The sequence below is a fragment of the Canis lupus genome, chromosome 10 (genome assembly GCF_011100685.1).
Source record: "Canis lupus familiaris isolate Mischka breed German Shepherd chromosome 10, alternate assembly UU_Cfam_GSD_1.0, whole genome shotgun sequence".
Classification (NCBI taxonomy): domain Eukaryota; kingdom Metazoa; phylum Chordata; class Mammalia; order Carnivora; family Canidae; genus Canis; species Canis lupus.
The window spans coordinates 26,733,040-26,802,445 of record NC_049231.1 but is presented as its reverse complement, the minus strand read 5'-3'; the positions used below and the strand labels follow the sequence as shown (position 1 = coordinate 26,802,445).

General features: G+C 54.8%; 2 protein-coding genes, 1 non-coding gene and 1 pseudogene across 9 annotated transcripts; 3 read left to right on the top strand and 1 right to left on the bottom strand.

Annotated features, from left to right (window-relative positions):
- Positions 1-438: 438 nt before the first annotated feature.
- On the top strand, positions 439-2,156 carry LOC100685054 (annotated as a pseudogene).
- Positions 2,157-23,555: 21,399 nt separating this feature from the next.
- PDGFB (platelet derived growth factor subunit B) lies at positions 23,556-41,888 on the bottom strand. The gene is made up of 6 exons (NM_001003383.1): positions 41,826-41,888; positions 33,412-33,508; positions 31,240-31,329; positions 29,845-30,050; positions 28,362-28,506; positions 23,556-23,711 (listed from the first exon to the last, which is right to left on the bottom strand). Exons 1-6 carry the CDS (start codon positions 41,886-41,888, stop codon positions 23,584-23,586), a joined length of 729 nt encoding a protein of 242 aa, NP_001003383.1. The 3' UTR covers positions 23,556-23,583.
- TRNAE-CUC lies at positions 26,557-26,629 on the top strand. Its single transcript has one exon. It is a non-coding gene; the product is annotated as a tRNA-Glu (tRNA).
- Positions 40,202-66,727, top strand: LOC102152176. 7 transcript variants are annotated; one of them, XR_005365577.1, is made up of 10 exons: positions 40,202-40,306; positions 44,852-44,952; positions 57,750-57,963; positions 58,378-58,523; positions 59,388-59,639; positions 61,278-61,418; positions 61,672-61,854; positions 62,654-62,762; positions 62,879-63,098; positions 66,355-66,711. XR_005365577.1 is itself a non-coding variant. In XM_038550528.1 (6 exons), the coding sequence occupies exon 1, from the start codon at positions 51,621-51,623 to the stop codon at positions 52,587-52,589; it is 969 nt and encodes a 322-aa protein (XP_038406456.1). In that variant the 5' UTR covers positions 51,284-51,620; the 3' UTR covers positions 52,590-53,421; positions 57,750-57,963; positions 58,378-58,523; positions 62,654-62,762; positions 62,879-63,098; positions 66,355-66,719. The 7 variants fall into 7 exon arrangements, 5 of the variants coding, with proteins under 5 accessions (XP_038406456.1, XP_038406458.1, XP_038406457.1 ...); XR_005365578.1 differs by lacking the exons at positions 40,202-40,306; positions 44,852-44,952 and adding an exon at positions 54,350-54,364 and having other exon boundaries at positions 66,355-66,710; XM_038550528.1 differs by lacking the exons at positions 40,202-40,306; positions 44,852-44,952; positions 59,388-59,639; positions 61,278-61,418; positions 61,672-61,854 and adding an exon at positions 51,284-53,421 and having other exon boundaries at positions 66,355-66,719.
- The last annotated feature ends 2,679 nt before the right edge of the window (positions 66,728-69,406 follow it).

Below are 69,406 nucleotides of genomic sequence, written 5' to 3'. Positions count from 1 at the left end.
GGTGTAAATCTAGCAAAACATGTGCACAGGACTTGAGGGCTGAAAACTCACAGACAGCTGATGAAAAAAATAAAAAAAAGACAAAGAAATGGAAAGATATACTATGTTCATGAAGACAATTCAACATAGTGAAGATGTCAATTTTCCTCAAATTGGCATAAGAACTCAATGCAGTTCTTATAAAAACTCCAGCAAAATGTTTTGTTGATATAGAAAACATTATTCTAAAACTGATATGGAGGGAAAGTATTTTCCATTTCAGTGGAGGTTGGGGAGAGGAGAGAGGGGGAAGGGTGAAAGGGGTGGGGGCTGGCTGGAGGCTTTGTCCAGAGGAAGTGAGATTGCACTCTATCAGACAGCCAGAGGGACAGGACAGGACTGTCCACTTGGCCGCAGGTGCCCCCGGATGAGGCTGAGCCCCAACAAATCTTATAATCAATGGATAAAGTGGGGAAGATGTGGAATCGCTTCCAATACAGTGTCAGGATCTCTTCGGTCACAAGGGAGGGAGCTGTAGTGAAAATGTGGACATGTACTCCAACAGGTGTTTGTGAAAGAAAGATAAGTACAGGAGACTCTGCTCCTCAGCAACAGAGCCGTCCCTTAAGAGAAAATGTGGCCTTGCAACTGGGATGAGACCCTTCTAAGAATTCTTCAAGGAGAAACCAAAACTGTGCCACTGAAATTCCTCAGATTGTTGAAATAAGCATTGAAAAGGATCAGGAGCCATGTGTCACCCTGGGAGTAAGACTCACAAGAAGAGATCCCTCGGCAGCCTCCATGAGGTGGAGAGAAAAAACGTTCCTGTTCTACAAAGATACAGAGTTCATTGGAAACTGATAAAAAGTTTGGTGGAACTGGAAGCAGACTCTCAAAAGAGAGCTCAAGTGCAAGCTCCATGTGTGATACGACAGCGTGTCGGCAGAAATGTAGGAAGGTGCTCTTGGAGACAGAGGTTGCAGGATACTGTGGGCTTGTGTTTTCCCCCTGAGAACTTACAACAAGCAATCAAAACCCCTTTTTTTTCTAATAAAAGAAAAATATACATTTCAGAATTAACGCTTGACAAATGCCCATTTCCTGCTGGCTCAAATTTAGCCCTCAAATTTTGGCATTTGATTAAACAGCAGACAGCCCCCGTGAACCCACACTCAACAGTCTTTGATACATGTGATCCATCCTCTGTGTCTAGAGATGAAAAAGATAAACTTCAAAAGAGAGAGAGAAGGCGGCTTGGTATTGAAGAAGGGATTGAGGGATCCCTGGGTGGCGCAGCGGTTTGGCGCCTGCCTTTGGCCCAGGGCGCGATCCTGGAGACCCGGGATCGAATCCCACGTCGGGCTCCCGGTGCATGGAGCCTGCTTCTCCCTCTGCCTGTGTCTCTGCCTCTCTCTCTCTCTCTCTCTCTATGTGACTATCATAAATAAATAAAAAAAATTAAAAAAAAAAAAAAAAAAGAAGAAGGGATTGAGTCTCCTCCCAATGCACAAATCCATATATTTGAAGCCACTGCACAGGTTAATCCGTTATATAAACCGGGACCAAAGTTAGCTCCTGAATGAATGAAGTGAAGTGCGGACAATACGGCAATTCTGCAAACTAACTATGACTCAGAAGAGGACGCTAACACCCTGTGTCTGCAGTCACGTAGGCAGAGGAAGGTCAGGTGTCTGGAGACAGCCGTGCCCACGTTAGCAGACAGGGAGCTGGGAAAGTCCATTTGCAGATGGATTGTGTACACCACCTTGTGCTGGACTTGCTTCAGATGACGGGGAAATCCCTGTTACTGGGGATCGATGGACCTTTCTGAACAGAAGCCTCCCTTGAAGGGAAACCTGAAGGCACATTCTTGCTCGGGGACTCTGCCCAAGAGGACTGCCTCTTCTGTGAATAATTGACCATGACCCATGACCCATGTGTACTTGGCTCCTCCACTCTAACCGGACTTCGGGAACATTAGAAAGATCCCAGTTTTTTGAACGATCACTTACTTTATTATTAAAAAGACTTTTTCTGTTAGCCTGCACTATATCTGCCATGCAGTAATCTGTAGATGCCCCACACATGATGAAATTGTTGGACTCCCTTTGCCAACAATGTTACAGAAGTTTTTGAAAGAGTGTCTATCCTGTACCATCAATGTTACAGGATTTTGAAAGAGTTCCCTGGTTAGAATGAGAACCAGTCAAGGCCAAGTCAACTCTCTTGCCCCCCCAAGGGCATTAACTAGATCTGCTTTTATGTGCCTCAGACAGTACATCTGTAGAGCAAGCACATGTATCAGTGTTGGGTGGTTTTTTTTTTTTTTTTCCAGTATAATAGGTAGGCTTAGTGTTATTATCTGTCAGATGTGATCTGCTGTTACTTACTCAGATAAATGCGGTGCCTATTGAGACAGAAGACAGGGCTACAGGTGTTCAGTAAGGCTACAAAAACAGTTTGTCGATTGAGCAGTTTGGTTTTTAATGACTGTTGTAATTGAGTGAAGCAACTCTGGGCCATTTGCTATAAAGAATTCTATTTCTTTTTTTTTTTTTTAAGAATTCTATTTTTTTAAAAGATTGTATTTATTTATTCATGAGAGACACACACAGAGAGAGAGGGAGAGATGTAGCCAGCGGGCAAAGCAGGCTCCCTATGGGGAGCCCCATGTGGGACTCGATCCCGGGACTCCGGGATCACGACCTGAGCTGAAGGCAGACGCTCAACCACTGAGCCACCCAGATGCCCCAAAAGAATTCTATTTCTTACTGAAGAACAAATTATTAATATGAGTCTTTCAATAGTATGACTAATATTTGAAATTATTATTTTTTTCTAAGAATTTTTCTTTTTTTCTAAGAATTTTTCTATAACTTTCCAAAAGTAGCAGTTTGTAGTTACTATAAATCAAGCATGGGAAGTCTAAAAGAGAAAGAGAAAAAAGACAACTACAATTTTCTGGCCACAAGTTCACTGGCATGTGGGTATAAGTTATAGTCGGTCTCCTGTCTCTCCTGTAAAAGGTGCCGTTAGGTAAACCAGGTTTTCTAAATAGTTGCTCTTAAAAAGTCAGGCTTATAAAGTTGATAGTAGAATTGTATTTCAAGGCCTTAGGTATCGATTTTTTTGTATGAGTGCATTAACTTAAAACACATTGGAAAGGAATGCCTGGGTGGCTCAGTGGCTGAGCATCTGCCTTTGGCTCAGGGCATGATCCTGGGGTCTTGGGATCAAGTTCCACATTGGGCTCCCCACAGGCAGCCTGCTTCTCCCTCTGCCTGTGTCTCTGCCACTCTCTGTGTCTCTCATGAATAAATAAATAAAATCTTAAAAAAACACACACACACACATTAGGAAGAGCTGCCATGTAGTCCCACAGTCCCACATGTGATTTTTTTTTTTTTTTAAAGTTAGTAAAGGCAGTCTACTCAATTAGTTGAAGCTGATTAGTTGAAGTTGATTAGTTGAAGTTGGGTCTTTCCCTATGCCGGTGATGCATTTGTGAGCCATGAAGAAAGGGAGGCTAGAAGCAAGTCAGCTGATAACAGTAGTGGTTGCTGATGTTTGAGATTATTACTAAACTGCGATGAGCAATTTGGATGGCAACACCTCGCTCCTTGTTGGAAACTCTCACAGCTGAATTGCTTAAGTGCAATTTATAGAATTTCAGGGCAGTTAATTTCTAATGGCAACTCTGAAACCCTAATTGCAGATTTAAGAGGTACTATACAACCACTGTATCTGTAAATAACTTCACTTAGCACCTCTTTGTCACTTAGAATAGTATGCGCTACTATTGGAGTGAGCTGTTTGGGAAGTAATACCAAGTTCTAGCATTTGCTTTTTTACAGCTCTGTCCTGGATATTTTGCACTAGTCAACTCCATTCTTTTTTTTTTTTTATTATTTATTCATGAGAGACACAGAGACATAGGCAGAGGAAGAAGCAGGTCCCTGTGGGGAGCCCAGTGGAGGACTTGGTCTGGGATCCCAGATCCCAGGTTCATGCCCTGACCCTAAGGCAGACACCCAACCGTTGAGCCACTCAGGCATCCCAGTTGAATCCATTACTGTGTCTTATTGTTACTGTGCTCTGTACCACTGGTGAACGGTCCTTGGTTTCCCTACCGGCTCCTACAGAAAGTTCTTGCACATCCCAATGGCTATTGCCAAGACTATAAAAAAGAAAAGTTGTATTTGTGTGCAACACCAACCCTTTGACTGCTAATGTATGTTTCTGCTTGCTGTGCCTTATTACAGCTGCTTTTTTGTGCTAACAAAGTATGTTTGGTGTAAAAAATGAATAAATAAATAAATTGAATTAAATTAAACTGATACCTGGAAAAGCAAAGGAACCAGAATCATTGAAACAGTTTTGAAAACGAGCAAGAGGAGGGGAACCAGTCCACATGATTTATCAAAAACCTGATATATAAAGCGTGTAAGACTTCTTACATTCCTACAGTAAGCAAGGCTGTGTAATATTGGCAGAGCAAGTGACACACAGATCAATGGAAGGAGTTAGAGCACCCAGAGACAGACCACACAAATATTTGCGTTACAATAATGCAAACACAGTTAAATGAAGGAAAGACAGACTTTTAAGCAAATAGTGTTGGAGCAATTAAACATCTATAGGTGGGCAGGCCGGGTGGCTCAGCAGTTTAGCGCTGCTTTCAGCCCAGGGTGTGATCCTGGAGCCCCAGGATCGAGTCCCACATCGAGCTTCCTGCATAGAGCCTGCTTCTCCCTCTGTCTGTGTTTATGCCTCTCTCTCTCTCTCTCTGTGTCTCTCATGAATAAATAAATAAAATCTAAAAAAAAAATAAACATCTATAGGTAAGAAAAAGAAAAACCCATAGAAATAAAGACATCTCAATCTAAGTCTCACACCTTAATTAATTCAAAATGGATCATAAAGTTAAGTGTAAAACTAGAAAACTTTTAGAAAAAAACACAGGAGAAAAAGTTGGGGATCGAGGGCTAAGCAACCAGTGCTCATACCGAGCACCAAAAGCATGAGCTGTAAAAGACTGATAAATTGGACTTACATCAAAATTCAAAATTTTCCCTTGGTGGAAGAGTCTCTTTAAAAAAAAAAATTATTTATTTAGGGGGAGGGTGCAGAGGGGGAGAAGGAGAAAGAGAGAGAATCTCAAGCAGATTCCTCCCTGAGGGCAGAGCCCACCCCGGGGCTTGATCTCATGACCTTGAGATCATAAACTGAGTTGAAATCAAGAGTCAGATACTTAACTGACTGAAGCACCCAGGCACCCCCATGGAAGAGTCTCTGAAAAAGCTGAAGAGCCAAAAGCTCTTGATTTCAGTTTGGGTCTAGATCTCAGGGTCGTGGGATTGAGCACTGTGATGGTTCGGCACTCTGTGGGCAGTCTGCTTGGGATTCGCTTCCTCTGCCCTTTCCCCTGCACTCTTTCCCTCTCCCTCTCTCTCTCTCTCTCTCTCAAATAAGTAAATAAATCTCTTTTAAAAAATGGCTGAAGAGAAATTACAGACTGGGAGGAAATATTTGCAAACCACCTCTCAGACCAAGGACCAGTGTCTAGAACCTACAAAGAACCTTCAAAATTCGACATCAAAAAGAAAAAAAAAAAAAAGAAAAAATCCAGTTAGAAAATGAGCAAAACACAAGAAGAGACATTTCACCAAAGAGGGTATGCAGATGGCAGATAAGCACATGCAAATATGTTCAACATCATTAACCAGGAGTGAAATGCAAATTAAACCCCAATGAGCTATCATTGTACACCGATCAGAATGGCTAAAATTAAAAAATGGTGACAAGACCAAATGTTGGAGAGGGTGCAGAGAAACCGAATCACTCACACACTGCTGGTGGGAACATGAAAAGGTACAGCCACTCTGGAAAATGGTTTGGCAGTTTCTTTAAAAATTAAACATGCAAGTGTCATTCAACCCAGCAATTGCACTCCTGGGCATTTGTCCCAGAGAAATGAAGACTTATGTTCACACCAAAACCTGTACGGGGATGCTTATAGCAACTTTATTCATCATAGCCCAAATCTGGAAACAACCCAGATGTCCTTCGACAAATGAATGGCTAAGCAAACTTCGTGTATCTATATCATGGGAAACGACTCAGTAACCGAAAGGAATGAACCGGTGACCCACACAGCAACCTGGCTGGCTGACTCCCCAGGAGTTATGCTGAGTCAGAAAAGCCAATCCCAAAAGGTTACATACAGTATGACTCCATTTATTTTTTATTATTTTTTTTAAAGATTTATTTATTTATGATAGAGAGAGAGAGAGGCAGAGACACAGGAGGGGGGAGAAGCAGGCTTCATGCTGGGAGCCTGACATGGGACTTGATCCTGGGACTCCAGGATCACACCCTGGGCCAAAGGCAGGCGCTAAACCGCTGAGCCACCCAGGGATCCCCCGTATGACTCCATTTATATAATATTCTTGAAACGACAAAAATTACAAAAATGGAAAACAGCGGGGATCCCTGTGTGGCTCAGAGGTTTAGCACCTGCCTTTGGCCCAGGGCATGATCCTGGGGTTCCGGGATCGAGTCCCGTATCAGGCTCCCTGCATGGAGCCTGCTTCTCCCTCTGCCTGTGTCTCTGCCTCTCTGTGTCTCTCATGAATAAATAAAATCTTTAATTAAAAAATATGGAAAACAGCTTAGTGCTTGCTGGGAGTTCAGGTGGGGACGAGGATTGAGGGGAGTGGGCGTGGCCATAAAGGGGCAACAGGAGGATCCCTGTGGCCTTGGAAACCTGTGGTACCTTGACTGCATCCTGGTTGTGACATTGTCCTACGATATAGTTTTTGTAGGATGCTGTCATCGGGGGAAACCAGGGAAAGGCTGCAGGGGGACTCTCTGCATTATTTCTTTAAACTGCATGTGAATCTACAGTTATCTCAAAATTAAAAAGTTAAATTTGCCAAAGATGTTAGCCAGGATCACCTCCCTGCTCGTCTCCCCAAGCGCCCACTGCATGAGAGGTGGTGGCTGGTGCTCGGTTTCCGGGGACCAAGCTGCCATCAAGAGTTCAGCTGCGGCTGGGGAGCTGGGGCACCAGCACCACAGCCACTGCCACCCAGGGAACTCAGAGAGCAGAGCTGGAGCCAGATGCAGGCAAATGTTGTTTCACACGTTGACACGAAGGGAAGTGTGGCTGCCATAATCCCTGGCAGCCCTCCAGGGTGGCCAAGGACAGAGATGGTGTGCAAGGCCTAAAGAGGAACTGCGAGCTCACAGGAGCCAATGCGGGTGCCCCGAGGAATAGTCGTGTTGGCTGGCCAAGTGTTTGGGTTTGTCCAGACCCCAGCTGGCTCGGGGGGACTCCTGGGGAAAGCCAGGGACCCAACATGTGGAGATGGCACGCAGTGAACGTCCCGCCGAGACATCCTTGTGCTCAGTGGGGCTGGGCTGGGCCGGGCCTCACTGCTGGGGTGGGGGAGTCGGTTCCTAGGTGGTAGGTAGCAGTGCACAGGTGCGGTGGTCTGCGCGGACCGCACACCTGCTTCGGCCGTGGATCGTCACTATGCTTCGTTTGGTCATGTTTTCTTTTTATTTTTCATGAAGATTTTTAAGGATTTATTTATTCATGACAGACACAGAAAGAGAGGCAGAGATATAGGCAAAGAGGGATGATGTGGGACTTGATCCTAGGACCCTGGGATCACACCCTGAGCTGAAGACAGACGCTTAACCACTGAGCCACCCAGGTGCCTGGGATGCTTTGTATTTTTGTATCTCTCTACCCCTTCGGAATCTGTGCCTCCGCATCCCCCTCTCCAACTATTTCCAGAATTCTCCTTTCCCAAACTTTTCCAAAGGAAGAAGGGACATCAAAGTTGTCTGATGCTGCCTTGAGACCTGCAGGTGTCACATGGTGAACCCCTATTCTACAGTCCCAGGTGCTGTCGCTTCGAGATGGGAGCTGCTTGTCCTACCACAGAGGAGGCCGGGATCAGACCTCAGGCATCCGGCTCTCTGCCCAGCTTCACTTGGTCAGGGCTGGGGAAGAAGAAAGCCCCCCCCCCCCGTGCACCTGCAGAAATGATGCCTCAGCGCCTCTCTCCACTCCCACGGCCACGCCACGGCTCCGTCGCAGTCATGCAGCAGTGCACGGTGACAGTCTGCTGTATGTCAGGCACTCCTACAGACTCCGAGAGTGCCGGTGAACAAAACAGACACAGATATCCTTGCCCCCTGAGCTCACATTCACACCTCCACTTCTAGTCCCTCCATCCATCCTCCATCCTTCATCCACAGCCACCTGGAGGCACTCAGGGGACATTGTCACCGGTGGGAGCCTGGAGGCTTTTGAGCTTTGGCTCCATATGCAGGTAAGACCTATATTGACTTTTGAGGTTATTTCCAAATAGATCAGCATACAGTCATTGAATGGTATGTTGTTATGTTAATTTGATCAATGTAAGATATCTAAAATAGCACAAATTTAACTAACCCTATTTAGATCTTTCTTCCTGCTTTCAAGATAACCAAAAACCTCAACAAAATGGTAGTTTCTGGGCCTTTCTGGGCATGCATGAGGTTCAGGGACACCAGCCCCCTCCCGATCGGTCCCACAACCTCCCCTGACATAGGCCCCTTTTCCTTCCGTATGGTCCTTTCTGGAATAGGGAGCATAAGAATCTTGCTCCAAAAGTAAGATGGTAAGGGTTCGAGTCCTGATCCCACCAGTTACTCATAAGACTTTGAGTCAGTTCCCTCTCCCTTTGTGGCTTCAGTTTCCCCATCTGTGAAATGGGAGCAGGGGGATGACCTTCAGGGTCCCTTTCAGCACCAATGGCACGATCTCTCCTACTCGACTTCTGCTCCCCAACATCTGTGTCTCTCCCCAACTCACGTTCCTGGTGTGCACATGGTAAATCTTCAGATACAGGACACAGTTTCCAGGTCACCCACGCTGTGGCCATCAGGACCTGGCCATAGAACAAGCTGATTGTCTCCAGGAAGTCTGGCCACCTTCACGGCTGCTGGGCCAGGACCCCTGAACTACAGGCATGGGCTGAGTGACCCCATCACACAGGTCTGGTCCAGGGCCTGCCCAGAAGTTTCACAACTGGCTCAGGACGAGGACCTTTCCTGAGCCGACCCCGAGCTTTTCCTTCCAAACACTCTTCTGTTAGCCTAGAGCTTGTTAAAACACAGAGAACCCGCATTGGCTTTGACAATTTAAGTATTCCTCCTTTAGTCCTCACTGAAGGACACTGTCTGTGTCCTTGTCCACCCTGGAGCTCTGCCAGGGTTTATGTCCAGCTGTCCAGTTTATATTTTCTGGTAGCCACTTTTCCCTTCTTACTAATACACGAAACATTTGCCTGCCATTCGCATCTGGCTCCAATTCCCTAGGAGGTGAGGTCTGTGGTTCTGATGCCCTGGCTGAGCCAGAATAAGTTTTTTTGTTTTTTTTTTTTTTAAGACCTCATTTATTTATTCACAAGAAACCCAGAGAGAGTGGCAGAGATACAGGAAGAGGGAAAAGCAGGCTCCACGTGGGAAGCCTGATGTGAGACTCGATCCCAGGACCACAAGATCATGACCTGAGTCAAAGGCAGATACTCAACCACTGAGCCACCCAGGCAGCCCCAGAATCGGCATTCTCACAAGATCCCTAGGGTATTTTGCACATTAAGGTTCAAGAAGTTCTCGTAGCCAAGAATCCCAAATTCCCCTACCCAGCCAGATATGCTTCTTCAGTCACTTAATTCATCCATCAGTGATATGTTTGCTAACTGAATTCCAGTACCTTTCACTGCAGGGGTGTCCTACTAGGGAGGAATTTCCTATTCCCAGGTAAGCATCCAAGTAGCCACTGAGCTCCCATGTTCGCAGGGTCAGCCCTCACATGGTCAGCACCTAGAACCCAGGCCCTACCCATCTGTTCCAGGTGACTGTCCCAACCTGGCTGCGACCAAGGGGTCCCATCAGTTGGGGTCTGGCTGCAATGAGCTCAAATTATTATTTTATATTTTTAAATTAAATTTTATTATTATTATTTAAAGATTTTATTTATCCACAAGAAATACACAGAGAGGGGGAGAGAGAGAGAGAGAGAGAGGCAGAGACACGGGCAGAGGGAGAAGCAGGCTCCATGCAGGGAGCCCAACGTGGGACTCGATCCCAGGTCTCCAGGATCACACCCTGGGCTGAAGGCAGCGCTAAACTGCTGAGCCACCCGGGCTGCCCTATTTTATTATTATTATTTTTAAAGATTTTATTTATTTACTCATGAGAGACAGAGAGAGAGGCAGAGACGGGGCAGAGGGAGAAGCAGGTTCCATGCAGGGAGCCCGATGTGGGACTGAATCCAGGGTCCCCGGGATCAAACCCCGGGCTGCAGGCGGCGCTAAACCGCTGCGCCACGGGGGCTGCCCGATTTTATACTTTTTAAAGATTGTATGTATTTATTTGAGAGAGAAGAAGGGAGAGAGAGAGCAGGAGCAGGAGCAGAGGGAGAAGTAGGCTCCCCACTGAGCAGGGAGCCCAAGGCAGGGCCCGATCCCAGGACCCTGGGATCATGACCTGAGCTGAAGGCAGATGCTTAATGGATTGAGCCACCCAGGCACCCTGAGCTCAAACTTTTAAAGGCCAGAAAGCCAAGGCCCACCTCCCCATCTCAGCTCAGGCTCCTCTCCCTAACATAGGAACACACACGTGCACACATTCACACACCAGGCCCTGGCTCTGTCTCCTGTGAGTCATGGGGTGACTCACAGGCATGTCCCTCCTCCCCTGATCGTCAAGGAGGAGATGGGGAAAGTGGGAGGGGGAAAGAGATGTGTCAGAGCCAAACCTGAGAAAAGTGGCTTCAGACCCATCTTGGCTGAGGAACTGCCAGGGCCAGGGTTGGGGGCCTGGGCGCCCTGCCTGTGCGGGTTTGGGAAACAAGGCAAGTCATGGAGTCAGCACATCCTTCCTGGCCCACAAGCCCCACAGGATTGTGTTGGGGAAGTCACTGCAGTGCAGGGCTGGGGTGGGGAGATGGGGGATGACATCGCCCCAGCTTCACAGGGAATTCTTGGAGTGGGAGCCATTCTGACCAGCAGCCAACCCCCTCCAATAAACCCCTGGGCACCCCCCAACCCTGACCTCAGTTACAGAGTCCTCACATAAGGGCCCATATCCACGCAGGCGGATGTTTGCAGACAGGGCAGGGAGTCTCTGGATCTCATGAGATGAGTGGATGAAGCTTAGACCAGGCCAAGTCCAGACCACACTGGCTGGTTTGGGTGTCATGCTATCTGCCACTTGTCCCTGCCCTACCTCTCCCAGGACGTGGGCTTCCTATGGGACTAGAGCAGGTGAGCAATGCGCTGGGGGAATGTGGGGCCGGGGGATGGGACAGCCAAGCCACCCACACCCTTGAGACCTGGGGCCCACCTCGGTTTTCCAATTTGGGTTATTTCCTGCCATCACTGGTGCTTCTGGGGGTATTAAACTGTGACTCAGAAAAGAAAAGTGGGGGGAGTTACCCTGAGACGGCCCCTGGCAGGGCTAGCTGGAGACAGGGGTCAGGAGGAGGAACCTTGGAGAAATGGACCCTTCCTCTTCCTGCCCACCCCCCAATCTGCTGGGACAGATGCCCAAAGTCCCACTCCTCCACTCCAAATCCCCTCTGGGTTGAACCCTGGACCCCATTCTCACACCTCCCTGGGTGTATTTGGGGAGCAGGTGAGCCGTGCCTGACCAAAGACTCCCGGAGAGGCAGAGGTGGACAGTGGGGTCACCTGGGTGTGGGAGCTTCTCCCTAGCATTGCCCAACTGTTTCCCAGGCCCCCGACAGGTGGCCACGGCGCAGGGCTGGGGGAGGCCTCAGGCGGCCCCCACGCCCCTGCTTTCCGCTTTGATTAGCAGAAACATTCCTACATCTGTCTCGGGAAGACAGCCTGCTCCCATCGTCAATCACCCAGGAAACGCAAACACATTCCGGCTGCGCCCTGACCTTCTTCCCACAAAGTCATGGGCACCCTCAGGGCTCCCCACCCCCAGCCTGGAGCCAAGGGGACAGGTGTGAGGGAGAAGCCCCCCCAGCTCCCGCCCCACCAGACCTCAGCTTCTGCTACTGCAGAGGAAGGTCTGGATCACAGCCCTCACCACCTCGCCTCCCTCCTTATACACACACACACACACACACACACACACACACTCAGGAAAACACAGAGCTGCCAGTAAAACACGGATACACTCATAACCACACCCACAGACAGCTGTGCACACATGCACACAGACACAGGCCACTGGCCACGAACCAGAGAGCAGGGGACAAATGCACACACACGGTTTGGCCCCTACGAGGCTGAGCGACTAGAGGGCAGAGATCCCAGCTCTCAGCTCACAGTAGGTCTGCAGCACACGGCACTGGTCACCTTGGACCTCCCCTGCGTCACACCTATTTCTTCCATTGTCCTCTCTCCCTACTCGGATATGAGCTCTGCAAGGACAGGATCTTTCTCCCGTTCACAGCTGCACCCCAGCACCCAGCACGGGGCTTGGCACACAGTAGGTGCTCGGTGAACGTTTGTGAATGCCTGGGCAGCCTCCCACCCTGACCCTGTCCTGCAGTCACCACGCTCATCCCCACAGCCAGGCTCCCAGATAGTTGCCCGCTTCCCATGACCTTACCATGTTCCCGGGACCCAGGGGACCCCAGGTCCTTCTCCATCGCCTGACTCAGAAGTGCCATCATCTGACCGTATCTCCCCTGCCAGCTCCTGACCCCTGTCCTAGGACGTGATCCTGTCCACCCCACCCCCCGCGCCTGGCCTTACTCACTTCCCTGATCCACCTGCCACAGGCTAGCCTCCCTCAAGTTCAGGTTCAGTCCTCCCTCCCTTTAAGGCATCCTCCAGAATCATCCGGGGCCATGCCAGTCTCTCCTGACCTGTGCGAGGAACAGGATGCCCTCAGTCCCTGTCTTGGGGGCCTAGGGTAAATGTGCAATGAAACACAGGGGACAGATTAGTACTGTGATGGGGGGGCGTGCAGGCGGCTGCGGTGGGGGGACCCAAGGAGGTGACGGCCAGCAGAGCCAGCTCCCTGCAGTTACCTTTGGCTCTTCCGGTGGACTGAGGCCCTGGCATGCCCGGCAGCGTCGCCGCGCCTCCCACCTCTTCGCCAGCCATGCGGAACTCTGTGTTCCCACGTTCAGGCCCGTGAGGGAGAAATCCGTGCTTGTTGTTCTATGCCGCTGAGTTTGGAGTTTGCACCATAGGGTGAGGGGGGCCGTCGCTGACTGAACATCCCTACCGTGTGCTAAGCTCCTCCATGCACTTTTTATATTTGATGCCCTATGATCATTGCCCCCTTTTTTCAAGTGAGGAAACTGAGGCACAGAGAGCCTACCACGTGTCTGAGGGAGAGACAGAGGCATCTGGGCTCCAGGGCTCAAGAGCTTAAGCACCCAGTCACGCTGCTCCTCGGTAATCACACTTCCTTCCCCAGAAATGGGGGCGAGGCCCATCCACCTGCTGGGGCTGGGGCTGGGGCTCTGCTTGCAGGCATGTCCTCTTGCTTTCTTCTCTCTGGCTGCAGTTAACTTGTTCCTCACCTGGGGAGCCCTGGTCTCCAGGAGAGAGGCTCACAACAGCCCCCCCCTTCCCAGCCGAAGCTCTCACGGTCCACAGAGCAATTGCACAGGCTGTCTTTCATTTAATCCTCCCAAGAGCCTGGGGAGACAGTTGTCTCTCCCTCCATCTTATCCATCATGGGACATTCAGAGAGTCGCACATCTTGCCCCCGGGTGGAAAAGCATATGAGGTCAGATAAAAGTTAATATTTATTGGGCTACGTGACATTGTATTCTATAGGAATGCATTCAGTTGCAAGGACAAGAAACAAAAATCTGACTGATATTGGCTGAGGGAAGAAAGATAGAGGTTTAATTTTCTTCCACCCCAAGATTTTAGGAACTATCCTAATTAGGAACAACCCTGGTGCTGTCAGGTGGCTTGACAACGTCAGGGCTGGGGGTTTCTTTAGCATCCTTATCACCTCATGACTTCAAAGTGGCAGCTGATCCTCCAAGCATCATGTCTGCATCCAAAGCAGGAAGAAGGGACAAAAGGGAAGGGCTATGTTCCTGTAAGTATCTGTCTTTTTATTGAGGAGGGGTCTTCACTGTGACCGTCCTTCCATATGCGACAGACCTACATCCCATTAGTCAGAATTAGTCAGAATAGGGTCACATGGCCCTACTTAGACCAACCACAGGTCCAAGGCAATCAGGTCCACGAATGGGTTAGGCCAACCACAGCCCATCCTCTGATGCTAAGATCACAGCATTTCTGCTGGCCCCATGAGCAGAGGGGGGTTCTGTTCATCAGGAAAACAGAGGACAGCCACCGGCCAGGTGAGGCAACGGGCAAGGTGTGCTTCCCCAGATACCATGCCAAGTAGTTTAATACATCATCTTGCTTGGGCCTCACACAACCTTATAAAGTCAGGACTGGGGCAGCCCTGGTGGTGCAGCAGTTTGGTGCTGCCTGCAGCCTGGGGTATGATCCTGGAGACCCGGGACCGAGTCCCACGTCAGGCTCCCTGCGTGGAGCCTGCTTCTCCCTCTGCCTGTGTCTCTGCCTCTCTCTGTATGTTTATGAATAAATAAATAAAATTAAAAAAAATAAAGTCAGGACTATTTTATGCCAACTTTGCGAATGAGGAGACAAAGCTAGTGAGCACGGAGCTGTTTTGCGTTCTTAACCATTATACCAGGGTGCTGGGTCATGAAGGACTCAGATACCCCAAAGCAGGAAACAGTCCAAAGGGACCACTGGCCAGGCCCCGCTCACCATCAACCTCGCCACGCACCTGCCGGCCATGGGCTATGAGGGTGCAGGGCCAGGCTACCTGATGGCGCCACTGTCTGGGGAGGGCAGGCGTGCATTCCCACGGTGCTCACTATGGCTGTTGTGCTCTCAGGGGGCTTTGGCCAGAGGCGAGGGCTGTGCCCCTACTTCTTTTTCCTTCATCCATCCAATGTCTGCCGATGCCAGGCACCCAGTCACGCCTGGGAGGGAGAGGGTGGGTACAGATGGGTGGCTCAGGCACAGATCCTGCCCTCGAAGACAGATCTTGCCACCCAGCGTCTCCTAATTCAGGGAAATCTAGGGTGGGATGTTTGAAGGGGTTCGGAGGACAGAAAGCTCATTTCTGGCCAGGGGAGCTCCAAGGGCAGTCGTTTTTGGCTCCCCCTCTTTCATCGTGGTAAAAAACACATAACATAAAATTTACCATCTTAACCATTTTCAAGTGTACGGTTCAGTAGTCTTAAGTACGTTGATATCTTTGTGCAACCATCACCGCCATCCATTCCAGAACTGTTCATCTTGAGAAACTGAAACTACGCCCATTAAACATGAACTCCCCATTTTTCCCTCCTCCCCCAGCCTCCCGGTGGCCATTCCACTTCCTGTCTCTATGAACAGGACTATTCCAGGGACCTCAGATAAATGACATCGGACAATACATGTCTTTTTGTGTCTGGCTTATTTCACTGAGCACAATGTTTCCAAGGTTTACCCATGTTGTAACAGGTGTCAGATTTTCCTTCCCTTTTAAGGCTGAATAATATTCCATTATAAGAAAATGCTACATTTTGCTCATTCACTCATCTCTCAGTGCATACTTGGGGTGCTTCCGCTTTTGGCTACTGCAAATAATGCTGCTATGAACGTGGGTGTACAAATAAATCTCTGAGACGTTGATTTCAATTATTTTGTGGATATACCCAGAAGTGGAAGGGCTGGGTCATATGGTAATTCTGTTTAACTTTTTGAGGAACTGCTGAATTGTTGTTCATAGCAGCCACACCATTTTACATTCCTGCTAGGGTGGCTGTAAAGCGAATATGAGTTTGACTTTGAAGAGGGACAGAGACCTGGGAGGTCAACACACTCTGTGTTAGCCTAGAAGAGACGAAAGAAGCATGCTACAGGGGTGCCTGGGTGGTTCTCTTGGTTAAGTGTCTGCCTTTGGCTCAGGTCATGATCTTAGGGTCCTGGGATAGAGCCCTGCATCAGGCTCCTGCTCAGCAAGGAGCCTGCTTCTCCCTCTCCCTCTGCCCTCTGCCCCTGCCCTTGCTTGTGCTTTCTCTCAAATGAATAAATAAAATCTAAAAAAGGTTAAAAATAAAAAAAATTAAAAATAATACAATCTTTTTTTAAAGCATGCTACAGAATGAGACAGGCATTTGGCTTTTGTTTGGGGTCATTATTTTGCCCACCCACTCTCTAAACCCACTTCATGGGTCTCAGACTCATGGATCACCCTCCTGTACAGCAACTAGAAGTGTCAGCCACCCATGTTCTCAGACTTCTTTGCAGATGGGGCCTTCGAAACTCACCAACCCAAGAATTGAAAACAAAACTCAAGCTGGAAGGAAGCAGAGTACTTCCCCGCTGAGCTGCTAGGACGGTGGTGCCCAGGGCTGGGTGTCGGGTGTGGGGCATGCTGGCTGCAGGGTGGCAAGCGTCAGAGTGTTAACCTCACGGGGTGTCTGAGAGTATTGGTTCTGTTTGCAGACCACAAGCCCGGGTCTTCAGCTCTTAGGATTTATGAGTCACCCAACATCCTTTGAATATCTATTCTTTGAACATCCTTTCCTGCCTAAGTTAACCAGAGTTGGTTTCTTTTGCCCACAACGAAAAACAGTGCCTTATATAGAAACTGGTGCCCAGGGTGGTTGTAGGCAACAGATGTTGAAGAAATTCAGAGAAGCTGGGATTGGTTATCTGGACTGCTTGGGACCAAAGACAGTAAAAATTCGCACATCAGAAGTGATCAGCCCTAGAATCCTGCGGCATGTCAAGGGAAATAGGAATTCAGAGTCACCACTAAGAATCACCTGGAATGAAGAGCCTGTCGAAAGCAAGGCTCAGACTGAGGCTCTGTTGCCTTAGAAGAGTGAGGATGAGACTGTGGGTGGAGGCTGCTGCTTCTCACAGGGCTGGACTGCTGAAGAACCAGAAGATAATCTCCTAAATCCTAGATTCATGGCTCAAGATCCAGATAAAAAACTGAGGACTTCTGTCCTAAAAGGAGCACTGGCTTCTTGCAGCCACCAGGCTGAGATAGCAAAAACCAAAACCTAAGGTCTTGAGCCTGCAGAAGGGTGAGCTACCTCAGTGGCTGCTGCCGCGGCCTCACCAGCTGTGCTCTGTGGAGGTCAGACCCTTGCCTGGGAAAGAGTGAACTTGACGTTTGCATGGAGCCACGTGGGAGTGTTTGGGGTGATGCTGAACCCCTGGAGCCCCCGATCCCCACCGAGCCCCCTTGCAGGCTGAAGGAATCTGTCCTCACTGTCTGATAACACTGATCCTGCCTTCACGGGGTCCCTTCAATGACCCTCCCCCCAAGGCCCCCGTGCCCTCATGTTTTCAGACCACAGTCGGGTCCCCAGACTAGGGCAGGACTGAATATCGTCTCCAAATCAAAATCTGAGCAAAACTTTGCTGTTTCATATGATCAAAAATCTGGAGACAATGTGTGAATGGGTCAGTTGAGCTGAGCTTATTAATCTGGCCTTATCGACCAGCAATTCTGGATTCAGGGTGTGGGTCTCAGCTGGAGGTGGTTCTAATTGTTTCCAGGGCTGGTTTGGGGGTTGGCAAGTATGATGCTGAAGGCTGACTCAGGGGTGGCCCATGGTCACTGAGATGGAGGTGACAAACAGCCAGGTATAATAGACAGAGTTGTGAATCAACCATGGATGACCCACCACACCTAACACCTTCACCAAGACAGCACGAACCACCTTGTTGATACAGCCCAACAGCTTTCAGAAGGCCTCAGTGTCCCGGTGGGGATCCTGCCAGTGGCCTGACTCCCGATTTCTGGGGTAGAAACCAAGACCCTGTGGTCTGACCTTTGGGGGACTCATGGGACAAATGGATCACAAGGTCCCTAGAGCAAGAATGGATCAGTGACCCACAAGGACACGTGGCTTTTATAACCAGAGAGACCTGGATCTGGCAAACAGAAGCCCGACCTGAGCCCCTCCTCCCAGCACCCCTCCCACTGCAGACATCCCTTCTCCAGCCTCAGACTGAGTCTGTCCACTGAGATCTCCTTACACTGTCCCAAGGGGACTATAGCCATTTATAGGAGAACCAGGCTCTGGGGAGCAGGGGGAGGGAGTTGGAGCCTGAGTCCTTGTTTCCTCATCTGTGACATGAGGACAATAATATCTGCCTGAAAGGATTGTCGGGTTAATTGAGCAGAATAACGGGACAGTGGCAGGAATATAAACTCGCATTGCCTGCAGCTAAATTTTAATCCCTCTGTGATTTGTGTTCATTCTTTCATTGGTTTCCATCTTCACTCCACTGCACTATCATCAGTCTTGTGCTGCGCACTGAGGGCTCAAAACTAACAGCCTCTACTATTGACTCCAGGTTAAGTATGTGTCAGGGGCAGTGTGCAGCCTCTGTGTCTCTAACCTGGGAAAAAACTCTGCAAGGTCATGCAGCAGGAGGTATCAATGCTGGGCTGGGGACCTAGTTGTGTTGTGTTCTCTCCACTGTGGCACCAGCCTCCTCAGAAGTTAATTAAATGAGGCAGCAAATACAGAACTTGGGACATGGTGAGGGTGATAAATAGAGAAAGAGGGATATGGCTCAATGAGTGGGTGGATGGACAGATGGATAGATGGATGAATGGATGGATGCACAGGTGAGTGCATGGATGGATGGGTAGGGGAGGGATGGATGAGTGGATAGACAAATGGATGGATGAGTGAGTGAGTGGATGGGCGGGGAACGGATGGGTGGCGGTAGGTTGATGGATGGCTGGGTGGTTAAGTGGATGGATGGATGGATGGATGGATGGATGGATAAACATAGACACACAGAGAGATAATGACTAAATAGACTTAGAAGATGGGTTTGACATGACCTTTAACCCTCCAGGATCTTCCAATCAAGGAAGATGCAATGCTAAGCATGGACCTAGCTGAGAAATAGAAAAATCTTATCTGCAGTTAGTGACACTGCCAAAGTCTGCAATTTTCTAGCCCAACATAGTGTGTGATAAAGATCAGCCAGGCAAGCTGTGACTTGAGACAGACACACTTGGCCACCCCAATAACACACTTTTTTGTTCATTTGTTCAACAGGCATTGATTGAGCACCTAGTGCCAGGCAGTATCCTAGGCTCTGGGTATAGCGTCATGCACAAAATACCTCCATGTGACGGTTCCAATATGTGGTGGGAAGGGGGACAAGGATGATGTACGTGTAGAGTGAGCCAGATGAGGATAAGCATCATGAAGATGAACAAAGCAAGCAAGAAAGGGGGGCTCTGGAGGCTGGGGGCAATTCCGTCAGAAAGGTTGATACCTACAGGGAGGCCCAAAGGGAGGGAAGCACACAGGGTTGAGGCCCAGATCTGGAGGGAGCAGGGCTTTCCCAGGATCACGCAGCTGAATGAGACTATAACCCAGGCGATGCACGGGTGTTGGGGTTCCTCTGAATGGTGGAGACACACCAGATATGATGTCAGCAGAGGAAAGTGTTGTTGGGATCCAGCCAGTGAGGAGCTACGTGATCTCAATGCCCTAAGCCCCTTCACCATAATGTCCCTGTTCGTTTTCCCCTCTGCTCGTTAAAACAACCCTGTATTTTCACAGATATTTTACTTTATACGCTGTCAGTGTTCACTATTTTGTTATTTTCTGGAGGCAGTAAACGCTAACCCTTTAAAGAGGGCTCCAGTTTGGCTCTGGCTGAGGGAGGACAGCTGCCGGCTGGGGCAGGGAAGGCTCCTCAGGGGGAAATGAGATCTGAGCAGGCCTCAAATGGAGAAGAGTTCATAAGGTGATGCCAAATGCCCAGACCAGCCTGGTGGCCACATCTTCTCTTTCTCAGAAAGAAGGAGGCTATTATCAGGATTTGATCCTTTTACAGAGGGCAGAAAACTCAAGATAAAAGTAGCTCAAACAGAAAGAAATTTCTTCCTTTTTTTTTTTTTTAATTTCTTCCTTTCTTATGTAAAAACTCCTGGGGTGCCTGGCTGGCCCAGTTAGTATAGCATGTGACTCTTGATCTCAAGGTCATGGGTTCAAGGCCCAAGTTGGGTATAGAGCCTACTTGGAAAAAAAAAAAAAGGAATAAAAACTCCTAATCTAGGTAGTGAGGTGTGTCAGGGACCCAGTCCCTTCCATCTTGCTCCACCAATCTCAGTATTTGGCTTTCACCTCCTGGCTCAACATGGCTGCTGAGTACCAGACGTCATGTCTATATCACAGTCAAGGACAGAGAAAGGGATGAAGAAGGGAATGCCTTCTCACGAGCAGCGGGGTATCTAGAAGAATGCCATTTTAGGTTGGCAGTTCTAAGACCCAGAGAGAGCCCCCCAGGTCCCCGAAAAGCACACAGGGTTGGCACTGTTGCTACTGGAGATGGCATCGGGGAGCGGGGTGGTGCAGGGAAGTTCCGTTCCACATTCCCCGGAGAAGTTCCTGCAGCTGTACGTGGAACAGCATAGCAGTTGGCCGCTTTCAAGATGCCAGCCCTCCAGCGGCCCCCTAACTTCCACCTCCTACTGGATTTATTCCCCTGTCCTTCCAGCCAGAGATTTCTCTGGTGCCCTGGGAACACAGGACATTGGGGGTTTGGGGGAGAGGGAGGGTCCTACAGAGCTGTGCAGGCAGGCTCAGTCTCCAGCTAAACCCCTCTGACCTGTGCCTCCCACCACCACAGATGGAGTCCAATTTCCCAAGTGTAGGACCAGGAGATTGCTAGAAAAGCCCTTGCTAGAGAAAGACACAAGGCAGGGGCTCAAGAAGGTGAGTGAATGAATGAATGAGTCACTCAGTTAACCAATCACTCAATCAGGTGTCATTCAGTCTAAGCTCAGCCAAGTCGTCACCCAGCTTCCATTTACATACTTCCAGTGACAGGGAGATCACTACTTATGGGGGCAAAATGGTTTCAGTTTTAGATTGTGCTTAGGATGAGTCAGACCCCCCACCTCCTGGGGCTCCCCATCAGCCCCAGTCTGCCCACAAGCGGGACCCAGAATACATTTAGATTCCTTTTCATGGGCTGGTGCCCAAGTCTCTGCAGGCAAGGGAAAGCACAGAATCTGGTCATCTTCTTGTGTTTCAGAGGAAGCTCTGACCAGAGAGGGGCTATGACTCACCCAAGGCCACACAGCTGGGTAAGAGCTGAGCTCAGATCCACCTTTCAGCTATGCTTCCTCTGAAATCCACAGCTCCTCCAGCCTTTCCCACATTGGGGACCCCCTCACCACAGCCGGCCCCACTACCTGCCGAAGATCTGCTGCCCTTATGGGGATCCTCACGCTGGAGAAAACCCATCTTTTGTCACTGCCAGCGACAGGCACAGGGCTGAGACCTGTGGTCTGGTGTGAGGAGCTGCTGCAGGACCAAGATTTATAGGACAGGCTGTATGGCTCTTACCCACCCCCCGACAGGGGCCCACATGTGTATGCACACACGTGTGAGCATGTACATGAGCATGTGCCTGAACTTCCCAGAGCCAGGGGAACACATAATAGGCTGTGGGTAAATCCTGCCAATAAGGGAAGTGTAACTGTCACGCACGAGGCCAACAGACAGAACTCCGGTGGATTCACTTGGTTTTGTTTTGTGGTTATCTTTTTTTTTTTACAACTTTAAATACGGAATATAAATAAATTTACATTTAAAAAATAAAAGGAAAGCCCCCAAAAATATAATCACCGACTTTACAAACTGAAGGAAGCAGATTTTGGACGTGGGGTAGGGAGGAAAGTGCAGTAGAAGGTGGGGGGGAAGGTGGGAGCTCAGACCCCACCCCAGGGAGACCTGGGGATCATTTCTCTTTTCTCCCCCACTCCCAGACCATGAGCTGGTTTCCTGGAAGAAGCCACCAGAAGTGGAAATCAAAAGAATCTAATATGGGGGGGGGGGAGTGTGTAGGGGAAAGCAGGAGCTACCCCCTCCCTTGGAGACTTTCTCCTGGGTTTTTCACACCTGCCTGGAAGGGGAACCGCTTGAGCTGGGGACCCAGGAACACGGAGGCCAGCTGGACAATAGTGTTGCCTCCCCACCCAACATGGGCTCGCTCCCATCCGACCACTCCAAGCCACTGGTTAAGTCAGGGCGCAGCTGGTCCACACAGAGCCTTGCTGTCAGTTAGGAAAAGGATCCCTTTCTCCAGACAGGTTTTCTCCATCTGCCAGAAAACTGTCCTAATAAATACACAAATTGGCCACGTTCTATGGTATGAACAATGATCCCTGTAGGCAGGGCCCTTGTGCAGTGTGCAGCCTGCACAAACCTACATGGCAGTCTTGGCTGGGTTGGGATAGGATGGGCAGCCCCCGTGCTGCCCTGACCCCGGGTCTTCTGCCTAACGGAGCATGAGTGGGGTTATTCATGGCCTCAGAATGGAGTCCAAGAGTCCCTCGGTGGAGCAGACTGAGGGCCAGGACAAGAGGAAGATACAGGGTGGAGGTAGAGAGAAAAAAACAGAGGAAGTGAAGGTCGGGGGTGGGGGGAGTGAAAGGAGGCAGTGAATGCCCAGGTCACCATCCACGGCGGCTCCAGAGCAAACTTCATCTCTAACCCACCTGCGGGGGCACCTGGCTGCCTGGTGCTGGGGCCACGCCCACCCAGAGGAGTCCACGTCTTCAGAGATTTCATAAATGAAAGGAAGCCACTGTGAGTGGACGGGACCGGGGAGAAGTTTCTGGGCCTGGGCGCTGTGGGAGGGCTTCTCTCCAGTCTGCACTCCCCTCCCCGTGGTCTCAGCCACCTGGCCCATCTGCAGGTGTCCCTTCGGAGCTGGCCTGGGGTCCCGGGTCCAGGCAGGCCCTCCATGCCTCGAGGGCCTCGTGGCCACCTGCAAGGCTTTGGGCCAGCCCACGGTACTCAGGTGGGACCCGAGCCGGGAGCTGGGGAGCAGCGAGCCTGTGGGTCTCTCTTGAGCATCTATCCCAGATCCTTGGGGTCAGCGGAGGAAGCCAGCAGTGGAGTTCGGGTCCTCCGTTTCCTTCTCGAGCTTCTGGGCAAGGTGCTGGCGGCCAGTGAGGGGACCCGCTGGTGGGCGGATGGACGCGCGGAAGAGGGGAAGCACCATTGGCCGTCCGAATCAGGCATCGAGACAGACGGACGAGGGGAACAATATTATCACTCCAAGGACCCCATGGGGGCGATACAGCAAATACCATATTAAATAACCCTGTTGGGCAAGCAGAGGGGACACAGGGGGTCAGACACAGCCCAGGGGCTCCATCCCATGCTCACACACCTCCCTTGCCAGGGTCGGGGAGCCGATTTCCATCATCGCTCAGGGCTGGGGAAGTTGAGGGTTTGATTTCCCATTCTCTTAGGGCATGCTGTGACACAGCTGGACTGGGGTCCCCAAAGCCCCTCACACCTGCCCACTCCGTGGGAAAATTCAGTTGAAACTGGGTGGGAGGGGATCCAGGCTTAGAGCCCGGATTCTGTGTTTGTGGGATCACCTGTCCCCAGCCCCTTCATGGCCCAGGCCACAAGCCAGGGAGAAGAAACACCAGGGGCCTGGGCCTCAGGGTCCCCCTCAGGCCTCACCTGCCCTCAATCTCCTCCAGATGCCCCTAGGCTCCGAGGGTCTCCTTCAGTGCCTTCTTGTCATGTGTGTGCTTGAACTTCCGGTGCTTCCCCTTGGGGGGCCGGCGGACTCGCACTGTCCGAATGGTCACCCGAGTTTGGGGTGTCTTGGCTGCTTGAGAGAAAGAAAGGTCTTGTCAGCAGGTGGGCAGCCTCCAGAAAGGGTGTATCGCTCTCCACCAACACCTGCCGGAGACCTCTCCAGACCTCCTGGGCTGAAAGAAGGGGTGGGAGTCTGAGCCAGCCCTCCTGGGGTGCAAATCCCAACTCCACTGCTTACCAGCTGCACGTGCCTTAGGGACCATTATTGAACCACTCTGTGCCTCAGTTTCCCCATTTGTGAAATGCGGGGGATAAGACTGCCTACCCTGTAGGACTGGTAAGATGAACAAATGGCAGTCTACCAGCGTACACACAGGGGAGTAGATTCACTCTGGCTCTAAGTTCCTTGGCCTTACCCCAACGACCTTCCTGATTTCCATTCCCCTTGAGCCTGGCGTGGACTCGGATCTGTTAACCAATAAAATGAGGCAGAGTGGTGCTGTGCCAGTTCCAGGCAAAACCCTTAAGAAGGGTTGGCAGCTCTTAGAGCGCCTGGGTGGCTCATTCAGTTGAGCGGCCGACTCTTGATTTCAGCTTAGGTCATGATCTTGGGGTCCTGGGATCGAGCCCTGCATCAGGCTCTGCATTCAGCAGGGAGTCTGCTTGAGATTCTCTCTCCCTCTCCCTCTGCCCCTCCCCTTGCTGATGTTCTCTCTCTCTCTCTCTCTCTCTCTCTCAAGTAAAACTTCAAAGGGCACTTGGATGGCTCAGTGGTTGAGCATCGGCCTTTGGCTCAGGGCATGATCCCGGGGTCCACATCGGGCTCCCCACAGGGAGCCTGCTTCTCCCTCTGCCTGTGTCTCTGCCTCTCTCTGTGTCTCTCATGAATAAATAAAATCTTCTTAAAAATCAATCAATCAATCTTTAAAAAAGAAGGCAGCGGCTTGGCAGCTCCTCCCACTTTGCTTTGGGGAGCCCCGTGCAGGAGAAGTCTAGCTACTCCTCCAGGGAAGCCACGTGGGGAGGAGACGACGTGGATGGCAGGAGAGGGACCAGGGCCCAGCAGCCCCCGCAGCCCATGGACGGTGACCCCAGGAGACACGGGCAGAACCGCCAGGCGGAGCCCAGTCCCCCCATGAATCAAGGAAGAGGATAAAATCGTGTTGTCTTACGCCAAAGATCAGACTAAGAAGTGATCAGCAGACGGGAGCTCCTCTTACTCACTTTCGTATTTCCTCCCTGGCCCTCCTGTCGAGGTTTCCTCCTGCCAGCCTCTCAGCCCCCTGCCATCCTGCGATGGGGGAGCACTGGGCAGGGGCTGGACCCACGGAACCACACACTTTCACCGTGGGGCGAGGCCCCCCGTCCCCGTGCCTGTCATCGCCCGACCCTCGCCACTCCAAGGAGCAGTTCAGTGGACGGGCCAGAGCTCAAACTGTGGGCCAGACCCCCCGGGGTTCAAAGTTGGGCTCTCCCAGGTGTTAGTGGGGTGCTTTGGGGCAAGTCATATAAACTCTCTGTGCCTCCATTTCTGTATCGTTAAAACTGAGCCAGCAACAGCCCTGGACCTCGGGTTAGATGATAACACATGGAAACAGCCAGAAACCCTTGGCTAGCGCTTCCGTTACACCTGGAATCGTTCTAAGCTCCTTTATTCTCATAGCAGGTACAAGTATCTACATTTAACAGATAAGGAAACTGAGGCAGAGAGACTGGACCTTGAACCTAGGAGTCGGCCTCTGGAGTCCATACTTCCAACCACTGGCCTGTACATCACAGTGCTCGTGAGCCTCAGTCAAGGTTACCACTTAGGTCTCTTCCTCCTGAGCTCCCAGGTGGATATCCTGGCCATGAAAGCTCTCTCTGCCAAGCTCAAGGCCCAGCTCGCCCTGGGAGCCTGCCCTGGCCCCCTCAGCTCTTTGGGGCCAATGCTGACTTCCCACCTTACAGACATAAGCTCCCATGGGGCAGTTAGCTCATCTCTGCAAACGGGCAGTGTAAGGACGCAGGCAGGTCTCAGATCTCCCTCAAGGGAGGACACCTAGAAGGGCCACTAAAGGGCCCGCAGTTTGGGCTCCAGAGAAGGGGTCATCAGCAGGACCCCAGGCTGCACAAAGCCTGGGAAAGCTCAAGGTCCTCATGCAGCTCATGAGTGACAGAGCAGAGTCTCGAGCCCAGGAGGTCTGACACTGGCATCACAGAGGCCACAGGAGCAAGCCTTATTAGCCGGGCTGTGGATAGCTGCCCGCGGGACTGTCATGCAGGGCCAAATGGCTGAGCTGACGTGGCAAGCCTTTATGTAATCTACATATTAATCAGTTGACCATGCCTTCCAAAATCTGCTTGGAAAATCACATGAAGCAAAAGCACATAAAAGAACCCTGTCTTAAACATAAAGAAGAATATCTGTCCTGACTAGAAATCTGTGTTAATTATTATTACTATTCCATGCTATTCGATTATTCCACGTTGTCTCATGTTAACTTTTTTTATACAATTTTTTAAAGATTTTATTTTATTTATTCATGAGAGACATACAGAGAGAGGCAGAGACACAGGCAGAGGGAGAAACAGGCTCCCTGTGGGGAGCCTGATGTGGGACTCGATCCCGGGACCCGGGGATCCTGACCCGAGTCAAAGGCAGACGCTCAACCACTGAGCCTCCCAGGCACCCATCATGTCAATTACAACAGGTCAGTTTGGAGCTGTCGAATTGTCGACCTTCCCAGGGCATCCATGCTTCAGCTCTGCTCTCAGAACAGGATGAAGAGGCTGAGACAAGCCTGCTTCTAGGATGTTCTGTTCTCTACCACCAGAAAGTTATTGAAAATCAATACATGATTTTTTTTTTCTTTTTCATGATTTTTTTTTAATGCTCCTCTAATCATACTAACTTAATAAGTGTTGATCCTTGGGGCACCTGGCTGGCTCAGTTGGCAGAACATGAGACTCTCGATCTCAGGGTTGTGAGTTCGAGCCCCATGTTGGGTGTAGAGATCACTTAAAAATAAAATCTTTAAAAAAAATTTTTTTTAAATTCTTGATCCTTACTATAAACATTCGAGGGAGAAAAGGCAGCAGGACGGCCTAAAGAACACAGAACTAGACAGTACAAGACCTGGCTTCTGGGCTAGACTTTGCCACTGTGCCACCTTCATTAAGTCCATTAAGCTCTCTCTGCTCTAGCAGCTCTTCAATGACACTGAACCACTGACTTGTGAGGTCATCTCTCTGGATCATTCTAGCTCTAACAATGTAAAATTCTTTAAAAAAAAAAAAGAAAGAAAGAAAAGAAAAAAGAAAAGAAAAGAAAAGAAAGAAAAGAAAAGCTAGCTCTAACAAAGTAAAATTCTTAAAAAAAAAAGAAAGAAAGAAAAGAAAAAAGAAAAGAAAAGAAAAGAAAAGAAAAAGAAAAAGAAAAAGAAAAAGAAAAAGAAAAAGAAAAAGAAAAAGAAAAAGAAAAAGAAAAAGAAAAAGAAAAAGAAAAAGAAAAAGAAAAAGAAAAGGCAGCCCGGGTGGCTCAGTGGATCCTGGAGGCCCGGGATCGAGTCCCACATCGGGTTCCCTGCATGGAGCCTGCTTCTCCTTTTACCTGTGTCTCTGCCTCTCTCTCTGTGTGTGTCTCTCATGAATAGATAAATAAAATCTTTTAAAAAAAAAGAAAAGAAAATGACAAGGCAGGTAAGAGCCAGCGACTGCCGTCTGGGTGAGGGAAGGGCCAGGAGCAGGACTTCAGGATACCGAGACTCTATCTGTACCCCTGCCTGGGACTGGCTGTGTGACCTTGGGCAAGACCTCAGCCTCTCTGAGCCTCATGCACCTCCTCTGTAAAAAGTGGACCCGGCAATTGCATCAGATCATTTTTGGGGTCCCTTTTGACTCAGGTCAAACCACGCCCCAGAAATTGTGACTTTGTGAACTCTAAAAGAGAAAAATGGAACTCTGGTTCCAATCAGCCAACCGATGCTTGAACTCTGTCTGTCCATCACTGCTGCAGGGTTGCCCAGGCTCTACCTACACATCTTCAAGGACAGGAAGCTCACTACCACACAAGGCATATAATTCCCTCTTGGCCCCCTGGCTGATGAACAGCTTTTGGTATATGGAGTTAAAATCTCCCTCCAGTGGCTTTTCCCCCCTGGTCCTAACCCCCCTGAAGACCACAGGGAATTAGTTTGATTTCTCATTCCCAGGACGAGTTGTCAAATATCTGAAGATAATATCCATGGAGTGTCCTCTTGTCTCACCATTTCATGTACTTGTTCGACAAAGTAGGGGGCTTTGGTAGCAAGATGGGGATGGGAGTTGCACTGGACAAGGTAGTCAGGGCAGACCTCTAGGAGGAGGTGACTTCTGAGCTGAGACCCAAATGAAGACAAGTAGCTTTCTGAAGAGTTGAGAGAAGTGAATTTCAGATAGAAAGCAGCTTATGCAAAGGCCCTGAGGCAGACACATATTTGGACACTTGAGGAGGTCGGGCTGGTTGGGGTGGCATAAATGAGGGGGAATGGCTGGCAGCAAGGCTGGAAGACCAATCAGGGGCTAAAGCCTTTATGTAAAGCCTCGCAGGCAGGGGAGGAATCTGGATTATTCTCAGTGAGACAGAAAGCTTCAGATGAACTTAACCAAGGGCAAGCCTGATCCAATTTCCCCCACAGCTGCCACAAGGGAAGGGAGCTGCCCAGCTAAGCAATTCAGAGACAGACCCTGGACCAGCGGTTACCTCGCAGGTCTTGGGAACTCCCCGGGGTTCGGGTCACGGGTCGAGCAGCCACCACTGTCTCACACTTGCACGCCAGGTGGTCCTCCAGGGTCACCGTGGCCTTCTTAAAGGTTGGCTTCTTCCGTACAATCTCGATTTTTCTCACCTGGAGGACAGAACCATCCAAGTGCCTCTGTAAGACCACACAAGCAGGGGCTGAGGGAGCCCGCCCGCCTGCTCTTCCCACCCCAGTGTCCCCTGCAGGGCTCTTTCCTCGAAAGCCGGGAGTGGACAGCGACATTGGCCTAAACAATGGCAGGACCTTGCCCTCTGCCCTTCTCGTAGCTTTTCCATCAAAACAAGCCCTCCCGACCTGGCCTCCAGCTTGGCCGCAGCCCCCTCGGAGCTCCCAGAGAGGGAGAAAGGCATTTCCGGGTTGTGCGTAGGGCCTGTGGTGTCCTCATTCCCGGAGCGCCAGCCAAGGTCAGGGACTATGGCAGAGGCGGGAGATGGTTGTCTAGAAGGAAGTGGGGGGAGGCTTTATCCAGGAGGGAGGCGGGAAGGGGGAGGTCAGCTGTCAGGTGTCCATCCACAGAGCTGGAAGCGCAGGGGACAGGAGATACCATGACAGTGGGTGGTGCAGGAGAGAGTGACACTTGTGATCTTGGGCACCGGGCCCAGGCCTGGGATGGAGGTGGTGGGCACGGGGCAAAGCCACAGCTGACCTCAGGGAGGGGAGTGTGGCAAAACAGGTGGAGCTGTTGGCAAGAGTGGGGCTCACCAGCCAGGGCTGAGCCCTAGGTGAGCTCGCTGCCCAGCAGCTCTGCCCCGCCTGAGTCAGTGTGGAGGCGAGGCTGACCCAAGGGGCTTTTCCACATGAATCAGAAGGCAGCTGAGGCTTCTCTGGCCCGGCCTGGCCCAGCATGAGACCCAGAGCTCCCCAGGGCCGCCTCTATTCTAGAATGTGCCTTGAGTCAGAGTGCATACCCGATGCTTCCAGAAAGCAGGCAGGATTCAGCTTTCTGACCCTCGCTGGGGGCTTCCCCAGCATTTGCTGTGCCTGTTGCCTGGAGGGTCTCTGCACCCTCCTCGTTAAGGACACAGCAAGGCTTCTGAACAGGTTTGGAGGAAAACCAAGCAGCCCAGAACATTCTGAGTGTCTGATAAATGCTTGCAGACAGCTCTCTTCAAGGAATATTTGGGGATTTTATCCCTGAGAAAGGAGACAGCACCCTTCACATAATGTCCTACACCCCACCCTGCCAGGCGTTGGGGGAGGGGGGTTGCCTGCGGCTTCTGGGTACAGCAGCCTGGGTGGCCTGGAGGGCTCACAGGTGGCCTCGGCACACCTGTCCCAAGAGCCGCCTGCCGCGGCCCTACCTGGACAGAGCCCCCCGCCCCAAGGCATGCCTCTCCGCCCCTATGGAGGCTGGAGCCCCCCACCCCCAGACCCCCTCACCGCAGCCCCCAGCCAGGGCCAGCGGGCCGGCGGCGCCCTGCGCACCTGAACGGGCCGCAGCTGCACCTGCGTGGGCCGGCACTGCACGTTGCGGTTGTTGCAGCAGCCGGAGCAGCGCTGCACCTCCACGCACGGCGGCCACACCAGGAAGTTGGCGTTGGTGCGGTCTATGAGGCGCCGTGAGATCTCGAACACCTCGGTGCGGGTCTTGCACTCAGCGATCATGGCCGGCTCGGCGACCGTCGGGGACCCTGAAGGAAGAGGGGGACCATGGTCGGGAGGGTCCGCCCAGCGGGACACCTCGGGGACTGCTCTCCCCCAGAAATGCCCAGCGGGGTCCCACTTCCTTCAACCCCCACCACTCCCCCCACCCCGGGTGGGGGGCGATGGCGCACCCTGGCTGTTATCAGCTGTGGGATTGGGATGGCTTGCTGAGGTGTCCTCAGCCTCAGTTTCCCCATGAGATCTACACCCCAGAACTGCTGCAAGGATAGAGTGAGGTCATTCAGGGAGTGCTGGCCTGGCACGAATGTCCGTGTTCTTCGGCCAGCCCTCAAGTTCATTCTGTGATCTCACACATCTGTGCCCTTGCCTGGCTCCTGGCTCCCGCTCGCTTATTATTTTGTAACCACTCTCATGTTGCCCTTTTACACTGTAATCTATTCTTACATCCTTGCTTCTTTCAAAGTCTGTCTCCCCATCTGTGGCACGGGGATGACAGCGCCCATACTGCACTTGAAGGTGGAAGGAGTGATGTGAGCAGCAGACAGCAAGTGTCCGGTCCAGGCTGGGGCTCTGCAGTCATTCCCATACAGAAACACTGAGGCTTGACTCGCTGCCCAAATTTGGAGTGAGGACCTGAACTCAGACCACCAACTCCTATCTGAATGTTCCCCTAGCCACTGTCGACAGTGTTTGGGGACTACAGCTGGGCAGAGAGGAGGAGGAGGGGCTTAGGGCAGTCACTGGCCTCCCCTGGGAGGGCTTCTATGGGACCTAGGCAGGTGCCAAGCTTTGCCTGCTGTCCCAGGCTGCAGCCCTAAGCCATAGAAGAGACACACAGCCCATGAGGATGGCACTGGGTTCAAGTGAGAAGAGCTGCCGGGATCCCAGCCCTATCCCTTGCTCGCTGTGTGACTCTGGCCATGGCTTTACCCTCTCTGGGCCCCAGTTTCCAACTCTATAAAATGGGGTCAGTAATATTTATCTCTAGGGTTGAAGGAATGAACAAATGAGTTTAAAAACGCTGTATTTAGGAAACTGTTGGGTGATGGGGCATGATGACTCAACTCCTCCAGTTCTGCTGTTCTACATGGTTCAACTCAGTCCTCGGGGTGTGATGAATGGGGCAGCCCAGAGCCTTGGGCTGGCTGCACACCCCAGTTCTTCTTGTCCGGCTCCCACTGTGGAGGGGTCAACCATTCTCATCTGCAGCCTCACCTAGGCTCCTTCTCCCTCGGGATAAACTCTCCAGCTCGTCTCCAGAATGGGATCGGGTCAAATTCAGGTCCAACTCGGCCCCGTCTTCGTCTGCAGGAGAAGGCACAGTCAGATGCATTCTGATAACCACTGGCTGATCTGACTGTGGAGTGGGGGCTCCAAGGGGGATATGGGGCAGGCAGGAAGGTGGCCTCTCACCCCTCACTGGTACTCTACTCCAAAGAACAGCTCCCAGTAAACCTGAGGGTCCTAGCTCCAACCCCAGAGTGGCCATGGGGCTCAGGGGGTGGTGGGGCACTGACTGCATCCCTGGCGAGGGGGCCTTCAGCCCCACTCGGGGCTCTTCAGCCACATTTTTGGACAGAACCCATGTCAAAGGAGTTAAAAATAACCCTTCCCTTTTGCTACTGTAAGCGAACCTCCTCAGCCTCCAGGGCAGGGCAAGGACCCAGAGCTCGGAAGGCCAGTTTCCAGTGCCCCTCCGCCCAGCGTTCCCATAGGAAGTGCTGAATGGAGAAATTCCCAGAATCCCCGGGGGGACCAGCATGCCCTGGACACAGCCCTTCTGGAGCCCCGGACAATGGCCCAGCTGAGGCAGAGGGAGGAGGGAAGGAGAGCAGTGGGGGTGGGGAGCCAGTCTGCTGGGATGGGGGTGCCAGTACCTCAAGGCCTTGCAGGCCCAGGTCTTGCTCTAGCTCCCAGTGTCTCATTGGGTTTGCCTCTCCCCTCTAACCTCTGACCTGGTGTCTGCCCTAAACTGTCCGTTTCTCCCTCAGGTCATAGACTATAGCTCCTTTCCACAGCCTGGGAGGTCCTCATCTTGGTGGCATCGGTGCCCCTTGGAGCCATCCATCCCTCTCTGGTGGTGGCCACCACTGCCATGGGAGGTGTCTCCCCTTCCCCCTGGCCCTGCCAACCACAAAGCTCCCCCTCCTCTGTGTGGGCTCCCAGGGGTCCTATTTGGAGGAGCCGGTCCTACAACTGGTGCATTTCCATCCAGCCTACTGCTCCTGCGTCAGCCTGTCTGTCTGTCCCTCTCGCTCCCTTCCTTTCTCCCTGCCATCTCTGGAATGTCCCTGGTGGAGAGGAGATGGGGGAAAAGATGTGCTTTGTGGAAAGGTTAAGTTGATTAGGAAAAAATAGCCACATGGTTGCCTCGAAACAGGCCCGCTATTGAGAACCTCTGTCCCCAATCCCGACCCCCAGCCGGGGTGTGTAGGGGCTGTCCGAGGGTGGGGGCCTAGGGCCTTGGAAAGAAACTGCAGAAAGGCTAAATTTGGAAGTTGCCCCATTGTGTTGGCCAGGGCTGGCCAGTCGGGCATGGGGTGGGGGGTGTGGGAGACGTCGGGTGGGGGGCCCAGAGAACAATAGGTGGGCCCAGCTGGGGCCCCCTCCTGCCTGCCTCGCCAGCCCCCGGCACAGGCGGGTTTGAAAGGGCCCGGGAATGCTTTTGAGAGGGAGCCAGGGGCCCAACGGGGAGAGGAAACAAAGACAGGAAACACTGTCCCCCGTAGATAGGAGTCTGGGCAAGGATTACAAAGTGACAAAGAGACAAAACCCTAGAGGGAAGGGGAGCTGGGGGTGCAGGGGGGGTGCTGACCAGGGCTCTAGGGAACAGGCCAGAGGTTAGAATAGAATGGAATTTGCTCTGAAGACAGCGTTTATAAATACATTCCCGACCCAGCCCGCCAGCCCTGCCACGTGTGTGCCACCAAGCACGTGCCCATTCGCTGAGTGCACTCTTGGGCTAGGGCAGGGCTGCCCGCTGGTCTGGGCCAGGTGTCCCCAGGAGACCTTACAGACTGGGCCCTCGGCCAGAGAGGCAGGGAGATGGCTCCTTCGGCACCACCCCCCTGGCTGAGTCCACACCTGGATCCACATGTGGCATATGCCCTGGGCACCTTTTCCCTGCCCTCCTTCTCCTGGCACCCCACCCCGTGCACCAAGCCAGAGCCACATGTGGGTGCTTCTCCTGCCACACCCCACATCCCAGGTACCAACCCGTCCACCTTCTCGGCCCTGCCCCGCATAGGTGTGGCCGAGCCCTCCCAGGACAGTCACAGGCCTCTAGTTTTCTGAAAGTCGAGGAAGGGAGGATGCCCCTCGCCCTGCCCCTCCCAGTTCCCCAGGACTCAGTGGAGGCCTAGAGCAATGATCAAGGGTTCCATTTACCTACGGAGGCTCCGTGCAGCAGGCGCTGGAGGTCATCAAAGGAGCGGATCGAGTGGTCGCTCAGCATCTCGTAGAGCTCCTCGGGAATGGGGTCCCCCTGCCAGGCAGACACCGTGGGGCCAGGTGAGCTGGGGTTGAGGGTTTTCCAGCCATGGCCCTCTTCATCGCCACACACATACCCTCCCATGGAAAACCCCCCACAGGGGGGGGCCTCTCGGCTGTGGGCAAATGCACAGTCATGCTGGGGGCACAGGCAGGGACCAGATTCCAGGCCAGATGACCAAAAGCACAAAGTTCTGGGAGCCAGAACCTGCTGGAGCCTCTAAGACCCAGCTCAGATGCCCAACCCCACCCCCAATCAAGAGCCCTGCTCTGAGAAGGATTGGGTTATATACCTCTGTCTCCTACATCACACCACAGGTTCCAGAAGACTCCAACCACCTTTCTGCTTTTCCTCCCCACCCGACAGCCAATGATAGCCAGCATTTGTCACTGGAGACTTATTGTTCCCATTTTACAGATTAGAAAACAGAGTCCTCCAGCCAATGATCAGCAGAACCTACATTCAAAGCCAAGGCTTTCTGATGTTAGAGCCTGTGCTCCCAGCTCCCTGGATACATGAGGTGTTTCCTAAATGCTGGAGGTGCTGCCCAGTCTCAGGGGCTCCAGGTACTAATGAATCTATTTAGTCTCTTGCTCAAAAGAGAAGGGAATCCTCAGATACAGACATGAAACCTGAAAGCTTACCCATGCCCCATGCCCAACCAAACCCTATTTTTAGAGCCCCTCTGGCCTGTTACCAAAAACACTTGAAACTTAATAAGTGCTTTAACAGGCCCCACTCGGAGCCCAGCTTCCTCCAGGGAAACCACAGGCCTCACAATGACATGAGAGCAGCCCAATAGGAAGGTCACGGCCATGTCCCTCATGGTCCAAGGAGACCTGAGGGGCTGATGCCAGAAGTCTTGAGAAGGAGCGCCCAATCTGGACACCCAGTGCCTCAGGACAAAGGAAATGCATGGGACGCTGCTTCATGTCCAAACTCACACCCATGCACACACACACATGTGCACATACAGACACAGGATGGCACGGTCCTGTGGAAGGAGCCCTGGGTGGGGAGTCCTGGCAGACTTGACTTATTTAACTCTGTGCCTCAGTTTCTCCATATTTGGGAGCAGGAGCTCCTGCTCTAGTCAGTTCACAGAACACTCCAAGGACTGGAGTTCTGATTGGCTTTGCATAGGCTGAGGTCCTGGCCTGACTAGGGGTGGGAGTGGGGGATGGGGTGGGGTCATCTGCCCTGTGGCCAGCCCCGGGGGACTCACTCCAAAAGCTCTGTTAGGAGCTTGGTGATGGACCAGTTTCTCACTCCCCAAACAGTTATCAGGGTGTCTAGGAACACCTCCTCCAGGGGTTTCACCATCTCCATCCGGCTCCGGCCACCCAGGCCGGCTTTGAAGCCAGGGTAGAGTGTGGGTAAGATCACTTTTAAAACCCATTCCTGGGGATCCCTGGGTGGCTCAGTGGTTTAGTGCCTGCCTTCGGCCCAGGGCGCGATCCTGGAGTCCCACATCGGGCTCCCGGTATGGAGCCTGCTTCTCCCTCTGCCTGTGTCTCTGCCTCTCTCTCTCTCTCTCTCTCTCTCTCTCTCTCTATGTCTATCATGAATAAATAAATAAAATCTTAAAAAAAAAAAAAGATAAAACCAATTCCTTGGGACGCCTGGGTGGCTCAGCGGTTGAGCGCCTGCCTTCAGCTCAGGGCATGATCCTGGAGTCCCAGGATCGAGTCCCACACGGGGCTCCCTGCATGGAGCCTGCTTCTCCCTCCCCTGTGTCTGCCTCTCTCTCTCTGTATCTCTAATGAATAGATAAGATAATATAAAATAATAAATATAATATAATATAATATAATATAATATAATATAATATAAATAAAACGAATTCCTTGAAACCCCTGAGCTGAGTTCTTTCATTTGAATGTGGAGCTTATAATCCTGCGTGGTGTCTAGGGCTGCCGGGAGGCTCCAGGCGGGGAAGGCTGGGGCCCTAGCAGTAAGCCTGGCTGGCAACCGGGGGCTTTCCTTCAGGGTCCATGGCTACAAAGCTGGGGAGCCAGGGCTACATGAGAAGGCCATCAGCTCAGCTACCTCTCACTCCCCTACCTCTACCGCGCTCCGCCTCCTCCTACTCTAAGAGAGAGACCTGCCTTTGGTATCTCCAAATGTGGACACAGGGCTCTACCCACAGACCGGAAGGCAGGCGGCTGGTCCCCAGTTAAGACCAAGGCAGGCTACTTCCTCTGAGGGTTTTGCCAAGCCCAGAACTGGCAGTCCAGGGAACTAAATTCTACCCTTGTACTGCTACTAACCACCCCGTGACCCCAGGCTGGTCACTGCCCCTCTCTGGTCCTGGCTCTCATCTGTGAATCAAGGGGTCAAAGACATTTGATTCAATTCTAATTCTGCCTGTGGTGGTAGGAGAAGCAGTAGAGGAAAGCCAAGGGTGAGGGCTCCCAGGCTGTCTGTATAGTAATGATTCAATTAACCCCCTACAAAAAAAATAATAAAATTTAACCCCCCAGGAGAGGGTCCAAAGGCCCAGTACCAAATGGCATATAGCGCTCATGCCAAGACCTCTTTGCCCATTGGAGAGGTGGCTGCAGCTGCCAGCCGGGGCAGAGTGGACAGACCCCAAGTAGGGCTAGTGGATGCCCCAGACCCAGCCTACCACCCAAGAGAGGCGATTTTTATGGAAACAGATCCAGACCCTCCCAGGCTGAATGCTGAAGAGCCCAGGACAGACTGGGGAGGTGGGAAAGAGCCCAAGTACACAGTAGGTGCTCAAGAAGCACTCATAAAATGCATGAAGGACTATCCCCCTTCTCACTGAGGTTCTCTCCTGTATGATTCTACCTCCTCCACCAGGAAGACCACTTGGGTTACCCCACCACCACCACCACCACCTATGCAAATTGCCTCCTAAAGAGTCCACTTCATTCCAAGCAGAGAGGCCATCCCTGCCCATGTTTCTAGTAACTTGGCCACTGGATGTCCAGAACTAAGAGCCCCCTGGATTTGATAATAATACCACAGCTAACTTTTAGTAAGTGCTGACTATGAGCCATGCACTGAGCTCAATGCTGTACTAACTACCAATCCTAAGCAGCTGGCTCTATTTACCTATATCTTCCAGATGAGGAAGCTAAAGGCTTAGAGAAGTAAGTAACGGGCTACAGGTCTCCTCAACAATAGCAGAGCCACACCCCACCCCCTTCCAGCCCACTGTGGAGCTTTCTGGAAACAGATGTCTCAGAGCATTGGTTCTCAACCAGGGGCTGGGGAGGTCCTCAGGGGACACTGGCCATGGCTGAGGCGGTCACAACTAGAGAGCGCTACTGGCATCTAGTAGGCTGTGGCCAGTGATCCTGCTAAACATCGTACCATGCACAGGACAACCCTCCACACTAAAGAATCATCTGGCCCAAGATGTCAACGGTGCAGAGGCTGAGAAGCTCGAACACAGAAAAGCAGGGAGGGGCTTCAGCTGCCAAGGAAACCTGGCCTCTCGGATTAAGGCTGTAACAACCTTAGCTTCTTTATCTTTTCAATGAGGCTGGGAACACCTGACTGGTGTTACTGGGAGGCATAATTGCACCTCGCAGAGCAGCCAGCAAATAACGGGTACTTAATGAGCTGTCACTGTGGCCAATTCAGTCCTTCGGGTGGCTCCTTTGAGGGCAGCAGCGAGCAGCACACATGCCCACGGCCAGCAGTGCAGGGCAGTTTTGAGGAAGACAATTGGTGGGCGGAGAGCTGCCTGCCCTGGGAGAGTATGCGGCTTTGCATTATCCCCTGTGCTGGGCCCCAGGAAATGGCACCCTAGCCCCCACTGGCACTGCCCGGGGCCGTGTGGGCTGGCGGGTCCCTTCCGGGGCTGGGGGTGGGTGAGGGATAGGGAGATTCAGCCTGCGGTCAGCTCCAGGATGCAGTGCCCTAGGGGAGACTCACATGGGCACCTGCTCCTCGGGGTCAGAGGCCCCTCCTGGTGTGGGAGGGTGAGCAGCCCGGAGCCCGGGTTTCGTGGGCACAGGTTCTAGAACCCTCCTTAGGTGCACAGGGAAAAAGCCACGGCATCCTCATGCAGCTGCCCCAGATCTCAGGCCTGGGGTTCCTGACAGGGCAAGGGTGTGGTGAGAAGGCAGCTGGGGCACAGCCAGCCATGGGAGCCAAGGCAAACAGCCGCCTCCCCACCCCGCCCCACCCCCAGCGCCAGCTGCAGAAGGTAGGAAGGGCACGAGCTAGCGTGAGGCCAGGTGAATTACCTGCTCCCAGCCAGGCTGGCAGATCAAAGGGGCTTGGACCCCACCCTCCCCCAGGGCCCCAGCTGCACACACAGATATGCTCCCCAGCCGGCCTGCCGTTCCGCTGAGGGAGATGACACAGGCTCAGCCCAAGCAACCAGGGGCGTTGTCTGTGGCTGGCGGAGGGAGAAGCCGACAAGGCCTTGGAGCGCCTGCCTGCCTGACAGTCTCAGGCCTGATTTAGATTCGATGCCAAAGCCAAGCCCTTTGAAGAAACCTTCTCTGGGCAGACCACAGAAGCCATTTAGAACCAGACTTTCCCACCTAGCATTTCCCTTCCCAATTGCTCCTGGGCCCTCCCGCCCCGCCTGAATGTTAGCCCAGCCCCACACTGGGTTGGCCACCTCTCTCTGGAGCAGAAAAACTGTTAAGGCTGGAAGAGGGGCCAGGGCAGCCCATCACAGTCACTGTCCCCCACTACCACCACCCCGATCCTACCCCCCACATCCCCGGCCGGCCCAACTCCCAGCACTGTGGTGGGGTGCAGCGGGAATCTGCATTTTCCAGAGAGGCTGGGGAATTCTGCTGTTAGAGAACTCTGAGCTAATCCGATCGTCACATGGGGGGGGGCGGGGGGGGGGGCAGAAACAGAGGCCCAGCTCAATATACACAGAATCTTTGCAGTCTGATTTTCCTTCTGTTTCTTCCTCTGTCCTGTCCAATCTTGGCAGCCCAAGTCCCAAGATGTGGGAAAGAAAGACAGACTTGTCTCTCAAGATGGGGGGGAAGGGCTCAAATGAGAATGCCTGCCTGACGGCAGAGGAGCCTGGCTGCATTGCCCTGAGGGTGAGGACTACTCGAGGACACGTTTATAAAGCACTTAGCAAGCGCTAGACGGATGTCTGGTCCTTCTTTGCCACCACCCACACCACCCAACCCCCATATCCACTGTCCTTTCCCAAATATTTATAGATTATCCACCTTGGACCAGACAATGCTCTAAGAGGGAGACAGTGATGACCAAGACAAACTCTCTAGTGGAGTTTAGACTAGTGAGGGAAACCGGACAATAAATAAACCAGAAAATGGAAGAGCTGTCCTAGAGGAGACATGGGGGCAGGGGGAGGTGGGAGGAGAGACTGAGAGGGACCCAGGAAGCCCAGGGCAAACACCTCTCTACCACTCTTGCTGAATCAATCTCCCCCCAACTCTTCTAGGTTTTGTACCAGAGCCTGTAAATTCTGTTGGGTCCTAAACTTGCAGACGCTTCTAGGGCTGGGGGAACCCAGCAAGTCGGCCCCCCACCACCTAAGGCCATTAACAAACCAGAAAGAAGCTGGATGGTAAAGGGCTGCCAGGCCCCCTTCACTCCTTCCCGGCAGAAGGGTGCTGAGGCGGGAGGCATCACATGACAGTGGGAGTTACCCTCCCCGGAAGCCAGCTCAGCTGATGGAGATGGGACCTCCTAGGCCTGGCGGACCCACTGCTGGGCTCCCCATCAGAGCTCCCACCCCTCCCTCCCAGCTGCTAAGGCCTCTACCTGAGGCTGATGCCAGAGACAAGGCCAGCTCCAAGGCCATGACCAGCAGCAAGCTCTCCTGGAGTCTTCCTTCCTCGACTGACCCCCATGTGGATGGGTTTCCCCTTTATGTCTCCTCCCCCACCCTCCCCAGAGCCTCATGAGAGCATGAGACAGACATAGGCTTAGCATGAAAAGTGCTTCTTTCAGAAAGTGCAAAGCACCACACAATTGTGGGTTCCCGAGGGCCTTGTGTTCCAGGACCCTGTGATTACAGTAAGGAGAGAGGCACCGGCTTCTGTGCCATAGCGTGCCCCCAAACACACATACCCATGGAGTTGTGGGGAAGGAGGAGGAGGTGCTGGAGGAAGGCGGAAATGGGGAGGACAAGCCCCGGAGAGCCTCACCCAGCTGTCACCCAGCCTCTCCAGAACATGCTGGTAGCAGCAAGGAGGAGGCTGAACAGCCAGGTGGGAGCCCCCTCAGCGGCGTGGGTCCTCCAGTCTTGGAGGCTCAAAGAAGGGCCGATTGGAGGGAGAAATGCTCTGGACCGCAGCGCCCCCCAGGCGCATCAACACTATTTTCCGCCTCCTGGGGGTGGTCGGCAAAAAAGCAATTTCAGAGGGTTGTTTACTGTTTGAGGGGAGGCAAGCTGACCCGAGCAAGCAAAAAACAGTGGGTGCTGCGACGCGGGGATCTGATGGGAGGGTCCCTGTTTGCCCTCCCTCCTAGGGCCCAGCAAGGAACCGCGGCCACTACGCGGGTGACGGTGACGAGGCTCCAGGACCCACGGTGCGCCCACCTGTTGCGCGGGGGTGGGCCCCCGGGGCTGGGTGTAGAGGAGCCGTGCGTGCCTGTGTGCGTGCGTGGGTGTGCGCGCACGTGTGTTCAGGCCGCGTGTTCGGGGACCAGGCGTACGTGTGTGTGCGGTGCGCGCGCGTGTGCCCCGCGTGTGCACGGGCGTGGCGGCGGCGGGCGCGCGACCCGGCCGCGGTAGTGCGTGCCCGTCGCTCTGCGCGCCCGCCCGCCGGAGCGCAGCATCGCCTCCGGCCAAGAGTGTGCATGCGTGGGGTGAGTGAGCGAGTCCGGGGGCCGGGCGGGGTGGGCTGCGGAGAGCAGCGGCGGGGGCGCCGCCGTTCCCAGGACGCCCTGGCACCGGGCCCGGCCCCCAGGCCCCGCGGCGAGGCGAGGCGAGGCGCGGCGCGACGAGGCGGCAGCTGGGGCCGGCCGGCGCCCCCCTCCCCAACAGCTGGCCGCGGCCGGGGGCTGCAGACCGGAGAGGAGGGGGCGTCGGGAGGGGCCTGCAGGCTGCCGGGCCGAGCCCTGCGGCCTCCCTCCCGGGTGCGGACCGCGGGGGGTTGGCCGCGGAAGGGCGGGGCCCCAGGGCGGGCGGCCGGCGGCCCTCGAGGAGCCCCGAGAACAAAAGGAGACGGCGACGGCTCCTCTGTGGTCAAAACAACCTGCGCTGGCGGCGGCCCAAGGTCTGGCCGCGGCCGCGGAGCCCTTCACCTTAACCCCTTCGCCGCCGCCGCCGCCGCCGCCTTCCTGCGCCTCGTTAGACGCCAGGAGGGGCCGGCCCTCCTCGGGCGCCGGCGAGGTGCGGGCTCCGGCCGCGGCCGAGCGGAGGCGGGACGGGACCCAGGCTCGCCGCGCTCCCCGCCGCCCTCCCTCCCCTCCACCTCGCGCTTCCTCCCTGCCCCGCCCCCTTTCCCACCTGGATTCCGGGTGGACTTGCCAACTCACTGCTACGTGTGGCTGGGAGGGGTAGGGGCACCGATCCGACCTGATAGCTCCCGCAGACGTTTCTACACCCCACCTGCCTTGCAGCTACGCTTTTACAGGCGCGCTCCGCACCCTGCAAGCGGGGGAGAGGCGCTCCCTCTCGCAGGGCGCGGGCGCAGGTTTGGCGGGGCCTGGGGCACACACCGCCCCGAGGGCTGGATTCCTTAAAAGCCGCACTCCTCCCCAATTCCCGAGTGCCCCAAACCTCTCCCCACCTCGATCGCTCGCCCGCCCGCGCTCTCGGCACCCACCGCCCCCAAGACGCAAGCTGCTGCCGGACTGCGCTCTAGGGCCGGGCATGCCCTGCGCTGGCCCGAGGGCGCCCGTCCCGACCCGGAGCCCCAGCCGGGGTGGGGAGGCAACCCCCCGCGGAAGGGTGGCGTGGCTGCCACCGGTGCGCGAGCGCGCACCTCCCGCGCAAGCCGGGTCCTGGACAGAACCTAAGCTGGAACCAAAGTGGGCTCGGAGAACGCGCAGCCTTTTGCGCCCTCGGCACCACCCCCACCCTCTCTCCCTCGGGGCTCCTGAGGGGTGGGGGACGGGGCCACACACACCCTCCCCCGACGCCGAAAGGGCCAGAGATCCAGGATCGGCCCTGGGAAAGAAAGCTACCCCCGCCCCCTCCCCGCACAGCCCGGCACCTCCCGGACCTCGCGTCCCAGCCCTCGGAGGTCACCTAGCGCCCGGCGCTAGGCCCGTGGGCTGCAAGGGTCCAAAGTTCACTGCAGGGAGGGGAGGGGGTGGCGGGGGGGGGGGAGGGGGAGGTAATGAATGAAGCCGACCAGCCCCGGCCGCCGTCGCAACTCACCTCGGCGCTGACCAGACGCAGGTAGCAGCAGAGAGACAGGAAGAGCGCCCAGCAGCGATTCATGCCGACTCCGGGCCCGGCCCCGCGGGGCCCCGGACGCGTGGACCGAGCGCGCCGCCCCCGCGGCCAGGGTGGGGGGCGGGGGCTGGGGAGGGAGGTGGGCTCGGCTCGGGTCTGCGGCGCTCAGGCGCTCAGGCCGCTGCAGCCGCCGCCGCGGCTCACCCGCATGGCCCCCGGGCGCCGCCGCCCCCGGCCCCGGCTCCGTCGTTGAGGGGCTGGGGAGGGCCTGAGCGCGGGACCAGGGTCCGAGGCCGCTACCTGGGCGGATCCCGAGCCCGAGCGAGCATCCACGGCCAGGGGTCTGCGTCGCGAACCAGCCGAGGCGTCTAGCCGTGTGGGGGCGCCCAGGGGACTCCAACCTCCAAGAGGAAAAAGAACACGGCAGTCGATGGTTCGTCTTCACTCGCCGACTAGAGGCGTTTTCCTCTGCCCGCCGGCTTAGCTTTTTTGCAACATTTTCTGGAAAGGCCCCCGAAGTCGGAAAGTGCAGAGCTGGGCACCTCAAGGCCAAAGTCTCCCCAAAAAAACTTTTTCCAAAGTTGGCTTTGCAGCGGCGGCCCGAGTCCCCGGGCGGGGAGAGGTGCAAACTCCCGCCCGGGCCGGGTGGGGGGGCCGGAGCGTGTGCGCCTTGGCGCGGGGCCCGGGCGGCGGGCACGGCTGCTCCGCGCTCGCGGCGTGCCCGCTGCGCGCAGTGCCGGGCGCGGCAGACAGGTGGACGCGGCGCGAGTCCGTCGGTCCGTCAGTCCGCGCGCTCAGCGCTCCGGGCGTCCTCTGCGGGCTGTGAGCTGCGGCTGCTCCGGCTTCTCTTTGCAACGAGGCTGGAGGGTGGGCCTTTTTTTTTTCCTTTCCCTTTTTTGCGCGTGTGTGTCTGTGTGTGTGCGCAAAATATCTCTATCTCGGGAATGAAAGATGGGCGCTGGCGGCCGGAGGGGAGCCCTCAGGGAGGCAGCGGGGGAGGCTGCGGGTGCGCGGGGAGACAGGCGGGCTGCTCCCGGCGGCAGGAGGAGAAGTTGCCACCCTTTCAGCTGTTCCGGCCTTTATAAAGGAGAAGGGAGAGCGCTAGAGGTGGGTGGAGACTGCCTTTCCTCTTCTGGCCGGGAGTCAGCACCGGGAAGGGGGGGGGGAGCTCCGGGAGGGCCTGAGGCGGGGGCGGGGCGCGCAGGGGTCTCTAAGAGCCCGGCAGCACCCCCAGTCCAGGATCTGGCCCTGGGGAGGGGAGAACTAGGGGCGACCTAGCGCCCCGCCCCTTAGCACAGTGACCGTGGCCTGATTTCTAGCCCACGTGGTTGGGGAGTTGTCTCCAGGGCCACCGCCAGGAGTCCAAGCCTGCAGCCCCAGGACAGCGCTTGCACCCCGACAGGGGCATGGTCTAGCTGTGAAGGACTCAGGCTGGGCAGCTTGGATCCCATCCTGCCCTGGTGCTGAGGAGCTGGGTCACCTTGGCCAAGTCACTTCCTTTCTGTGCTCTTCCATCCAGCCTCAAAGCAGGATAGGGTTCTTGGGAGGACCTAAAAGGGCGGGAAAGGGCAGACAGCACCCAGCCACAAGGTGACCACACAGACCCCTGCTGCCAGTACCATTCAGCAGAAAAGCGGGGTTTATGTCTCCGCCTCCTAGCTGGTTGCCTGGCACACAACAGGCACTGCCAGCATTGGCTGAATTTGAATTTGTTGAACTGCAAAGTCACACAAACCCCCTCAACCCTGCAGCATCCTTGCAGGGCCGCCATCACAATCCTACAGTCATCCTGATGTTTACTACCTACCTCAGCCCCCGGGTTTGAGGCCCGGCCCCCCACACACACACCCACGCCAGCATTCACACAGTTAACGCCTTCCACCCCCAGCTCCGACAGCGGCTGCGGCCCCTGCCTTCCGCAGCCAGTCACACGGTCACAGTCACAGAGTCACACGCATGCCCGCCCAGCCCAGCACCCACCACGGGACCCGCAGGCTCACTGCATCGCCTGGCTTCTGGCTGTAGGACACCTTTATCTGGTCCCCTTGTACTGTCTGTGTCTTCTGCCCTTGGTACCCAGACATAACCTCTGGGGTGCCAGCTTGCTCCTCATGCCTCAGTCACTGAGACAGGGACAGCGGCTGTCTCTTCATAAGCCATCTTCTTGGACCTGAGCAAAGGTGGCGCAGAGGAGGGGGGACTTCCCAGTTGGGCCTCTTTACAAGCAGCCTCGAGTACCCACCTGTACCCATTACTGCCCAGGCAGCATGGCACAGTGGCCACAAGGCAGGCTGCAGGCAGGTCACCTTGGTTCAGATCCTGGTGTGGCCACTTGCTGGTCAGGTGTCTCTGGGAAGCCTAACCTCTCCAGACCTTGGTTTCCTCCCCTATAAACTAGAAATAAGTCTATAACTGGAGGGAGGGAAGGATTTCAAAGAGGCCTGGGAATGTCTTAATGGTGATGGGAATGTTGGTCAGTGTGGCTGGTGATGATGAGTTCCCTGGGTATGTACATATATCAAAACTGACCCATGTATTTTATTGTACCTCATTACGGTTGTAGAATTGGTAACTACCTCAGAGAGTGGTCTAGAGGCTCAGATGAGATAATCCATCTGGAAGGACTGCACAGGATGCCTGGCACATGGAGCGCGTCATCCCTTCAACACAGGGTTTGAGTGTTCCCCAGCAGCTACGTGCTATTCCGGGCCCAAGTGGACAGCACAAGGCTAATACAGGCTCCTGCCCTGGAGGAGCCCCGATCCAGAAGGACAGATGCGTAAACAGATAAATTAGGAGACAGGGTGACAAGGGAGATTGGGGGTGGGAGGGTGGGAAGGTAATCCCAAAACACAAGATTTGAAGTCTAAAGACTTAGAGATAAAAACCACAGGACACCAGGTGATGTTGACCTTGACCTTCTGTGTCCTTATCTATAAAAGAGATGAGATGACGGCTATTGAGGCAACCCTGTGTGTGTAATCAGCAGTGTTCTTCTTACTCCGCAGGTAGCCTCTCGGTGCTCCTGTGAAGTATGTTACTGCTATCTTACAAATGGGGACATTGAAGCACAGAGAGGTTAAGCAACTTGTTCAAGGTCACACAGCCGGTAAGTGGTAGAGACTGGACTGGAACCCAAGCCTTCCAGCTGTGGAGCCCGCACGCTTAAATTAACACCATGCTATGCTGCCTCTTGGCAGGTGCTGACTGATTGACGATGATAATTATGACACATTTTACACTTGTGAGCATCAAACACAACATATGTAAAAGTGCTTTGCCAACTGAAAGTGCTGTACGGACATGAGTTCTGACTTACGCACAAAGTGTTGTGGGAGCACAAAGGAGGGAACACACAGCTCAGCCTCCGGGGAGGGAGGCAAAGGGGAGGGAGGCTACTAGGAGCAGCATCATTGAGCACCCACCCATCCTTACTGCAGGCCCGAGGTGGAAATGTAATATAGGAGACCCAGAGCTGGGGTTCTGGGACCTACCAGGCTGCTAAGTGGGATAGACACAAATCATTACAGTCCAGAGGTCTTTGTGCACTGCTTGGAAATGGCAAGACGGGGACAGAAGAGACAGATGGAACCACAGGGCTCCCAGCCTGAATGCCATGCTAAAGAGACACCCCCCCCCCCGTACCCTCTCCTTGTAGACACCATGCCAATGTGGGGGGGTCTTTCTATACGAGCAGTTCTCTAAAGAACACCTCCTTCTTTTCTTCCTAAGACTTAGCACCTCCTCCAGGAAGCCCCCTGGGCTTGGTACTTGCTCTGGGTTTCCACAGCAAGTGGAAACTTGTGTTTCCCTCGTGTTGTCATTGCCCGTTTATCAGTCTAGCACTAGACTGAGATCCAGGTGAACAAGGGCCTGATTCTAGCTCCCAGCAGTTGCTCAATAAATGTCTGCTAGAGGAATGAATAAATGAGTACATATCTTGCCTATTTCTTCCTCTGAGTCCCGGCCTTTTGCCTTTCGGTGCAAAGATGCCAGGCTCTGCCTCAGGGGTGAAAGGGGTTGGGGAGGGGCTTGTAACAGGAGCCTCTGAACCCAGATGCACAGAGGCACCTCACAGACTTGGAAAGACCCCGGCCCATCTTTGACCCTGGGACCCTTAGGAACCAGGCTTTCCAGTAGGTCTGGGAGCTGGTCCTGTGGGCTGGGGGCCACACCCTATGACTCTCACTCCCCACCCCCTTGATAAAGTCTGAACGCAGCAGAAAGCCAAGTGGCCACAGCCCTCAGCTAATTGCTGAGGGGCCTGCCCAAGGCCAGGGCTTTTTGGACTGTGTGTCTAGAGCAGTCTAAGCTGTCCTCCATCAAAAAGATCTCATACCCTGGGAGTGGGGGCTCAGGGCCAAGGAAGGAGTTGGCTTCCATCCCGGGGACAGACTTGGGCCCTCCAGTGCAGAGTGGGTATCCCTGCTCTCCTAAGAGAGCCCTAGCAGCACCCGTGCCAGGCAAGCCTGCTTTCCCCAGCTTGATGGCCAGAGGAAGTCAGGCTCCAAATTGGGGACAGTCCAAGGCCAAGCGACAAATGGCCTGGGGCCCCAGCCCCAGGCTGTAGGATGGCAAAGTACATATCTGCCCCCACACGGGTAGCTTAGGTCAGCTGGCCCAGGGCCCCTCACTGCCCTGCCCCCGCTGCCCCGGCCTCGAGGCCTGGGCCTGTGTCACCCTCACCCAGGGAGGGAGGTATTGTAACGTTGGTGCTCCTTTGGTGGTTGAGGAACTGGAGGTTTGCGGGGTGAGGGGGTGGGGTGGGGGTGGGTCAGGGGACGAGGCTTCCCAGCAAAGACTGCCTGGGGTTCAAGGCCTGCTCTACCATTTACTAGCTCGTGACCTTGAGCGTCACCTTTCTGAGCCTCGGTTTTCTCATCTATAAAATGTGGATAACAAGAGTGATCACCCCAGGGAGTTAACACATCCTCAGCGTCGAAAGCTTGGCTTGGTTGCGGGGCTGAGCGATATAATCGCTCCAGCTGCAGGCGTTTGCGCACACGCACACACCCACCTGTGCGCTCAGGAGACAGGCCTGGGGGAGGAGCATCCCCAGGCTGCGAAGGCTACAGGCACATCACCTGGAAGGGAGCGGTGGTCGCCACACAGAGCCCCCACCGCTCCTGTTGGAGACGCCCACACACTGGTGAGGCTGTGCCGCTGTGGCTGTGAGTACCGGGAAGGCAGGAGAGACCCCAGGAAGGCAGACAGACAGACAGACAGACAGACACCCAGGCCTGGGGCAGGCTGGGGGAGCCTACTGCGCGGCCTCTGCAGCCTTGGGCCTCGTGTCCTGCGTACAAAGGCAAGGGAAGCTCAGTGTTTGTTTTCCTGGGGCTGAGCAATGCATTTTTAGCTTTTCTAGTCTCCAGACAAGGAAGAGGATGTTTGGACGGGACAGCTCAGATCTACCTGTCCTGGAAGCTGGCTGGAAATGGAGCAGAGCCCCCGCCCCCACCCCCAAACGGGCTGGGAGGTGACCCGTCCCCAGAGCTGGTGCTGGTCGGCTTTCCCTAGAAAGATGCAGTTTCATCCTTACTGCACCCTTGGCTGCTCCCAGGCTGGGCCCCTGGTAACCGGGACACCTCCCCTACAGAGCCTTCGTGGGGGGCCAAGCACTCTGCCTGAGGAAAGGGTAGCAATCTCACCACTCCACCACCAAAGGAGCAAGGCCACCTCCTGCGGGGCTGGGGTTCTTCCCTTGTTCATACCTGGGGGCGGGGCATTGAGACTCCGAGAAGGATACTTGCTTGCCCAGCATCACCCAGCGAGGAAGCGGGTGTGTCAAGATTTGAATCCAGAGCCTTGATGCCAAAGCCCCCACTTTTGCCATCTCCCCATTACATGATGACTCCCTGTGTGGCCTGGATCGGAGTTGCCCAGTGTTTCATGTCACTTTCCATGCAGAAAATTAAAGTGGGCTGCATGGAGGAGGCTGGGCAGGGCTGGAGGCGGTGGGCCCCCAAGACCTGTCCACCTCCTCAGGGCGGTAGGGGGGCGGGTCATCTGCAGCCCTGTAGGTGGGAGCTTGTGTACTAGATCTGGGTTAGCGGGCCCTTTCCAAATCAGGGAGTCCTTGCCGCTGTGCTCTGAAGATTCACCTGGGATAGGGCAGGAGGGAGAAAGGGGTGGGCAGGCGGCAGGCAGCCCCTCCTGGTGGGGGTACAGCAGCACCAGGCCCTCACCAGCTCTCCGGAGGAGGATATTCGTGACTGCAGGAAACATGATTTGTCCGTCAGAAGGGTGGGAAGCTAACCACAGTGATAAAGCCACAGATTTGTCCTCAATGTTCCTGAGAGACATGAGCCCAGGCCTTCAGGTATATTCACCCAGTTAGGCCTCACAACCAGCCTATGAGAGAGGAGCTATGTCAACCCCATTTTACAGATGGGAAAACCGAGGCCTGGAGCGGCTTTGGCACTGTCAAGGATGAGTGAGGGCAGAGCTGGAGTTTGAAACTGGGCAGCCTGGTGCCGGCATCACTCTCTGGATGAAACATAGCTGCCCAGTCCTCCTGGGCCCCGCCCTCCCTCAGCCACTGGTTTTGGCCTCACTAGACCTCTGCCTGGTGAGGGCCCTCTGGTGAGCACTGGGCTGGACCCCTGGCTGAAGGAGGCTCCTCCTCTGCCATGAGTGGCACCCCACCCTGGCCGGCTGACCCTGGACAGGGGAGACTGCTAGAAAGGAGACACAGATGGCAGGTTATGGATGGTCATTACCCCTCCCTTTGCTCAGCTTGCCACCAGGGTCCCCATCTCCTCCCCCAGCCGTTAGGAAGCCCTCCTTTGGGAGAAAGCCTGACACAGCATCGGTGTTCAAGACCCTGACCCTGCAATACAAGCCAATTGGGTTCGGGGGGGACCTCTGAGCCCAAGATCACACAGTGAGTCAGGGACAGAAATGAGCGACAGCTTTGCCAACTGCAGGGACCCCCAGCCCTCTCCTGCTGGGGAGCGGGGACTCTGGGAGTGTGGGGGCGGGGGCGAGGGAGGCAGGTGGGTATGAGGAAAGGTTCTGGGCGAGGCTGTGGATTCACAAGGAGTAGTGGATGACTGATTTCTACCCCAGACCACTTCTACTTGTGGTGATCCCCCTCCCACTGTGCCTTTCACTCTCCTCTCCAACCACATCTCTCCCACTTCCTCACCCTTCCCGACTGCGCTCTGGGGAGCTTTCCCTGGAGTGAGTTCCCAGAAGTAGCAAGTTGTCCCTTCTCAGGCTGCCTAGAGGCCACTTGAGGATGCTTCCATGTCCTGGATGTATCCTAGGTCCCGCTGCCGCTGCTCCACCCCCCCCACCCCCGCCCCAGGCCCATGAGCTTCTCGAGGGCAGGGACTGTAAGCCTGTGCAGGTTTGGGTCCCCGGACAAGAACCCTGGTGGGTAAGCCCCGCGGGCTTGGCTTTGAGACCCTGCTGTGCCGGTTACTGGCTGTGTGTCCTTGGGCAGGACATTGACCTCTCTGAGCCGCCTGTTTCTTCAGCTGTGAACCGGGATCAGTACATTTGCCTCATGTGGCTACTGTGAGGACCAGATGTGAGAAGGGGTGCTGGGGCGCCCGCCCGGGGCCCGGCACAGCGCAGATGCTCAGCACAGGGCACAGCCACTACCTTTTCATCGTCGTCTGATGCACACCATGGCTCCTCGGAGCGTGGTCCACCGATTGGCCTCTGCCGCACCTGGGGGCCTGGAGGAAGCACGCAGGGCCAGACCCACCCCGGACCTGCCAGGTCAGACTCGGCATTTTAAGAAGACTCCCAGTGACTCACTTGCACAGCAGTTTGAGAAGCACCGGTCGAAAATCGTCGAGCAACGCGATTGCCCATGGATGGAACATTTACACCAAGTCCCTTGAGCCACCCAGCAGGCAGGGAGAGCAAAGTATATTATCCCCATTTTACAGACGAGAAAACTGAGGCCTGGGGAGGTGCCGTGACTTCCCTGATTCACACAATCAGGGGGTTGCCAAGCCAGATTGAACCAGTGCCCTGGGCTGCAGAGCTACAGCTCCTGGAGGGGACGTCCCAGGCCTGTCCAATGTTGAGCCTGGAGGAGGAGAGTCCAGGACCCCAGTTCCTCGTCTGTAGGATGGGGTCCCGACACAATCTGATCGTGGGGAGGATGTGCAGACATGCCCTGCCCGGTACCCCAGACTTGCCCTCACAAAGAAGTGCGTGTTGCATTGCCAGCTCACCTCTCTGGAGCCCCCTACCCTTGAGGGGCATGCAGGCTGAGGCAGGCAGGTGGAAGACAGAAAGACCGAGAACGGTACAAACACCTTCGGGCGGTGCTTACATAAGTCAATAAGCAAACAGGGCAGCCCAGTGGGAGTGACTAATCGTCTGAATGGTAACAGCCACCACAGTGGGCATAATGCTCCTTGGGCACAGGTGCGCCCCCTGGCCACCAGGGCACGACGTCCCTGCTGATGGCACAGCGTTGTCAGTGGTCCCAGATGGGAACATGGAGCCAGAGAAGCTAGATCCTCCTCCTCCTCCTCTTCCTCCTCCTCCTCCTCCTCCTCCTCCTCCTCCTCCTCCTCCTCGGGGCTCTGACGGCACCTCCTCCATTCCTCCTTGGATGCCAACAGTACAGAAGAGCCCAGAGTTCAAAACCAACCTCCACCACACCCCAGCCCTGTAAGCCTGGGGGCGTCCCCGCCCTCTGGGCCGCAGATGAGGATAATTCTAGAATGAGCACATTTGGTGATGGGGTTAATCTAGCAACTGATTGTATATGCTTAGCACATAGAAAGCTCTCAGGAAACGGGAGCCCTGGTTCCGATGCCACTCGCTTGGAACGGGGCTGTTCCCTCCATTTGCCCCCCAGGGAAGCAGCGTGGGAATGAGGGAATGACCGTAGCTTTATCACAGACGAGAAACGGAGGCCCCAGAGAAGAAGTGACTTGCCTAAGGTCATCCTGCTGGTCATTGTTGGAGCAGAGTCAGAGGTGAACTTGAGTTTAGGACTCCCAGGACAGTGCTCAAGGGGAGGGAAAAACAAATAAGTCAGGAAGGCAGACCTCCCAAGTCCCGCCCACCCAGGGTGAGATCTTTTCTCATGTGGGATCTGGTGGGGCATGTGGGGGTGAGCGAGTGTGTCTGTATGATGTGTGATGTGTGTATGAGAGGGATGGGGTAGGGAGGAGGAGGGACACAGGTCTGTGTGCACGTGGACATCTGTGTGTGTCCTACACACAGGCCTGGGAGGGAGGGGATAAAAGTGTCCCTGGGCAGCCAGGAATGGCCACACTGGGGACACCCAGGGCCGGCCGCAGAGCAGTGGGCCCCGTGTGCCGGCGCCCCGGGGTTCCCCTCCCTGAAGACCACCGCAGGGTAGAGGATGCATCTCAGCCTCCACCCGTCATCTCCCCATCCACCCCCCACCTCCCCCAGCTCCTTCCTGTTTTGATGGAAGGAAAAAATTTCAGCTTTTTCCTTCTTTATTTTTCCAGACGGGTGACTCGCTCGGGAAAGGAATTCCCCCCTCCCCAAACCATCATAATACCTATATATCGATGCCATAGATCCAGGCCCATCCTGTTGTGCTGGGATAGTCACGGTTATTTTTGGGTGCTTTACGGGGGTGGTACCCCAGGGGAGGTGATGTGGGGGGGTGCTCAGCTGCCTTCTCCCAGTCCACATCCCCCCTCTCCCGGATTCCTCCCCACCCCCTCCCAGTCTTCCCTGCCTGAGTTCTGGGAGGAGGGAAGGAAGCCTGCTAGGCCAGGGTATAAATAACTCAGGTGGTTACTCAGCTCCTGAGAACATGATAACATGAGTCATGATGTGAAATCAAGAGGAGCAGAGAACAGCCTTGGGCCACCGCCCGGGGCAGGGCAGTGGGCCTCAAGGGAGAGGGGGTCTGGAACCCCGGGCGCTGGCAGTGGGCAGGGCCCAGAAGGACAGGGGAAGCCGCTGCCCCATGTGAGGCATCAGACACACCCCACCCTGGCTCAGATGCCAGGTTCTTACCTGGAGCTGTGGGCCAGGGGAGGGGGCCTGGGCTTCCTTGCCAAGGCCCTCCCTGAGCTGGGAAGAGGAAAGAGGGCAGGACCCCGAGTGAACATCATTGGTCCTCTCCCTGTGCCTGTCACAGGTCAGCGGGAAGATCAGGTCCATTGGAACCTGTCCCCTCCCCCATCTCCAAGGCAGATAGCCCAAGGAGTTCCCAGAGCCTCAGCACAACTTGCAGGAAGGACTTGCAGCACTCAAGGTGGGGGGAAAGCTTCCTTCTCCCTCCCGGGGTGGCTTGGAATCCAGGACAGTCCCCACCCCCTTTTGGCTGCCTGGCCACAGCGTGGGCATGAGGTGTGGGTGCAGAAACAGGACACCACCAGGGAGCCCTGGCCTAGCCCGAGTGAGGAGCCCAGGCTGCAAGGCGGGGCTGCTGGCCCCATCCTGGGCTCTGGCACTTGGGGTCAGAAGCCAGCCCCAGCCCCTGCCCACTCACCCGGGGAAGTCCTCCGCTTCAGGCTCGCCTCCAGAGCGGGCAGGCTCGGACCCTGGGTTGCCATGGCAACGGGTTCTGGAGCCTGCGCGAGCAGAGCCACCTTCTTCTCTGTCCCCCCTGCAGCCGCCTGGCCTCGCTGGGAGAGGGCCTTTGCCAGGGTGAGGGCCCACGGCACCTGTCCCGGTGAGAGGGCCATGGGCTCGGGCCCAGCTAAGGGCTGCCCACCCAGGCCGGGAATCGGGACATACACAGGGCATCTGGGTGGCCTTGGGCAGCTCGTTGCCTGGGTCTGAGCCTCAGGCCCCTGGCCTGGAAAATGGTAGACTAGGGAGGGGGGCTAATGGCTTCTCTTGGCTGTCCTGAGACAGTCACCCAGCTGAGCAGTTGCCACCCAAGAGCCCCCTTCCTCATCTACGAGGCATCTCTTTCCCATCTTGGGTCTTACTGCCCAGGGCAGCATCCCCAGAGTCTGCACCCACCCCACCTGACTCTGTCCCTAGGACCCTGGGCCTGGCTCACCCCACCCGCCCCCCACCCGCCACCTCTGCTTGCCCAGACAGCTTGGCATGGCTCAGACCCAGCCATTCAATGGACAGCCTGCCCTCTGGCCCCTCACAAACAATGGGGACTCCAGGAATATTGTCCCGCCTGAGCTGAATCAAACGCTCTAAATTTAGCCCATCTGATGCGTCCTCTGCTTCCTGCCCCTGCTGCCCTGCTTTCAAGGCGATGAGGTCACCCCGGAACTGCCTGCCCCAGCAGCCAGACCCAGGGGGTTTCCAGGTCCAAGGCTGCTCCCCTGCCCTTGGGGAACGGGGTGCCAGGGGACCAGGGGCCACGGGTCTTCCCTCCCTGCCTGCCCTGCCTCTCGGGCCTCTGGGCCCAGGGAAGAGTCCCTGTGAATTTTAGCCCCAATCTGGATGGGGACAAGCCAGGGAGGCAGGGGCAGGTGAGCTTCCGGGGGAGAAGCACATGTTGAAGATCCAAGGGCCTGGGGCACGAGGAAGACCCACGAGGGCTCTAGTGGTTCGCTGAGTGCTGGCTGCATGCCGGGCCCAGCGCCGGGTGAAGAGTGGACCTGCCCTCCCGGAGTGGACAGTACAGAGGAGGAAGGACAATCAGCAAGTGAGCAGTAAATGGCCAGGATCGTTTTCGAAGATTCGAACATGACATGTGTTATAAGGGAAATAAATCAGAGAGATACGATCACAAAACTGGGGTGGGGTGGATGGCCCTGATTCAGAGGAAGGGTCAGGGGAGGCCTCTCGGAGAGGTGACATTTGAGCTGGGCCTTGGATGACCAGAAAGAACTATTCGAAGAAGAGCTGGGTGGGGCTGAGGCCTCCAGGCCAGAGGAGGGGCAAGGGCGGACTCCTAGGAGAGAAGAGACTTGCTGAGTTTGGGGACGGAGTTTGGGGCCCGTCTGGAGGCCAGGATCCCCCCCCACCCCAGGAGGGAGAGGGGAGGGCAGGGGTCAGGAGGCAGAAGAAGCCAGGTAGCATTCCCCGAGCCGGAGATGCCCTCTCCGGGGTGACGAGCAGGGGAGCCGCTGCCTCACTCAGGTGGAACGGGGTCTGTGGGCTGCCGCGTGGAGAGGGATCAGGGAGCCCGGGGAGGGGACTGAAGCCACAGCACCTTGGGATAATAAACACTGTTTGCTGGAGGGCGCGTCAAGATCCTCCTGATTCGGCCCTCTCCTGAGCTTGGAGGCCCAGAGAGAGCGTGCTGTCTGCCCAAGGTCACACAGCAAGCGAATAATCTTTTATAGGAGGTAGGAAGGGGAGCTTGGCCAGCTGAGGAGGAAGTGTCTTTTCAAGAACCCGGTGTCTGAGCCCCTGCCCTCGGCCCAGGCTCCTGCTGGGGTGTGGGTGAGCAGGCCAGAGGGGCGGGCGGGGGGCTCTGTCTCTGGCCTGCTTCCTTTCACATCCTGTGGACAGGTGTTCCGACTCTGGCCCCTCCCACCCACAATCCTCCCCAACCGCAGCCCTCCCCCTGCGCTGCCAAGAATCCGAGGTTGGCAGGGAGTCGCGGGGGGCCTCTGGAATGTCGCTTTCCAGTGCCAGCACCGGTGTGCCAGCCTCGACAGAGGCCTGGGGGGCGGACAGGGATCACCGGATCTTGTCTGGAATGGGGAGGCTGGCAGTCCTGAGCCACTGGGAAAGGGCAGGGCCCTGCAGGTCGCATCCCAGGCGGTGGGGTGGCGGTGGGGCTGGGGGGGGGGGGGCATCCTGCAGTGGAACCCACTCGGGCTGCTCCAGCGACTTACCGACTTGACTTACTGTCTCTTCGGGAGTGGGGGAGTGGGGGAGCTGGTTCCCTAGCAACCGTGCCCCCCTCCATCACACTCTTCCCTCCAGCTACCCACACCCTCAGCGCCTCTGGGTTTATACTTGAACCCTGTTGGGGTGGGGGGAGGTGGTGCTCTATGTTGGAGATTCCAATTAACCCTTCAGACACTGAGTGCAAGGAAAACGCTTTGGGCTGAGGCTGCTCTCGGTTCAAATCCCACGTCGACAGTGACTGTCTTTCTGGGCCTCAGTTTCCTAACCGACAAAATGGAGATGATCCCCCTGTGCAAGGGCTTGGTGTAAGAATTTCTTTTTTTTTTTTTTTCTAAGATTTTATTTATTCATGAGGGACACAGAGAGAGAGTCTGAGGGAGAAGCAGGTTCCCTGCGGGGAGCCCAATATGGGACTCGATCCCAGGACCCTAGGATCATGCCCTGAGCCAAGGGCAGATGCTCAACCTCTGGGCCACTCAGGCTCCCCTGGTGTAAGAATTAAAGAGAGTGACACCAAATCAGGCCCCACCCCGGGCCCCTGGCACACTCCAGTGCTCCTCATCTGTTCATTGCCTCCCTCCTGAACCCCCTGGGAGAAATAGACTGCTTCTTGCCTCTGCTGGCCAGAAGGAGAGCCTGGAAATGGAGCCTGGGAGGAGGTGAAGCACTGGAGTGGCAAGGGACAGTGGGGCACCTGGTTGGGATCCTGACTCGGGAGTCACACAGACCTGGGTTTGAGCCCTAGCTCCTCCACTGGCCAGCTATGTGGCCTTGGACAAGTTTTAACCCTCTCTGAGCCTCGATTTTCTCATTTGCTTAATGGTAACAATAGCATCTTCTCCACCGGGGCTGTTGGGACACAGGTATTACTGTGTGTATTATCAGCCGGTGGGGGAAAGAGGGTGCTGTGGGGAGACTTATGTCTCCCCAGTGGTCCCAGGTTGTTGGAAGCTTCTGGCGAGGGCGATGGGCAGCCTTGAGTGGCTGGAGTGAGGGCAGGGCAGCCAGTACCCAGGTACCATCTGCCCACATCTCATTGCAGGAGCTGAGGTGTTGGTGATTCTCTGGGGACCCCCCACACTCCCAACTATGCTGGTGGTGGAGCTGGGCGAGGCCTCCTTTTCCAGCCAGATGCCCTTGAGGCCTGGGGCAGGGCCACCCCCTCCTCCCCTCTGCCAGCAGGCCCAGGCCAAGATGCCTTTATTTTTAAACCTGCGAACAATGCCTGGCCGGGCACAGCCTCCTACAGAGGACGGAGAGAGGGAGGATGGGCTGGGAGCTGTGCTTCCTGGGCCGACACTCCTCATCCCCAGACAGGTACCCTGCTTAGATTTCCCTCAACCCTGGCCTTGACCCTGCTCTCCCTGGAGTCGTGGAGGGAGCACCCAGATTCTAGGGTCCCGTCCTCTGGTTGGGACAAACCAGCCCCATCAAACAGGATTGGATGCGGCACATCTGCAGGGCCCGGTGTCAAGAGTGGCTTCAGAAGCCAGGACCTTCTGGTCCCTCGGGCTCCCCCTCTGCCTCCATAACTCCCCCAAACCCAGGCTGGATCTTCTGTCTCCTTTGGAAGGTTCCTCGTCCTTCCCAGTGATGCACTCCTGCCTTCTCACGACTCCTCTTGCTTGCTCACGGCTCTCCAGCAAATTCCTGAGTCTGTGTGGCAAGAGGGTGGTGCCCCTGGCAGTCCTGGAGGGCAGGGCGAGATCGAGAGCCCAGGAGGCAGGGACATGGGGTCTGGTCCTGCTTCTGCCATCAACCCCTGTGTGACCTTGAGTAAGACCCAACACTGTCCCGTCTCAGGATGGGAGAGGGCTTGGTAGACTCTCAGGTGCTATGCACACATGGGGCACAGGGTCTCCCGATGAGCAGGACACACTGAGAACGGGTGTCCCTGACATATGGGGGGTCTCTCTGGAGAGCCGCAAACACCAGACCCCAGAGCCAGATGGCCTGGCTTCAGATCTGGCTCTCCACTGTCAGGTGCAGATTTGAGGCAAGATAACTACCCTTCCCCCCAGGACCTCTGTTTCCCCATCGGTAAATTCCGGTCATGAGCCACGCCTGGGTGGCTTAGTGGTTGAGCATCTGCAATGGGCTCTGGGCGTGATCCTGGGGTCCTGGGATTGAGTCCCAAACCGGGCTCCCCACAGGGAGTCTGCTTCTCTCTCTGCCTGTGTCTCTGCCTCTCTCATGAATAATTAATTAAAATAAGTGCGGTCATGATCGTACCTGCCTCTTAGGGCTGTCTGGTAGAGACAGGATACATACATGAAGAGTGAGCACTGAGCACCAACCCCTACCACAAGTGCGGCAGAGCCAAGGTGTAACACGTGGGTGTGTGCACCAACGCGTGTGTGCCCCGCGAGCGTGCTCCCAAAGAATGTGGAAGCCACAGAATGTGATTGAAAGAGAACAGGCAGCAAAGTCGGGCTGTGGGCTCCCACCCGCAGGCGAGCCCAGTGTTTGCGTGTGCTCACCGATGTCCGAGGGGAATGTGTGTGCCCAAGCCTGTGTGTGCCGAGGATGTGCTCATGAGGACCTGAAAGAGCTTATGTCCCCTTGTCTGGCCGTTGAGGTGGCAGCACAGGGGCACATGTCTCGTCCCGCTGTCCTCCCCTGGTGAGACAGGAAGCACAGCCCATCAGGTTACCCCCTTCTCCCAGAGACCGGCCCCCACCAGGGCTGCTGGAGACCAGACTCCAAGGGAGACCTCTGGGAGGTGTTGGTGGAGAGGGGACAGGTGGCTGATGGCCTGCAAATGAGCTCAGGCCCTCCTGGCTCCCAGGCTGTTCTGATTCTCCCCTGGCATCACTGCTGGCAACATATCCCATAGTTATGACCCATGTGCCCCCCCCCCCCCCGTGAAGACAGGGATTTTGTCTGCTTTGCCCACAGCTTTGTGGCCCAGTGCCTAAAACAGTGCCAGGCACACAGCAGGGGCTCGACAAGCACTTGAATAGATGAGGAACCGGGAAAGGTTTTGTTGTTGTTGTTGTTGTTGTCATTGTCAACTTAGCAAGGTATAAAAGTCAGCGGGAGACAGACCTCAAACATACAGCCATGTAACCACCCCCTCAAGCAGGACAAAGGACATGTTCTTTGCCCTAAAAGTTCCTTGGTGCCCCTTGCGCTTGCCTTGGTGATCACCGACCCAACTTCTGGTTCTAGAACGCTGCCCTTCCTAGAATTCCACACCTGCATCTGGAATGACTCTGCTGCCCCGTGGACCCTGGAGAAGGAGGCCCGAGGAGGATCAGGGGACCCAGCAGGGTGGAGGTGACCATGACAGGCCTGGCCTGAGAGAGGTCAAGGGGGGCCATCCTGATCCCTGGCTTTGAGAAGAATTCTTAGCCCCAAGGAGCGTCTGGCTGTGGCAGACAAGGTGAGGTGTCCTGTGGGAGCTGCTGGGCCAGAGGCCGAGATGCCCCTCACAGCCTGGTTGGGAGAAGGATGCGCTCACAGGCACCAAGCACATGGGTGCGCACACACGAGCAAACCTGTACAGACACACACACGAGGAGGGCAGCCCGGGCCCAGGCAGGTGGCAGGTGGTTGACAGACCGCCACCTTCTCTGTGGAAGAGAACCCCCGGGGCTGCAGAGAGCGTAGCAAATGTGGGCAGGGGCAGCTCAGTTCCCCTGGCCCGTCCCTGGGAGATGCGTGGCTCGTGTGGAATCCCAACCTTGTGATGTAGCCGGTATCTGCTCCCCCTTATGGATGAGGAAACGGAGGCGTGAAGGGGCTGAGCCATTTGTTCTCGTCACCCAGTGACAGCACTCAGATTCTGCTTTTTCAGTCTGTGACAGGTTGCGTTTTCCAGAGAGAACCACAGCGTCTCCCATCCCACACACTCTTACGGCGGCGCAACACCGATGCTCCTCTTCTTTTGGATCTGGATAGACTTGCATTTGCAGAAGCGATGCTCTGTGGCTTCCAAGCTAGGTCAGAAAATGCAACGTAGCTTCTGCTTGGTTCTCTTGGGACCCTCATCATGGGAGCTCTGGGCCGCCATGCTCTGGGGAAGCCCAATAAGCCCACAGCCCAAATGGAGAGGCTGTACTGAAGGAGGGGAAAGACACCCAGCCAGCACACACCGCCCCCGCCTTGCCCTTCCGGCTCTCACCACTGGCTACAAACGCACGTGAGACCCCAAGCCAGACCGTGAGCCCAGCCCAAATTCCTGAGCTGCAGAAACCACGAGAAATAATGAAATGATTTGGATTGTTTTAAGGTGCTATGTTTGGGGTTTGTTTGTTACGCAGCAGCAGTAGCTCATTGGAACACAACCCATGGAGAATCCTGTTGGGTGGAGGTTCAAAATAATCCAGGTCCAACGGCTTCTCACACCTCCACAAACCACCCTAATCCGGGCTGCTGTGATCTCTTGCCTGGATGCCTGCAGTGCCTTTGGCTCAGGACGTGATCCCGGGGTCCTGGGATGGAGTCCCGCATCGGGCTCCCCTCAGGGAGCCTGCTTCTCCCTCTACCTGTGTCTCTGCCTCTCTCTGTGTCTCTCATGGATAAATAAATAAAATCTTAAAAAAAAGGGGGAGGGGGCTGCCCTCCCGCCCATTCAGGGTACCTCCCTATGCTCTAAACAGGGGAAACTGAGGCCCAGAGAAGGTAAAGCATTTGTTGGAAGCTAACCAGTCATTCACATATTCAACAGATGTAAAAGCTTTATAGCATCCAAGCTTTGCAGAGTCTTTGAACTTGAAGGCCCAGCACCCCTCACGTGCATAGCCATTCCCAGGCACATGTAAGGTCCATATTTTATTTTCCTAATCATGTATGTTTTCCTTAAAGGTCCCAAGATGAATTCAGCTTCAGGCCTCACCAACCCAGGAATGGCCCCTGCCCACAGGATTTTCAGAATTAAATAAACTACTGCCACAGAGTGGTGCCTAGTACCTAGTGAGTGCTCAGTGCCATGTTGTTGAGGCCCCATTGTGCCCCGGGCGCTGTCCCCAGGAGCTGGGGATTCAGTGATGAGCCAGATCAACCAAGCCCCTGTCCTCTTCAGCTTATGTCCTGAGATGGGGAATAGATGGTGAATAGGTAAACAAGCGGGCATGAAATGGCACATAGGGATAAGGGCAATAATGAACGAGTGGTGTTGGGGGAGGGAAGATGGATGGGGAGGGGGCAATGTAGTTTAGAAGTGTCAGGAGACTTCTCTGAGGAGGTACCATTTGAAGAGGCAAATGATTAAAAGAAGAGAGTCATATCAGACAGAGGGAATAGCAGGTACAAAGGGCCTGTGGCAGGAAGGAGCTGGATACATTCGAGAAACAAAGCCAGTGAGGAAGTGAGTGAGGAAGAGAACAGGGAGATGAGGTCAGAGAACCCCAGAGGTGAGGTCTGCTTCCCTCTCCCCCTTCCTGCCTCTGAGTAAGGAGCACTTGCAGAGCTGCCCCCCAGGCCACCACAGGGGTGCTGCTCTGCCATTGTTACTCCTGCCTTGTGACCTCAGCCCCACCCAGCCCGGCCCCAACCCCCACTTCCCCTTCCAGTTGTGACCCAAGAAGTCAGGAACCACATCCTTTCCTAAACTGGGTCCCCCCTCCCTGCACCCCTTCTAGGGGGTGGGGCTCAGACTCCCAGCGTTGGACTCTCAGTCTCTGGCTGACTCCTTTGGGCTCCCCATTTGCCTTCCCCCTCCACCACCCACCACTAGCCCCAGTAGTGTCAGACCCTAGCAGCCTCCTCTCCTTCCCCTTCACCAACCTCCCAGAAGCCATGGGGTTTCCTCCCCTGCGAATGCATCAGCCGTTCCCTAAACTCAGAACACCCTTTCTTCCCTCCTCCCTCTGACCAAATCTCAGCTGTTCCCTCCTCCTGGAAGTCCCTGCGTTATGAGCAGCAGATGGGTCTTGCTCATCTCTATCCCCCAGGGCCAGGCAGAGGCCTTTGCACCCAGAAGGATCTCAGTGGATGGGCGAATGAATGAAGAATTAGTTGGATCCAATCAGCCCATTGTCCACCGGCCTGTGTGGCAAACACCCTGCTGGGCCCAGAAGCTGGGGATGACACAGCCACTCGCATCCCTGTGCAAAGAGCTCTTTCCCCAAGTCCAGGAGTCTGAAGCAGGTCTGGGCTCTGCACTAATTTGCTGTGTGACCTTGGGAAGCCACTGACCTGTGCTGAGCTTCTCATTTGGCAAAACAGCATCTGGAAGAGGCTAAATGATCTCAGAGCATCATGGTCACAAGTGTGGACTCGGGCCAGATGGCCTGGGCTCAAATCCTGGTCCTGCCACCTTGCCAACTGTGTGACCTTGGGTGAGATTTTTAACCTCTCTGAGCCTCCGATCCCCCATCTGTAAGTGCTGCAGAGCATTAGGGCCCATCTCACAAAACAGTTGTGAAGATTCATGTTTGCAATGACTCCGTGGAAAGCCCAGCCTGGGGGACGTAACCGTATGGCTAATTAGATCATAATTAGGTCTGAGGTCTGCGATGTGCATCTTATGGGGACATGACCGGTTCATGTGAACACATCTACTATGCATCAGAGCAGAAGGCCGGGAATGTCCAGGTCTGAGGTTTGGAGGGTCCTTGAGGCACCAGCACAGGGCAGCTGTCACCCCCAGGCTGGGAGAGTGGTGTGCACTCCTCCAGGCTGCGTGCACACGGGGGCTCTTTCCGGTGTACACACTACCTGCCCTGAAGCAGCTCACCCTTCCCCCAATGCCAGACCCTCTCAGGAGTCAAATGCAACAGAGGAGGCCGAGGGAAACTGAGGACAATCCCATCACGGCCGACTGAGCTTCCGGAGACCAGCCAGTGAATGTCCTTCCACCCCCCACTCTCCTGGGAAATGATGACAAGGAATGAGGTCAGAGGTCACCCATGGGACATTCTGGGGACCCCAGGCTATCAGGAGCTGCCTCTCAGACTACAGGGTCCCTGCTTCTAAGGCCTGGGTTCAAGAGAGAGTTCAAGGAATTTTAGCGCTGAGTCCAGAGCCCATGACAGAGGAAGCTGAGGCCAGGAGTGCTGAGTGACTCGCCCAAGGTCACACAGCTGTGGGGGGAAGGGCTGGGACCAGATCTCAGGCCTCTAACCACCTGCCCCCCAAACCTCCGCAGTGCTTCTCCCCCGCTTGGTGATACATTTCTGGAAATCACCCCAGTTCTACTTTCCAAAATGAGTCAGGAACATCTGTACCTCTGGGGGCTGCAAAGACTCCCTGGGGCTCCCTGGCAAGAATGCTGACAACTTTCTGAGGGGTCTGAAAGCAGAACTGGCCTTCCCAGGAATTGAGAAGAAAGGTATCATTTCTGTTCATTTGGTGAGAATTCCAGAAAGCCTTACAGGGCCCTGATGTCCTGTTCTTGCCCCACTCATGTGATATAGGGGACCAGGCCCTATTTGACAGGGGATGCCATTGAGGTGCCAAAGGGTGGAGAGATTTGCCCAGGGTCACACAGGCGGCCCTGGTTCTGACACTCAGGCTGCTAACTCCAAGCCCAGAAGCTTCCCTGACACCCAGGAGGCGAGTCTGACCTTCCTTGTCAGAGGCCTGGGCGGATCTTAGACAGCATCGACTCCCACCCCTGAGCTCTGAATTCTTTCTCATTTTTAATGCCCTTACTATAAAAGCAACAATACATGTTCACTTGCGAAAATCTGAAAAATGCAGAAAAGTCAAAATAAGGAAGAAAAATCACCACCCACAGCCCCGCCACCCAGAGACAATCATTGTTAAGGTTTGATGTATTTCCTTCTATAGTTTTTTGTTTGGGGACTTTTTTTAAACATGGCTGAGATCATACAGTATATTAAAAGAAGAAAAAAAACAAAACGGTAGTATCCTGCCCTTTTGACTTGCCATTATAGCGTGGGCACTCCTCTGGCTAGTTGGCCCTCTCTCTCTCACCTCGTTTCTGTTTCCTCTTGTGTGAACTTCATTTTTATTGGCCGCCTAATATTTTGTCCAGTGGAAGTTCCATAGTTTATTTAGCCATTCCCTTATTGTTGGACATCTCTGTGATTTCCAGTTTTTCAACATTATCAATCATGTATTTTGGGAGATCTTTGCACAGGAAGTTTTTCTTTTTCCATATTTAGGGATCTCTCCTTGGCTGGAATGGAATTACTGGGTCAGTGAGTCACACACGTTTCTGGCACACTTGGTCAAAGTGCTTGCCAAAGGACCCGAGCTGTGCCCCCTCTCCAGGTGAGCAAAGAGAGGCCCCAAGAGCTGGGCCCAGTCACTGAGCCCCCCAGTGAGATCCACCATCCTTCCTCTCTATATCATCTACCCCTCTAATCATGCCCTTGTTCATTCCACAGATAATGGGCACCCACTGTGTGCCAGGGGGCAGGCGAAGTTACTGGAGATGGATCCCTCAATGAACAAAACAGACAAAACCCCCTCCCCTCAAGACCACTCCTCCCAAAGAGGGAGAGAAGGAGCAAGCTGGAGGACACTGTGTTCTCCTTTGCCTCTGCCCTGGGCTGTATGCAAATCCAGGCACTTATTTGCATATCCTTGATTTGCATACCTGAGCAGGTAAGAAAGCAGAGGGGGGTGCCGTCTGGCAGCCCCACCAGCCCTGTTTTCCTTGATTCCCCCACCCCCAGTCATTTTCTAGAATTTGGCCTTCCCTTAAAATTTGGGAGATTTCACAAGTCTGGATTTCTGGCATCTCCTGAACCCTCTGCAGACCTGGCCAGTTCCCAGATGGTCCCCAGGGCCACAGCTCAGCCTAGGGACGCCCACTACCCGGCTCCCACCTGGCCACCCCACTCCGTACTAATCTCAGTGCCTTGGCCATGCTTCCCGCACACACTCAGTCCATGAACCTTTTGTGATGTGAGTCTGGCCGGAAGGAGTCAGCAATAAGACCAACGACCGTGGTGACACTGAGACGAGTAACAAGAAGTGACTTGGGCCAGGTGACAGTGGCAAGTGACAGAGGCAGATCTGAGCAGGGCAGCTAGGCTCCTGAGTCGGGGGCCTTAACCACACGTGCCTGACAGTCCAGTGGGGTAGACAGGTACAAAAAGGCGCCCCCGCAGGTGAACAGACAGCCCTGCCAGAGGTAATTCAGGCCCCCCACCGCACCCCCATTCCCACCCCACCCCCACCCGAGGAAAGCACCCCCAGGCTTAAGCAGCCCTGAGAAAATACAGCTGGGAGCTGGAAGTGAAAAGTCAAGCTAGAGATTTTCCATTCTTTGTGGGTTTTTTGTTTTTTGTTTTGGGATTTTGTTGTTGTTTTTTTAGATGTATTTTTTTAAAGATTTTGTTTATTCACGAGAGGCAGAGAGAGAGAGAGAGAGAGAGAGGCAGAGACACCGGCAGAGGGAGAAGCAGGCTCCATACAGGTTGCCGACGTGGGACTCGATCCCAGGACTCCAGGATCATGCTCCGGGCTGAAGGCAGGTGCTAAACCACTGAGCCACCCAGGGATCCGATTGTTTTAGATTTTATTTATTTATTCATGAGAGACACAGAGAAAGAGACAGAGACACAGGCAGAGGGAGAAGCAGTCTCCATGCAGGGAGCCTAATGCGGGACTTGATCCCAGGACCCCAGGATCACACCTGAGCCGAAAGCAGGTGCTCAACCACTGAGCCACCCAGGCTCCCCTGTTTGGGGACTTTTTGTTGTTTTTGTAAAGTAGGCTCCACGCCCAGCATGGAGCTCAGTGCAAGCCTTGAACTCACAACCCTGAGATCCAGACCCGAGCTGAGATCAAGAGTCAGACACTTAACCAACTGAGCCACCCAGGCGCCCCTCCGTTTCTTTCGACCTGGGCTTGCCCTTCCCAGAATGCCCTCTCCCCCTTCCTTTACCTGCTTATGCTCACTCTCGCTCCACTGAGATGCTACCCCTTTCCGAGAAGCCCTCCCTAACCCGGGGGACAGTCTGCAGCCCTGGTCCAGGCGGGGAGATGGGGAGACTAGAGCACCAGCAACACCCATGTTCTCAACTCCCACAGGAAGACCATCACTCCCCAAGCCCGATCCCTAATCCAGTCCCACCCTTCTGCTGCTGGGGGTCGGTAAGATGGGAAGGGCAGAAAGAGGGAGTGAGCCCTGATACAGGACAGTGGGTGTGGCTGCTGGTCTTGGGGGGCCCAGCAGTCTGACTCCCGGGCATGTATCCCAGCTGAATGCTCACAGGCTGGGTGACCTTAACCTCTCTCTGCCTCGTCTTCCTTGCCTCCAGAACATACAGGAGCAGACCCGGCCTGGATGCCCCAATAAGCATCGCTGTGGATGAACAGGGGAGCACCTGCCCATGGGGTCGTAGGCTCGCAGAACCCTGGGAGCCCAGGGGAGCCCCTGCCCACTCTCACGTTACAGCAAAGAAAACCACTGAGCCCAGAGAGAGAGGAGGCCAGGCCTTAAGCCAGAACCCCTTACCCCCGCCCCAGTTGCTGACACCAGCTGCCCTGGGTCCAGGGTCCACCTCTACCCCTCCCAGAAAATGTTTCTCATAAGGAAAACTCGGTGCACAGCCCACACCCCAGCTCCTTGTCAAAGGACCGGCTTGTGTCTTCTGTCCTGGGCCCAGCCAGAGCCTGCTCCCTGGGCCTTCATCTTTCTGGGAAGGAACTTCCTCCCAAGACCGCCTCCCCTGGCCATCAAGGGAGGGGGTGGCTTCCTGGCCTGAACAATGGGGCTGGGATGTCCCTTGGCTTCTGCCATGTGGGGGTGCTGGGACATCTGAAGATGCCATTCCCATTTGGGAGCATGGAGAATGTGGACCTGAGGGCAGGAGAGGGGCCCAGGCCCCAGCAGCAGCTTTGGAGAACACTCTCCAGCATTTTCCTTGTCCCCGCCTCACTGGGTCTCAGTTTCCTTGCCTGTAAGATGGAGAATGATGAGAACATCTAGCTTATAGGGTATGAAGTTAACCAAATCCTCTGTGCAAAGGGCTTATCACGGACAGCCTAGGGTCAGAATTTGCACACAAGGTGAAGCTGGGTGGTGAGGGCATTGGCTAAACACACACACAGTAGCCACTTGCCCAGCTGAGAGTCCCACTTCCAGCTGTGTGGCCTTGGGGAAGTTACTTAACCTCCCTGTGTCTTAGTTTCTTCATCTAAAATGGGAGTAATAGGGACACCTGAGTGGCTCAGTGGTTGAGTGTCTGTCTGGCTCAGGTCATGATCCCGGGGTCCTAGGATCGAGTCCCGCATAGAGCTCCCTGCATGGAGCCTGCTTCTCCCTCTGCCTGTGTCTCTGCCTCTCTCTGTGTGTCTCTCATGAATAAATAAATAAAATCTTTAAAAAAATAAATAATAAAATGAGAGCAGTAATAGTCCTTCAGCAGAGGGGTTTCTGAAAATTAACTGAGTTACTGCATGTAAAGTGCTTAAAGAAGGCCGTCAGAGACGCCTGCGTGGCTCAGCGGTTGAGCATCTGTCTGCCTTTGGCTCAGGGTGTGATCCCGGGGACTTAACACAATTTTTTTTACCTTCCACTTTGGAGATCCAGATGGTGGCAGGGTTGTGTCCCTTCTGGAGGATCTAGGGGACAGTCTGTTCCCCTGCCTCTTTCAGATCCTAGAGACCCCTGCATTCCTTGGCTTGTGGCCCCTTCCTCCATCTTCAGAGCCGGCAACGTGGCAGGTTCCGACCTCCTTCTGATCTCTGTTTCTGTTGTCACCTCTCTCTGACTTTGGCCCTCTTCCCTCCCTCCTATTTTTTTCTACCTTTTTATTTAGAACTCATTTTAGGGGGGAAAAAAAAAGAACTCATTTTAGGCTTATAGAAGTCATAAGGATGACTCAGCTCCCACGTGCTCTCCACCCAGATTCTCCTACTATTAACATCCAACACGACTGGGCTGCATTTACCAGATTGAAGACATTCACAGGGATACAACCTTGCAAACCACAGTCTTTATTCCGATGTCACCAGCTCTGTCACCGATGTCCTTTCCCTGTTTCAGAAGCCGTCTAGGCTCCCCATGGCATCTGGCCTTCAGGTCACCTCAGTCTTTCCCGACCTTGACACTTGAGGATGCTACTTGGCTGTTTTATAGAATGGCTCTGTTTTGTTTTTTGGAACAGCTTTATTGAGATACCATACAGATACCGCTGTACAATTCCTCACGTTTAAAGTGTGCAAGTCACCGATGTGGGGTTTAAGGCATTGTTAAACTTCTCAAATTGTAATAAACTATATCTAACATAAAATTTGTCATTTTTTCTTTTTTTTTAACATTCTGTTTATTCATGAGAGAGACAGAGACACAGGCAGAGGGAGAAGCAGGCTTCGGGCAGGGAGCTCGATGCGGGACTCGATCCCGATCTTTTAAAAAAAAAAAGATTTTATTTATTTATTCATGAGAGACACAGAGAGTGAGGGAGAAGCAGGTTCCCTGCAGGGAGCCTGATGCAGGATTGGATCCCAGGACCCCAGGATCACTCCCTGAGCCAAAGGCAGATGCTCAACTACTAAGACACCCAGGTGCTCCTCATTTTAACTACTTTTAAGTGGACAGTTCAGTGTGTTTCCCCCTTATAAAGATGCTGTGATGACATGGGGCCCACATGGATTATGCATGCTAACAGCTTGTCTCGAGATCCTCCACTTACACCTACAAAGTCCCTCTTGCCCCGTAAGGTGACAGTCACGAGTTCCAGGGCTCAGGACATGACCATCCTGGGGGGGGGGGGGGTGCTATTCCGTGTGCCACACTTCGGTGGAGCCATCAGGTGCCACGTGCCAGCGGTCCCCTGTCTTCCCACTGGGCCTAGTGCGGCGGCCAGCCCCCACGTACTGCTGGGTCCTCATCACCTAGAGGGGCTTGGGAAACCGAATTCCTGCATTCATCACACTCACTGCAGCTGAGAATGCTAAAGGGCCACTTTTGTCAAAGGCAAATAGTAACATTTGCATTGGGTCACCCTAAGCTAGCAGGGCTGGGCCGTGTAGCCTGCAGCAGGAAGCACGAAGGACCTTGCTTCCACCTCAACGGTCTGTGCAGAACGAGCCCCTCCCAGACCCATTTTGCAGACAAGAGCTGCAGGTGCCTCTGCCCCTGGGGCTCCTCACCATGACTCCGCAGCCTGGGAGGCATCAGGACCTACAGGTTGCTAAAATCCTGAAATACACCCAAATCAACATATCCAGCCTCTGCCCGGACCTCCCAAAGCCCCCCACCTGCCCGAACCCTCCCTGAGAACCCCCAGACCTCCTAGTAACTAGTGCACCCCATGTTCCAGAAGGGGATCCCTGCCCCTCAGTCACCTGATTGGCCAGTGCCTGGGCTACACTCTCCCCGCTGCTCCGGCACATAGGTGCTCAGCGAGTATAGAGAAGAGAGAGACTTGAAAACCCTCCAGGCCCCCTGCTCCCCGCCCGGTGCTCAGTCCCCCAGCCTCACTTCTTCCCCTTGCCCCAGCCATGGCCCCAGTGCTGCCTTGGTGCCTCCCCACTTTCCCGGGGGCCGGTGGGTGTGAGTGGGGCGGAACAAGAGGGCTTTGAGGCGGCCCTATCTCCGGAGGGAAGTGGAGGAGATAACACAGCTTCTCACTTTCCCAGCCTGGCCCGAACCAGAGATAACCCAGGGGAGACGGGGTGCCAGAGCCCTACTAGCAGCGGGGCCACCCACCTGCCCCCCGGGTCTCCCACCATCCCACTATCACAAACTCCAGGCTGAAATCTGAGGAGCCACTCGGAAGAGCCGCCTGAGACAGGCAGATGATAAGCCGGCCAGAGCTGCTGGGGAGGGAGGACGAGTCTCCAGTGTCCCCTGGAAAATGACCCAAAGGCGGCAGCTACCCTTCCCCAAGCTCATTCTACCCAGACCTCACCAGGGAGCCCACCCTAACCCAGCCCATGCTCTCCAGAGCTCCCCTAAGACATGGCCCCTCCAAAAGCACCCAGTCCATCCCTCTTGCTGACTGATGAAGAACCAGAGAAGTGGGGGTCTTGCCCAAGTCACATTGAGGGCTTGACCCCAGACCCCCCAGCTGCTGCAAGTTTCTCTTCAGCACACAGGAAGGCTGTCCCAAACAATGGTCAGATCCTGTGAGGTAGGGGGCAAGGAGGGGGTGCAAAGCATCAGGTCTGAGTTCTAGGGGGTGGGGTGGGGAAGAGAGGAAAGGGCTTCAGGGTGGGGAGGGGACCTAGAGCTGGGAGCAGGATATCTGGTTCTACCCCCAGCTCTGCAACTAATTCACTGGGGCCCCATGACCTACTCCCTGCTCCTCTCCTAGACTCAGTTTCCCCATCTATAAACAGAGATGATGATGTTTTTGGCCATGAAAGTGCCGCACAGTGAATTAAATGACTGCACTTGTCCGAGTGCCTTGGGCACTGCTCGGCCCCTGGCAAACACCCAAAGGAACAGCTGCGATTCTGCATTTCTTCTCTTTCCATCTGTCCAGCTCCACCAGAGCTCCGTGGGGCCGGGCCGGGGCGTGTGCCCCTCACAGCACGGGTCGCAGGCTTGCGGGGTCCACCCCCTCCGCGCATCCCCGCGACCATGACCATCCGGTGCTCAGCATCTAGAAGGCCCAGGGCCGAGGAGGGCCGGCACCCAGGGCTGAATGAACAGCTGATGAGTGAGCGAGCCAGTGGCTGAGTCAAGCTACTCAGTTTCTTCCTCCCCAGCCTGACCCTCCTCTTCTCCCTTTGCAGCTTCCTGCCTCACCCCCCGCCCCCAGGTGGAAGCAGCAGGTGGACAGTGGGGAGGACCCTCAGCCAAGGGACAAATGTGCTGCTTCCCACAGACCAGCAGTCCAGGCACTGACCAGCTGCTCTCCGCTCACCACCAGCCCGAGCAAGGCCTTCCCCGCGGACCCCAACCTCCCAGCATGGGACGCCCAAGATCACACGTGTTAGCCCAAGACCCA

Bases quoted from the DNA above. Each gene is read 5' to 3' on its own strand.
- PDGFB (NM_001003383.1), bottom strand. From the start codon at position 41,888: ATGAATCGCTGCTGGGCGCTCTTCCTGTCTCTCTGCTGCTACCTGCGT. The intron at 33,509-41,825 runs GTGAGTTGCGAC...TCTGCCTGGCAG, and splicing joins TGCGTCTGGTCAGCGCCGAG to GGGGACCCCATTCCCGAGGA. The intron at 28,507-29,844 runs GTGCGCAGGGCG...TCTGTCCTCCAG, and splicing joins TGCAGCTGCGGCCCGTTCAG to GTGAGAAAAATCGAGATTGT.
- LOC102152176 (XM_038550530.1), top strand. From the start codon at position 51,621: ATGAGTCATGATGTGAAATCAAGAGGAGCAGAGAACAGCCTTGGGCCA.